This window comes from Saccostrea cucullata, unplaced genomic scaffold, assembly GCF_032062105.1.
Source record: "Saccostrea cucullata isolate Sc308-1 unplaced genomic scaffold, CSIRO_AGI_Scuc_v1 ctg89, whole genome shotgun sequence".
Taxonomy (NCBI): domain Eukaryota; kingdom Metazoa; phylum Mollusca; class Bivalvia; order Ostreida; family Ostreidae; genus Saccostrea; species Saccostrea cuccullata.
In genome coordinates, this window is record NW_026931171.1 from 48,243 (window position 1) to 115,161 (window position 66,919).

Consider the following 66,919-nt stretch of genomic DNA (forward strand, 5'->3'; position numbering starts at 1 on the left):
AATAATAACTTAAATCAGCATGGATTTGAAACGATTTTTTTAAAATGCCAATGGATACCCTAAATCCGGAAAAGTAGTACCGAACGTTCTTTGAGTTTCATTTATGTAAATCAAGGGGAAGAGATATTTAAATCGAACACTTGAACAGTCTGACGGTGGATCATAGTCGGGCGCGTTTGCGGAATGTTACTTTTAGCGCCAAATCTGTTTTTAAAAATTGAATGAAGTTGTGTAGTTTCTTGTAGCCATAATGATCAAACTAAGAAATTGGTACTCTTGCATTTGAAAAAAAAATACAATAATAGTTTCATTGAATTTGAAATTTAAAAGGAGACTTTCAATACCTGTTTCACTGTCTTCCATGAATGTTAAAAATGTTTGACACTTTTATGAATGGCACTAAACTCTCTTTACCCTCCCGTGTTCTTAAAAACAAATGCATATAAATATTTCTAAGCGGCACGACTTTCACTAAATGCTACAAAACCTGCCGATGTTTTACAGTGAGCACCTTTGAGGAATGCTTACCTTGGTAGAACTCACGTGACTTTAAGTATTTTAAATAATTTATTCCACACGTGGGTTCAACATTGGTCATACAGGTAATAGCTCTCACTTGCTATTGGAAAAACATTGTACTTTTTGTACATTTTTTATATTTTAAGTACCAGCCTAATCGTGTACAAATTTCCTACTTCCACACAAGTTTCATAAATGTATGATGCGTCTTTTGTCATTCGCACAAGTTTTTAAAAGTTAGGTTCATAGTAAACAAAAGCTTTGAAATAAATGAATGATCTCGATTTACTATAGAAATCACAAATGTCGGCTGACATTCTAGGGTTTTGTTCTTTGTATATTCGAGAATTTCAGCGGTAAAATTTGTTGAATCGTACGGTTTAGATATCAGTTAATGATTTGGCATGAAAAATTTTGCTTAATTTGATTTATTTTTCACAAATTATCGGGGCCTATAAGTGCACTCGTTCTTTTATAAACTTATAAATAAAAAGAGATATTAGTTGTTTACGATTCTTGTAATCGGTTCTTATAATTTAGACAAAAGTATCTATCAAATGACCATGATAATAATTATTATGTCAAACAGTCTTATGAATTCATTTACATCTCATTTATAAATATAAAACAGGACCAAAAAGACAAAAAATCTTGAGGTTTATCTAGTCGGTATATTTTTAATTCGAATAAAACTGGATTGGAAATGCTTTGATGATACTTTCTTTCACGACAATTGAATTAAATGTGTTTGTTTTTATCTCGAATTTCACTAGACTATAAGATTAAATGTTGTAATCAAATATATCAGTTAATTTCATCTTGTACAATAAAACGTGATTACATGTACTAAATAAATGTTTTGGTTCTCACCTCTATTTTCCAGACTCCCTAAAGGTCTTAGGAGGATGAAAAGACGGTCGATACTCAGAGCTATCATGATCGAATTGGAACCATAAATTCCTATATTCTTTAGGAAATAAATTGAACGTTTATTATAGATCAGTTTAGAAAAAAAACATATCTAAACAATTCAATACAGCTGTTTATACAAAACATCAAAATAATCCAAGATGAATATTTAATTAGTCAAAACAAAGGAAACTGGGTACAATGTATTAATCAGTCTTTTGTGAATAGAAACATGTACATGTCTTGTCTGAGTTAAATCCATTATCCTCGGCACAAACAAATCTTTCTCATTATTGATATAAAAATGTTTATTATATATCTTCCTCTTTTTTATTAATTGCATTCTGAAAATTACTCGTAAACTGACTGGGGTAATTAAATTTATAAATACAATAAGTTTACCGACAGAAACACTTGAAATTTACACAGTGCGTTTCCTCCATAGAATAGCCCATTATTGAGATGGATGACGATTCGGGGAATCAAATAAAACATACCACATAACATGTCTGAAACGATACACATACTGATAAGTATATATAAGTTGAATTAAAGCTCATTCATGCAAAAAATAAGTGGATTTTATACGCGTAGAATTAATTATCGCGTAATTTCGCGAGAAGCACCACACGCGAAATAAAATTACTCGCCTTTATTTCTATGGTGCTGAAATCTATGTAAAATCTCTTGACCAACCGTCCATTCGCGAATAATTATTATTGCGGTTTGACATTGAAGAGCCCATTCGCAATAATAAGTACTCGCGAAAAATAAGGAAACTACATTATGTGCTGCTCTTATTTATTAATAAAAGTTATACTTCATACTTGATATTAGCTGCAGATCTGTAGCGTTATGGTTTTATATATTTGTCTTTGACCATCACGCTACAGATCCCGTAATGCAAAAAAGGTGCAATTTACGGTGCAATATTTTTTTGTGAGAATTTCTCCACTTTCTAGCATTGGTCAATCAACTTCCTTTCACTCCCTAATACTAGGCACATTATTTAACTAATCTGTATACATGTATTTTATCCATTTCTCAACCCTTTATAGTCGTCACTACAAGTTATAAACTCGCTTGATTAAAATTATTTGTTAAATTGCTGAAAATTCACTTCAAGCGAGTTTATTGCCTGTGGAGACAACTATAAATGGTTGGGAGGTGAATAAAATATACATATTGGCTACAGAATATGTGTAGAATTGAGCAGTGAAAGGAAGTTGATTGACTAATGCTAGAAAGTGGAGAAATTCTCCCCAAAAGTGCGCAAAAAATATCGCGCCGTAAATGGCACCTTTTTTGCATTACGGGATCTGTAGCGTTATGGTCAAAGACAAATATATATAAAACCATAACGCTTCAGATCTGCAGCTAACTTGATTTGAGACCTTATTTTTTTATATATAAACCTCATCTTTGAAAAGGACTAATTCTAATTTTATGACTAAATTTGATTTGTATTTCTAGATCTTTTAATCAAGTTTTCTATTTCCTTTCAACGTCCAATAAATTCTATACTCTAAAATTCAGTTAACGAATTGAATCAGTACAATGAACTGTTATATCTTTCATTTCTTAATAAAACAGAATATTTCATTATTTGAGTATTATATAATTCCTGTGTCTTTTGTAGGCTATTGTAGTCCTGATTACATTAACCAAATGAAGTATCCTGTGCAGAGGATGAAATGAAAACAGAACAGAAGTTAGTATTTATTTGCCTCTTTTAAAAGGCAATTCGATTGATGATAACGTTTGATCACTCCGTTAAAACCATTCATAGTACCTTCATTGAAGAGAAGATGGTCGCTAAATATAAATTAGGACAATGTTTAACTTGTAACAGCAAGAAGCAAATCAAGTTTACCTGCAATAGCTAAATTCTTAATGAAGAAATTCATCCTTGTTCTTCGACCTTCAACAACGATGACAACGAAAACGGTGATGTTACCGGCAAGGATAAGAAATAACAGGAACACATCAAATACCACATGCCCAATCTAAGTGAGTGTGAAGAAGAATTTATTTAAAACTAAGATTGCTGAAACGTGGAGAGAGAGAGAGAGTTTATATATGCTGTATGGTTACAGCTGGTGTTAAATTCACTTTGGGAGCAGATCTGAGGTAGAGAAAAAGGTAAATGTACGCTGCACAAACATTTTTATGTCGAATTAAGAAAAAACACAAGTTCCTTTAAATGGCACATACTGTAATACAGTATATAAATCCATATGTCTTCAATTTGGTGTCAAATGCAACTGATTTGTTTGATGTTTTTCACTTAACTCAGTTTTTTGTTTTAATTTTTTTAAAATAAATGATTGATAAAATTAAATAGAAGGTAAGTGCTAATATGTAATGCGCTTATAGTGTGAAGGTTTTTATAAAGTGGTTTTAATTTCCGAGAGTTTAAAAACAGACACTCATATCGGAAGGATGCGATGAAACCTGTTCTACATAACATAACGATGGCACAGACAAATAAATAACAATCAAAACATGCAACAAATAATATATAGGTCAAAGTCACTTCCCATTTATTAAATATTAATACACACGTACTGTGAATTTTAGACAAATTAATTGAGAACTGATTATTTTCAATCTAATCTAATCTTATTAGACTTTAATACATTTTTCTGCGAAAACAACAAATGTATTATATTTTTTAAAATTTAGAATCAATATGACCATTCAAACAAAACTCGAGGGACTTTAAAATACTTTACCATTAGGCCTTATATTACCAAGGTTTTTTTTTTTTTAAATTTTGTTTGAAAAGTTCCTATCGAGACAAAATGTTAGGCGAATGGTCTTTTGTATTAAAGTGATGTTCACTTATTGTGATCGATAACTGCAGAAATCTATTGAACTGGAGGAAGAAAATATGCTATCAAAAAGCTAAGTGATCACTATAATCATTTTTCGAACATCAAGAGTTATATGATTGGCTTTTAGCTATTCTCTAGCAGTATCATTGTAGTGATTTATAACACAGTTAGTTTAAATGTAGCGAAAAGTAGCTCTGTTTTTTTATTATAGCAAAAAAGGGTACACAATTATTTGAACGCTTTACACAAGACAACATATTACTAGTAACAACTTCTACCGTTTAAAGACCGTTTTATTGATGCATATTCATTTTGGATATCTTGCTGTATAGAAATATTGCACTTCAATGATAACTGAAGAAATCCTTCTAAAATTCTAAATAACTGTATTAATATGTTCTCTAAGTGAAAACCTCATATAAAACTATTTGTAATTTATTTTCATCATCGTTATGTGACAAAACATTATTGTATCGTAGTTGGAGTACAATAGAACACCATGTTATTATTATCCATTTATCGATTCTACCTTTTAACTGCTAATTATAGCTAAATATGTCTAGTATCTAAAATTTAATTTAAAATGCTCATATATAAGAAAGAATACTTTTAAAATGAACTGAATTGTACTCACAATATAAGGATGCGGCGTGGATGTTGCATTCCCCGTTTGATTAGCATTATAGAAGTCGCTGTAGTAGTCAGCATAATATTCCATTGCAATGTATGTTTGATCTCCGATCAATCTAGAGCTCTATCTTAATGTATTGCCATTGCCATCATTGAGCGGAAACTTGAATAGATTGCAGATGAATCACGTGATGGGTTCAAATAATTTAGGTATTGTGAGCAATGAACTCACTAAATGATACCCTTCACCTCCCATATAGTTATAATGGCAAAGTCCCTGTTTTGCTCTGTTAGATCCAAAATAAGGAAGGATATGGGGATAACGAACAGTATTCAATCTCAAAGTCCATAAAACAATACAAAATAATAGCAGAGCAAACACGGAACTCCGCAACATCAGAGGTGGGATCAGGTGCCATGGAAGAGTAAGCATCCCCTGCTGACCGGTCACACCCGCCGTGTGCTCTTTGTCATGATCAGGAATTAACGGGAGAATCCGTCGTCAATTCAGTGTATAAATAATGGACTAACAATTGGTATGAAAAACGTCAGTCAGCATTTGACTCAATGAAAAATATCAAATCAGAACGTAAAATAGAAGGTGCACAATGGCATTATGTAATAAAGAATCTCTGAAAGTATCATTAAAGAAGATGGGGGAACAAGGTGTGCAGAATGTCTATACCTTCAGATATTAAGAAATCATATTCATTTTGTGAATTTAGTATTTTAATGAAGTTCGCATTATTAAAATTTTTGAAATTTATAAGAAACAAAACTTTTCTGAGAAAAAAAATCTCGGAAAAAATTATTCTTTTATTTAAATGTAATCGTGGGATTCCAACTCTAGCAATTAAAATCCGAAGTATCAAATTTCTTTGAGACTAACGCGCTAACCCATACGCTTCACAGCTCATGAGGAATTGGAGCATTTGAATTATGTTTGTGATATGACCATTGACTTCATGGACTTGGATTATTTCTCGGACAGATACAAACGTTTTGTACTCTTCAGGCATAGTGTGTCTTTGCTCCATATTTTTGTGAAACTAAAAATGTAAATTTTATTGCAAACTTTTAAGATTATCTTTCAAAAAAATTGGAAAGGAGACCCACTCATGTTGAAAATTTTGTTAAAATGATCTCTTTTTTGTCCTTTTTAGAGTGTGTATGTTTTAGTAGGCAAATAATTTCATTCGTATGATTTTTGTAAATTGTAGATATTTCAAATAAAGTATATTTCAATGTTAGATGAAAAATCAAATAAAATTTGGATATAATTGAGATTTAATGTTCACTTCATGTTTGTCGCTCTATAGGCACTTCGTCCGCCTTACCCCCCATCTTCTTTATGCAGTGATATAAGAGAAGTTTCGGAAAATAGATGGGTACACTTCAATATTATAGAGAAAATGGCAGTGTTCATTTTTTTTGCTCTGGAAAACCCAAAATATGAGTCGAATCAAAACTTAAAGTAGGAGATGAAAAAAAAACAAAACTTTATGACATTTTTTTGCGACAAGTTTTCTGTGAAAGTCTCATTAAATTTCATTCAGTGGTAAAAGAAGAGTTGGGGATCAGGGCACCCTAAAGCGTAACAGACGGCCGGGTCGACATCCTGATCACTATATACCTCCCATTTTCAAGCGGGGGTACAAAAAAGGAAAAGGAATAATAGAGAATATGCATGACTTTTTCTGCATGATTCATATTAAAATTCAGAATAGGAAATAAATAAAACCACAGCAGTACTGGTGTCCTGGATTATAAAATTTTAATCTTTGAAACACATTGCATACAAAAACAATATATATACAGTAACTGGTATTGACCCACTTTTGATAAGTTTTAACTTCCTCATGTTTTATTTTTGTTTGCATAACTACTACACTGTTCTTCTCCTGAAAAGAATTCCTATATATCTCAATATATTTTATATGATAAGGTGCTTGTTAAAACCAACGAAACCTTTTGAATGTACAAGGCATGTTTTTTCTTTTTAAAAAAATTGTTAATTTCTCTGTTTTTCTTCCAGTCTGAAGAACCTTCAAATTTAAAAATATATATATATAAAATTATCCGTTTTTTTGCTGAGCTGTTTTTTGCAGATGTACATTTTTTGTATATTATCTGTTCATTTTTTGCTTAAGCTGAATTAAACATATTGAGCAGTTAGCCTTTCGCCAAGATGACCACTGCTTGAAGGACTCGGGATTTTTTGATGGAGAATACATTGTACGTAACTCAAAATTTATCTGTACTTTTGAGATATTCTTTTATATCAAAAATCAAGCAGAAATGCTCTGTTTGCACGAAATTTATGATTAGTTTTTCTAAAACAATATTTCCCGTGACGTTTTTCTTTCAGTATTAGACTAATTTGGTTATATATTCAAATGCATTTCGTCTTTGAAATTTATCTTATCTCATTAACATTCCAATGACAAATCGCTTTAACATTGTGAAAATTGCATTGTTTTAAAAGCTTTAGGGTAAAACCACTGAATTCTTAAATTGAAGATTTATTGTCACTGTACTTTCATGAATCTGTGCTATATATTCATGGTTATAAAACTTTTACTTAATTATGCACAATGAAAATATGCTATCAACCTTTTTTTTTCGAATTTTAAAAGTTTTTTCCCCATAAGTTCAAGGGTCAATAGTGGAAGAGATAAGTTTTTTTTAATATGAAGTCATTACTTTTTAAAATATTATTTTTACTTTTGGCTTTTTTTCTCTTGGCCATCTGGGGGAAAGTTTTTAGTACAAAGATATATTACTAATTTTTGTACTTCAAAAAATAGCTTGATAATTTATTCAAATCAAGTGATCAAAAAGTAATTTCCAGACTGTTCTCTTTTTATGAAATTCCTAGAGCGTAATACATTAGATGAAAATATGGGATACAAATATTGATAAAGATTTAATTATATATTATCGCAAGTAATTATAAGCAATATGTTTGCACTTGATTTTATGATTTATATCCTGTTTACAACAACATCACTGTGCAAGACGTTGAGTCATTGTGTACACAAAATGATAACGTTTATAGAATTTTACGCTAGTGCTACATGTACTGATTCTGTGTATACGAGGGCTGTTCAATGAATAATGTCCTGAGCTCTATGACATACAATATAAAAATCATAAGACATAAAGCTTGACTTCTTCTAATGATTGAATCTTTAATGAATTGATTACAGTTTATGTGATCACTTTTTGTCACAAAGTTTCACTGTGAGAAGTTGGGAAACAAGGACTATTCGATACACTGAATTAAAAAATGAATGGTAAAGAATCAGTAAACTAGAATGAAATTAAACGCTTCATTAAAGCTGCTGTAATACTCGTTACGAATCCCAAAGAAATATTTCCTGAAATTTGTGAAATTCACAGGAACCAATGTCTGTTTTATAGACACATGAGCAGGTGGAGATTTCAATGAACAAAAATTATATAATGGACTTAAAAAAGAGGAATCGTCCTTGCTGACAAGGACTTTCAACAACCAATGTACTTTTTTCCAAAGTTCAACAAATTATCACTGATGATGATTGATTGACTTTAAAACAAATAGCAAAATTGATAGGCAACATTTTGGGGGTAGTTTACACTTTTTAAAAGAAAAAGAAACATTTGACATTGGAAAGCTTAGTACGCAATAGTCACCCTATGTTTTGAAAATTGAGTCAAAACGACAGCGTGTAAGAATATCTAAACGATTATTTTGAAAAATCCAAAATTTTATTTATCAACGTTTGTCTGAAATTCAAACATATAATAAAACTTGAATCCATGCTTTAAACCCTCAAAACAAATTCACAATATACACATTACAAAAACAGCCAAGGTCTGAGAAAAGTAAAGAATTACAAAAGCACAAAAATAGTTTTATATGTCATTTTCTTAAATATTAGTAGTTTTTTTTGTTAAAATTCTTAATTTGGGAGGCAGTTTAATTCTTGAAAAAGTCTAGGCAGCAATTTTTTGCAAAAAAATTGAAAGATTTATGAGATAATGGAACCAGAATCAGGAATACACGTCATTAAATTTCTTCAATGACAGCGTCAAAACCCACACACCATGAAGAGTTAAAGGAGTTTTGTGGATAAACAAATAGATAATGTTTTGTCACACTAACAATATTCGCAAGATTTTTTTTACCCTTGGACTTGTTTCATTTTCTAAACTTGAAAAAGACACATTTCTGGAAGAAGAAACAACTCCAGGAAATCATAGGACCTGCCATATTCCAGTGTAAATGAAGGATCATACTCAAAAATGTGTTCTAAAATCATTCAGAAAATGAATAAAAATGTTACGGACATGTGTTTATTTAAAGAGAATATTTAAGTGAAATCATTACGACTAAATCATTGAAAAGCGTTTTTTTTTTTGTTTCTTTCCGAGCACCGAGGACATTATTTATTGAACAGCCTTTGGATTTAAAGTCAAATTTGTTTGTTCATCTTTGCATAAATAACAGCCATGCACAATTTGAAAGTTAATCAATGTTATGATGTTATGGAAGTCTTTTATAGTATTCGATCCCAGATGTTACCAGCATACTGTGCATATCGCCAGCTAGAGATGTTTGACTTTCTCATCATATTTAAGTGTAAATCAACATACAGCTAATTTAATCAATTCCATGCAATCAATTATATGAGGAAATGAAACATCAAGGGGAGATGGTTAAAATTAATTTCACACTACATGCTTAGAGTCGCTTCTGTTGCGCAGTGGTCAGAGGTTTGTTCTAGAGTCCTTCAAAAGAGAACGTATAAATCGAGACCCCGTGTCACAGTAGGTGCTGACAAGAAAAAAGATTGCTTAATGACCCGAGAGCCATGCAAGCATTGGCCGTAATCTACAGCATTCCACCGATAATAGGTTGCCTCTCGAAGGTTTATGTATCCCGAATAATTGTTTCAATTGTAAGGTTAAACTATTCATGAAAAGGAGTTTTGCAGAGATATATAGACCATATCTATTGAATTAAATAATGGTTATTTGTTTGTTTCTTTAACGTGCCTTTGAAAATCTTTCACTCAAATTGAGATGCCAAGACTTGCCGTTGGAAGGCTGCAAATTTAGATCTGTACTTGGTAACAACGGCCTTTCAGAAATGAAGAGTTACAGATCGGTAGGGCTGGTTGGATTGGTAAGACCCTCTGCCATACAGTTACAGAGTAAGGAGTTGAGGGTCCAAACATGTGGAGACAGGTCCTTCATATAATCGACCTGTAAATTGAGGTCTGTTGTAGTAGGTACTAGCACGAAAAAAATCCCTGTCGGTTTAATGGTCATGAGGGTCGAGTATAATTATGTTAACAACCATTCACCTTCATAATGTGGCGTCTCCATATACGAGTAAAAAAATTCTCGAAAGGGGCCTTAGACAACAAACAAAATTATGATATATAAAGTGAAACTAATGAAATACACCAATGATACAAATGCTTGTCATATTCTTGAACAAAACTGTATAATTTTTACATTCTTTCAAATCACAACCGCAACAGATTGTCCGCAGGTTTGTAGTCAGTCATCATTCATTAAAGGAAAATTAAAAATGTACAATAAAATAATTTATTTAAACAGAAATTTGTTGTAAAGCCTTTTCTCAAGCAGGGAATCCTATCCTCATTGTTGCAATACATGTATGATAAGCTTTTGGCTTCTTTATAAGAACTCTCTGCCTACAGGAACAACTGGTCCGTTTTCCGCGTCGACCTTGTTGTTGATAACTTTCTGTTTACACGGTTCCTGCAGTTAATAATGACATTATTTAACATCAGTTAATAATAACAACATACAGTTACAGTTAATAATGACATTATTTAGCTTCAGGTAATAATAACAACATACAGTAACAGTTAATAATGACATTATTTAACATCAGTTAATAATAACAACATACAGTTACAGTTAATAATGACGTCATTTAGCTTCAGTTTATGATGACATCATTTGGCTTTGTTTTTAAGTACGTAATAATGCATTTATGAATGCGTCAGTCTGCTAAAATATCTCTTGTAACTGACAAATTAAAATAAGTACAGTGTAAATATCTTTCAAATTCATATTATTGTTAAAAATCAAATGCTTTCATGTAAATAACAGATAGAAGTATTGTACATCATAAAGACAAATCTTAATATTTTGAAAAGTGCGGTGTTTTTTATTTTTACAGAAATGGCTATTAAAAGATGTTTTACTTGAAGTGATTTACGAGAATATTGCAATATTTAAATGATAAAGGCAAATCTCCTGAAAATTCTGAAAAACTCCATCTCTTAGTCAATTTTACCTGCACTGTTTGCAGACACGTATGCTGAATACGCCATAGATCACAGGATTGACGACAGAATTCAAAGGCAAAAGACCCTCGATGAATATTCCAACTGGTTGCCATCCTGGTGTGTTTGGAAGTTGACCATATACAGCAAGTAAGTTGTAAAGCATATAGGGTGCCCAACAACACACAAATGCTGGAAAGAGACCAGAGTTAAGAAAAAAAATAAGGTTAATCAATTTAAATCAAATGAATAAAAGAGAGCATTCAGGTCAACTGAATTATTATTCAAAAAGCCTTTCATACTGACCTTACTGCAAATGTAAATTGATTGGAATTTAAAGAATCATTAACTAGTAATTTATTTTAAGAGTGTTTTTATGAGAGCTTGGTAAAAGGTTGAATATCTGTTTCTTCAAATCCTAGAAATGTTAAGAAGAGACGTAAAATAAAAAAAAGTCAATCAAATCTTAGGTATTTAGTTACAGAACACATAAAGACATACTTGGAAGGAAATAAAAATAGAATCATTACCCATTGCAATGATAAATGTCATTCGAATGGTCTTCATTTTGGCTCTGGATATTGACGAGTTTGAATCATCATGCTCTGATCCAGAGGATGTGCTACTTTGTCTTGAGGACAGCAGTCTTGAATTTTTTCTGCTTCCAGAGGGATTATCTTTCATCTGAATACCTTGATTTCAAATGTTAACTATCGGTTTATTACTAGTAACACATCATAGAAATTAGTAGAATTCGTATTCGTTTTCAATTTCAACTAGATGAAATGATTGCTTTCAATCTGCAAAATTATTACAAAAGTAGAAATGCAAACAGAATTCAGAAAGCAGAAGATGAAAAATAAAAAAAAATCCTTAGGTAGTTTAAAAGTACCTTCATTTCTAGCTGAGACCCTCCATATTATGACGGCTATCGTAGAGTAACACCCGACGATGATGATTGTGGGGATAACAAACAAGAAGACGAAGATGACGGTGAAATAGATCTATAAAGATAAACATGTTTATTTATCCTCTCATAAATGTTTTATTTTATATTTTTCTTTTATTACATTTAATATGGTTGTACATATTCCTCCTCTTACTAGTTTTAAAATCTAAGAGAAACAAAGAGAAAAAATATTTTTAAAATAAACGCCAACGGAGCAAGCAACATTCTTTGATGCAGTTCACTTTGGAATTGGGTAACTAGAGAACTGAAAACTACACTGTGAAATATGAATGCAGCAAAAACGAGTCTTTTCTTAATGAAAATGTATCTCAAAACTAAAAAGTAAACAGACTACGCAGGTGTTTGTCGGATAATATACTTTACGCTGCTGAGTATATTAAGAGATATATCATTGTCTTTATTTTACATATTCCGCACAAATTTATTTCATTTTAAAGTTTTGTGTGAGTTATTGGTGTTTATAAGAAAGACTTGAAATGCCTAACCTAAAGCTGTATATTAAAAAAAACGAATAGAAACAAATGAAAATAAAGGGAACCTTCAATTCAGAAAGATCCAGAATTAGATCACAGGCCTTATATTCCTCTACGAATTCAAAAACAATGGGTCCTGTCACAGAGACGATGACGGCTGCCACCCAACAAAAGAGGCATATTATTGTAGGATTTCTTCCTGAAATCAATTAAAATCTCCCTAGAACAGAGTAATATCATAATTAATTTTATTTAAAAATAGAATAACAATTGCATTGAGAATGCAGGGTTATTTTTATATTTTAACTGCTCTTTATACCGTATAGACTGCAAAAGTAAATTTCTGAAGTTTAATAATTTTATAAGTATTAAATTGAGTGAATTTTATTATCAAAGAAAATGTGCTTAAATGGATACTTTTAATTGAAAATTGATGGAAAATCCAATGTATTCAAACCATTTCAATGCTGAAATTTGATTGAAACAAAATTGTCTATGAGATTGTAACACAGTCCTTACATATTTATTTATTTTTTAAACAAAAATCTGAAATAAATCAGATGGTTGCCTGTGCAAAACAAACTGTATTAACAAGTAAGTAGTAGAATATTGAATACTAAGCTTATCTAGTTGGTTGATACTCTACAGAACGAATTGCTTCTACTTACCGAAATTTCCCGATGCATGATCAAGTTTTAAATTTCAATGATAGTACTTTCATCCAGTTACTAGACTTTCAAAGTACCAAAAGATAAAGATTCAGTCAGTGTTCTCAGTACTTACCTCTAGTAGCTACAGGTGAAAAGAACAAAGTATCTACCTCTACTTGCAAGGGTGCCCAAAGGTCTGACCAGGATGTGTAGGCGATCAATACTCAGGGCTATCATAATCATGTTGGATCCATAAATTCCAATGTTCTACAATGTAGAAAAATTATGGTGTTCATGGTCATCAAAATCATAGGCGTCGGAGGCATATAGAATGTGGATGGGCTGATTGAAAGGGCGGGGGCTAAACCAACAAAAAAAAAGCATAAAACCCGATTTTCAATGCCTATATTATGTCTGTTTCTTGGCAAATAGAGTGGAACCTTTCTACACCACTCCAACCCCGGTTCCGATGCCTATGCAAAAATTATTTTAAGGCTAAGTTTTAGCTCTCCAAAGCTGAACTGTCAAATGAGCTTTTCAGATCACCGATGTCCACCGTCCCTCCATCTACGGTAGCTGTCCGTCGGTCTTTAAACAATTCACATTTTACACTTTGTTCTCAAGAACCACTTGGCCATATTTATACAAAAGTAGTTACAAAGTATCCTTCGGCAAAGGTTAGTTTAAATAATTGTTAAAATAAAAACCAACCCTTCCAAGGCAAGATAATCAAGTTGAGATCAAATTAGATTGGGGAATTAAAAATAATCTTTCAAGAAACAGTGAGCCCATCGTCGGTAACCCACCGGTGATTCACGTCGATTCTCTCTATCATCACTTGAGGAAGCTTGCGGACTCAAAACCCGTGGTTTGCGACGATGCAATGAGCCAGAAATAGTTATAATGAAACGTTTGGGGCAGTGTGGATTCTTAATTGATCAAATCATGGCCCCCGGAAGGGGTGGGGTATGATTTGGGCATAACTGGAAATCATTTTTTACAACGAAATATGATAAGAATTATTTTTTAAAATCTCAAGAACACCTAGATCAGGAATAGTGAAACTTATAAGGAGTCTTCCTGAGTAGTGTAGATTCTAAATTGTTTTAATTCTCTGTAGGGAATCAAAGAATTACATGGGATGTGGAGGACTTATGAAGAACTGCAGAGTCAAAGTGACTCAGGTGAGCACTGTAGCCCAAAGGTCGTCTGTTTGAAATATATCTCATCATAAGGAAGTTTTCATTAATTAGATGGAAGTTTACATACGATCTATTTCGGAAATTTTCAAATAATTTGTATCCATTTATGATTTTACTGTTCGTAATGCTCAAATTCAGTGAACTTTGATCTTACCGATAGAAACTCTTGTAATTTACACAGTGTGTTCCCACCATAAAATGCTCCATCATTAACATGTATAACAATTCGTGGAATCACATAAAATACTCCACAGAGCAAATCTGAAACCAGGAGAACAGTTTTGTTATTATTTTTTTTTTTTTGGTTTGTCTGTTTTTGTCCTAATTTTAAGAGGACATAAAATTTTTGTCCAATAAAACTTTTTATGACAGTGCAAAATATCCAGATGAAAAAAACTACAGTTTCTTATTATACTAAAATTTTTTAGGTACAGCTCGAATGCTTTAGTTGCTTTCTAATTTTTTTTTTGCATGACGATTGAGTGTTTTAATAATTAGTATAAGGGTAAGTTTATCAATGTGTGTTGCCTAAGTTGAATAGACATAAGTTTAACACTCTAATCAATTAAGCGTTAAAAACACTCGTAGGATGCTTTTCAGACTGCATAACTGCTTTATATCTTTTCACACTATTATCAAATATACCTGCCACAGCCAAGTTTTTGATGAAGAAATGCATCCTTGACTTCTGACCCTCAACGATGATAACCGTGAGAACAGTGATATTGCCGACCAGGATTATAACCAATAGAAACACCTCGAAGGTTATCTGTTCCATCTAAATAAAAGGGTGTAGTGACATTACACAAAAATATATAATATATCAGAGAAAGAAAGAGAGAGTATGTTGATTTGGCTTTTTATTTTAAACTTCGACAGAGAGAGCGTATGTGTGTGACTTTAAAAATATTTTAGGCTTTTGATATATCCTTGATATACATGAATGTCTAATATTAACTGAAAGACAATTTGATATCAATGCTACACAAACTGTTACCATAATGGATCAAAGTTTTACATAGGAATATATAGGGAAACCTTTTAAAATTTCTTTTCAAGTCAAATCCATGCTTAACAAAAATGTCACAAAAACAATTTTTTTGAAAAATCAGGTGAGCGATGTGGCCCCTGGGCCTCTTGTTTTAAAATTTGAGAGAGAGAGAGAAACAGATATATCACACCAGACAATTCATCAATGCTTTTTAAATTCGCGGAAAATGAAAATATTAGTGATATACAATAAACAATGCTTTTATTCTGGGTGATCTATTGTCGGAAGGAAAAAGTGAGACATGTTTTTGAAAACCCGCGGTTACCGGTAGGATGCGATATCCTCTACAAAATTGGATGCATCTATAAGTGTCAAATTACTAGAACAATGTCAAAATGTTACTGAAAAAAAAATGAAAATTACAACGCAAAATTATTTAAAGTAAACACAGAATCATGACTATTTTCGTTCATTTCACTTTGTTGTGCATCAGAAATACCATATATTTCGGAATCATTTCATTTTTGTTGATTTCAATAAATCTTATTTCATTTCAAGATTTGTTAATTCAATATATTGCTACTTGAATTGAACTCATTAACCTCTGGCAATACAAATAACGCGCGCAATAATCAGCAATAAACTTGGTGTACATGTTTCAAATTACAGTTGTTAAATTTAAAAACCACGGTATATCAAATCAATTGATTGTCAGCTGCTTATACTGGGAAATATTCAATATCAATAACAATAACATATTCTCAGATACAAAAAAAAAATGTAAAAAAAAACTTACTTTATAGGGATTTTGGCGGGAAATTGAATTACCCGCATTCGAATTATTGTCATCATTCATGTAATCCTCCATTGCAATAATATTTTTAATGATTCTTTAAAAGGCGCTATATATCATGTCATGAAGCGAATTTACTAAGCACGCTTCGTTCAAGAACACGTGACTTTAATTTGATCACTTTAAGCTATGGAGATCTATTCTTGCCATTATGTGACTGCTTCATGAGCTTACGACCCTCATGGGCATTCCATACAGTTATTGAAGGTAACAATATAGTTGAAACATTAAGTGTTACGATTACATTTCATTACATCATTCGAGAAAACGATATGTAAATTTAATATTCCTCAATTTTTTTTCCAGTGTGTATTTGATCATTTATTTAAACATTAAAATGCTTTCTATTGTTGTTAGTACTGGAAATAATGTGGCAGCTGTTGCAGAATAAATAAACGATCCGCGACCACGGGTTAAGTAATTTTTTTCTGCAATAGGTGCGACATTGATTTCCGTACAAAAAAATAAAGGGAGACATTTAAATGTTTATATTTACATCTATATGAATAAGAAAACATTCAAAGTAAAATTAAATATGTTAAATATATAACATACATTATATATTATTATATTATATATGTGTATTTCAATGTATGCAAAATAAATGGCACAACAATTGTTCAAGAAATATATGCATGTGGGTTGCACATGTGTCGTTTATGGACTGATTAACAGTAATGAGACTAATCACAAAATAGAACATTTCCGACTTCCATTCCATTTCATTCAATCCTATATTAAATGAAATATATGGAGATAACAAACAGTATCAAAAGATCAAAAGTCCATAAAACAATACAAAATAGGAGCAGAGCAAACACGGACCTCCAAAACATCAGCGGTGGAATCAGGTGCCATGGACGAGTCAGCTGACCTGTCGACCGGTCACATCTGCCATGTGCTCCTTGTCATGATCGGGAAATAGCGAAAAAATCCGACGTCAATCCAGTGTAAAAATATTACAAGTTACCATTGTTAATTGACAATACGTCGTCGATATATTTAAATGTCGAGTTGAAGGCCACAGCAAGCAAATGTTTTCTTCTTTTCATATATTAGATTTTGGGGAAATTCTTCTTCATAGGAATACAAAATATCAGGTCCGCTAATAACGGGCCGCAATTGGTAGCCATGGGAATTCCAATTGATTGTTGGAAGACCTGGTCTCCGAAAACCACATAGATATTATCAGTCAGAAACTCAAGCATCTTCTTGATGTCAACTTCAGAATACATGTGTGTATAATCAGAATGTTTTTTTTAACAAAATTAATTTTGCAAATGACCAATGACAAGGTAAGAAAATTTACAAGTTGCATTTATATTGAAAAAGCAGCTGTCAATGATATAAAAAATCCTTGACTTTAATTTAACGTTTGGAATGGTTGTGTCAAACGTTGAAAAGTCGTAAGTTTTTAAGCTGTTGATTTTAGTAAAACCTTGTGATTGCAAATTGTCCAAAAACTCCTTGGAATTATGAAGTATCCACAATTATTGATTTACACCACTTTATGAATATATTGTTGCATTGTAATGATGTATTTTGAAAAATCTCTGGTATTTCATGCTGTTTTTTTTTCTACAAATATCAAATCCTGATTTAAGAATATCTTGAAAAAGTATCATGAGAAATGGTGGTATAGAAATATAAAAAGGTCACAATCAAACAGATTTTATTTTCTTGTTGTCACTATATATTTTCATCTCAAAATATTCAACAAATATAGATTTTAAATGGATTATAAGAAAAAATATTTAAGAAATTAATAAAATCACAATCGGTTGCAAATTCTGTTTTCACCTTTAAGAAACAAATTGATTTTCGAAATGATAAATCAAATTCAATAAAAAAAAAAAAGGTTTCTTTAACGATTTAAATTAATAGATTTATCATGTGCAATGTAACATGTCCTTTTAAACCAATGTGTCAATAACAACTACAGAAATCAAATTATGTAGATATTTTTTGATTTCAATCTTTCAAAAGCTTAGGATTTAGGTTTCAAAATTTGTGAATTTGAATTTTATCACAAATAAACAATTTTTCATTTTATTTTTAAACAAAATCCCTCCGCTTTACAGAAAGCGATGCTTTAAAATGTTTACTGATGTAATTTCACCCGGAGATCCTGTTACATAATTATAATAGTCTTACCAAATTTTGTCTGCGGTTTTTCACGATCATAGTTTGAACGGTTTTAATCGTGCTTCACACTTTTGATACTCATAAATTAAAGATGTGCTTAAATGTACTTCAAGCAAATGGACATACAAAAATTAGAATTCCATCGCAAACATGGAAGTGTTTCATGTAGATCTACACATTATGAGTATCAAATTGTTTGAAATTTCTTTAAGCCTGTTCAAGCCATCGTTGATAAGTCCTGTGGTCAAAATGTGGTTGAATAATGATCTGTTACGTTCTTGGTGACGTAATTCAATTATACATCAGTAGAAAAGTCAAGAAAGAAAATATTTATAATAAACAAAATACGCATTGTGGTTATTGGAGGAAACATACTTCACAATTCTTTCATTATATAGAATCCTGTCAGTGTTGTCTTTCTTTCTTCCTTTTTCATAAACAGTTTTGTTCTCGTGATTCTGAAGTTACAAGATGACCTCTGTTGTTTTGAAGGAAAATGAAAACACTCGATCGTTCTCATTTATCTGATGTAGAACGACAAAAAATATTTTAATATTTTGTTGAACTAAAACAAATCATTGTTTATGTTTTGAATGACTGATCAAAACAGCTAGTAAATGTTTATCGTTTGAGATATCTATTTCCACTCTTCATAAAGAAAAAGAAAACCATTAAATATGTGGTTATACAAAACATTATAAATATTCTATTCAACATATAACAACTGTCCATCATTTTGTAAGGTGTACACTTATTACAATATTGTTTAGAATGATTGCATGACTGCGTTAATGTACCAAAGATGTTATGAACTTGCTCTGTTTAATACCGGTGTATCCAATTTCTGTTTTGTATTTCAACAAATTCAGAAAAAAAATATGGAGAATTGATTGTATGTTGTTTAACGTCCCACTCGAGAATTTTTCACCGTATGCCGATGAAGGGCTTTAAATTTAGAACTATACTCGGCACTCAGAATCATTGAGCAGTTGAGGGTTCTTTATCGTGCCAACGCCTACCGCGACACGGTACTAAATTTAAAGCCCTTAAAGACCCAATTTTTTACCGCACGGTTACCTGAGGAGGGGAGTGGTCTAGGTAACAGTGGTGTTATTTACCTGGAGACCCCCAATACTCAAGATGTCAAAAATCTATATACACGTAGCAATACACCGGAAGTCTGTCTGGTAATCAAGGTCAACATTACTTACGTGTTTCGTGTCCAATTTTTGATCAAAGTACGTGAAATAATCTAGATATTTCACTATAAAATTTATTTGTTAACTAAACGTTTTGTAGAAGAAAATATAAAGAAATATTTTTTTAAATTCTAACTTTAAAAAATGTGAAATTAAAGAAAAGATCACACGTAAAAACTGAAAAGCAATCATATGATCTATATTTTCCTCTTAAATAAGTGTAAATAATGAAATAAAAAATATGAAACAAAAAAAACACGTATTCCATTTATCTTTCGTTTGAACATTGACCGCAATCGGAATATTTTTTTTTTGTTCTGGCCAACTATGGTGTCCAAAATATATGAATTCATAATTTCCGTGTGTTCGTGTGTTTATAAATTTTTTATGGTTTTTCAAGATTTCTCTGTATCGAACGTCTTTTGCTATTTTCACCTTTTCATAACGAAAAGAGACAGACATTAAAGGAAATTGGAACAATAACATCAAATCTCGAAACTCGCGTACTCGAGCAATAATTCTTACATTTCTTTACAACACGGTGTAGATTGATAATCCATATAATTAGACAAAGATAAAACATGTGATAAAGAAATCTTTTGTAATTCGTGCTGATTGTATTTGTGCTAAATATATTTTCTTTTTTTATAAAAGTCCATTTTCTTTTACATTTGGCACACGGTGACGTCTTTATATGAGTGAAAAAAATATAAGCATTGTGCTTATTATGTTATGCAACGATGTTTCCTCTATGATTGTATTTTTAGCATGCACTATTTTTATACTCTGTGAAAAATTACAAAATGTTTTCAATGCCCAGAAAGAAACAAAAAACGCTTTTCAACTTGAATGTTCTCTTTTTATTAAAACACATGTCCATAACATTTTTATCCAATTTCTGATTAATTTTAGAATACATTTTTGAGTATGGCCCTTCGTATACTGAAATAAGGCAGACCCTATGATTTCATGGACTTGTTTCTTCTTTCTGAAAGTTTTTTTTTGGCATGGAAAATGAAACAAGTCAAGGGGCGAAAGATCTGGCGAAAATTGTTGATGTGACAAAACATCTGTTTATCCCCAATACTCTATTACTTGTTATGGCGTTTGGGTTTGGACGCTGTCATAAAGAAATTTGGTGTATCGGATTCCTGATTTTGGTTTCATCCTTTCATAAACCTTACGATTTTTTTTTTGGGGGGGGGGCAAAAATTTGCTTCCTAGACTTCTCCAAAAACTGAATCGCCTCGCCGAATAAGAATTTGAACGAGACCACTAATGTAAATTGCATGGAAAACTGTTTTTATTCCTTTGCAATTCTTCGCCCTTCTCAGACCTTGGCTATATTTGTCAAGTGCATTTTATTGTAAATTTATTTTGAGGATTTAAAGCATTGGATTCAAGTTTCATTATCTGTTTGAATTTCAGACAAACGTGGATAACTACAATTTTTGATTTTTAAAATAATTTTTTAGTTATTCTTACACGCTGTCATTTTCACTCATTTTTCAAAACATAAGGTGACCATTGACCACTAAGTTTTTTTTTACTGTCGAATCTTTCATTAAAACAGTGTAAACTACCCCAAAAATGATGCCTATCAATTTTGCTTTGTGTCTTTAAGTCAATCAAACATCATCAGTGATAATTTGTTGAATTTTGGCAAACAGCACATTGGTTGTTGTTAGTCCTTGTCGCCAAGGACGGTACTCATTCTTGATGCCCATTATATCATTTTTGTTCATTACAATCCATCTGCTTATGTATCTATAAAACAGACATTGGTTGCTGTAAATTTCACATATTTCAGTGAATATTTCTTTGGGATTCTAAACAAGTATTACAGGAGCCTAAATGAAACGTTTAGTTTCACTCGTGTTTACTTATTCTATTCTTTCCTATCCATTTTTAATGCAGTGTCTCGAATAGTCCTTGTTTTCCAGCTTCAAACAATGAAACTATGTGATAAAAAGTAATCTCATAAACTGTAATCAATTCATTTAAGATCCAATCATGAGATAAAGTCAAGCGTAGTGTCATATGATTTCTATGTTGTATGTCATAGAGCTCAGGACATTATTTAATGAACATCCCTCGTACATGTAGCTGATGGTAACATAATAAAATATTAAATGCAAGACAGAGAATTTTTACTCTTCAAAGTAACTTCTGATATTGAAGGTGAAGGATATGGAGATAACGAACAGTATTTAATATCAAAGTCCATAAAACAATACAAAATAGGAGCAGAGCAAACAAGGACCTCCAAAACATTGAAGGTGGGATCAGGTGCCATAGAGGAGTGACTGCTGATCGGTCACACCCGCCAGGTGACCTTTGTCATGATCGGGAAAGAACGGAAAAATCCGTCGTTAATTTAGGTGTAAATAATGGACTAACAATAAGTATGAAAAACGTCAGTCAGCATTTGACTCAATGATAAATTGTACTTGCTGACAAGGTCATTGTATCGACAAAATAACGTACTAAATGATGACTTTAAATGGGAATGGTGATATTCTTGTTTCATCAACTTGTTTTCCAACAATTTACCTCGTTTTAGAAATTTTTCATACGTAGATCATGCTCTTGCGTATCGAATCAACTGAGATAAATAAACGCCGTATGCAGGTGATGAAGGTGTATTGCTGCATAAGTAAGGAAAGATGACGATAGATAAGTGAAAGCCATTATCATAGAGCTTGGTTGTTAGATTACCATTAACGTCTTTTTCAAGTAAAATATCCATGTATGAAACAGATGTGTCAGACTCTGTGGTATCTTTTATTTCAAGATCACCGGGATATATCGTATCGACATAGGAATGGAAATAACCTTTGTTAATTGACAATACGTCGTCGATATATCTAAATGTTGAGTTGAAGGCCACAGCAAGTGTTTTCTTCTTTTCACGCATAAGATTTTGCACAAATTCTGCTTCGTATGAATACAAAATATGTCTGCTAATAACGGAGCGCAATGAAATCTAAATAAAGTCCACCAATGTAATTTATCTCTTTGTCATGAAAGTGTCAAATAAATGCCGAGATTTGAAATAAGAAGGCATAATTACATTTGATCTCAAGCAGTAATAAGTACTAGTATTTACCTAACAATTAAAGTAATTACCGGTATTGTACCTCCTTTTAACATTGAAACTATTCAAAAGAAAATAGGTTTCAGTTTTGTACACTGAAAGTTTTAACTTAATATTTTTCTTAATAAAAAAATCAAATTTAATGTTATTTAGATTAAATTCATGCCTGAGTCTGACGTCATGTACTAATGTGAACGCTAAACAAATACAGGAAAGTTTTTAATGATTGAGTTGGTAATATTGTATACAACTTTGTTATATTTTTTTAAAGAAACAATGACATTAGCTTGATATACCGGAATCTAATCGTCAGGGGACTGTAGAGGAAGGGAAACTGAAGGACTTGCCTACGGTTAATCATTAGAACAGCCAATTTGTAGTTTGTGTGGAAATATGGGAGCAATCTGAGATTTCAATAGAAAATTGTTTGACCCCTCCCCCTTTTCCATCCCCCTTTTTTTTAATCTCATAAAGAACTAAAATTGAAAATGGGAGCCCACTACCCACGTGTATCTGTGCTAAGTTACCTGATTCCAGATTTCTAATCAATTTCAACATCTATCATTGTCACCGATACTTGACAACATATCAAAATGTTCTCCAATACAGTATTCGTAACAAACCCTTGGCAGTGATATTTGCTGGTTCCTTTTGATACCCTATTACAGACATGTGTCGTAATCACCTTTCCTGCTGACGTCAGTGCTGTGTCACCAAAGCCCAAACCTGTAATAATTTCCTGGACATTTGTATAATATATCACGCATTTTTACCTTTGGGTTTTAAGCAGATGATTTAATACACTAAAATTGATATTTATGATGTCGCTAATTGGAAAAAGTGATACCCTATTCTTTTCTAACAAATACTTACGTGATCTACAATCTCATATTTCAAATCAGAACTTAGCTTTGATTTCGTAGCAAACGACACAGACTCATAGGAGCATTTGTGGGGGCACCCAATTTCAGTTAAAGGGGCATTACCAAACAAAATATATCCTTATCAAACAATAAATGAACAAAGGTCATCAGCCGAACTTATACTGAGGGAGCAGAAGCAAAAAGGAGCTTTGTTTATAGTAAATACGACTGTTGGTACGATTTGTGAAATTTCATGAACCCAAATTAAATATACTTCTACTCGTACTAGTATTAATTTGCGCTCGGCTTATCACAATTACCTGAACAAATTTGTAAACGTTGGTTGCTTCTTTACAGCAATCAATTATTTATGCAACATATATTTTTCTTAGCATAAAATATATGGAGATAACAAACAGTATTCAAGCTCAGAAGTCCATTAAACAATATAAAATAGGAGCAGAGCAAACACGGACCTCTAAAGATCAGTAAATAACGGAAAATCCGTCGACAAGACTATAATTAATCATGTATCTCCGTTTAACTAACAATGCTTCATTTGAATAGAATAAAGATGCGTTTCTAGTTTTGTTATCATTAAGAATCTATTACCAATAATAATTAATTAATTAATTAATCATTTATCTAATCATATTTAACATATATTCTAAGTCGATGGATTTGAATTCTAATGGTGTAATTTTTTAACCTCACATGAAAGTGCTAACCAGTCTTCACTATGGCCGGAAATTTCCTATTTTTTTCCGGTGATGTATACACTGTCTATGGGAGCTATTATATAATGACGATAACTGATAAGGTCATGGAATATTATATGTTCCTAATCCAAACAAGCATGTTTTTCCTTTTTAACAAGAAATAAGTGCACTGATATGTTTCATATATAGTATGTCTTATATAGTTACGTGTCCAATTTGTCATTTAAATTAAATTAATGATAGAGAAAGTAAGAAAATGAAATAAATCTGGTTAATAAATCATTTTAAATGAGTGTATAAGATGTGCAGAAAATGCAATTTGGCTTCTATAAACCATTTTTCTCCTTTAATGAGACAGTATTCCCTCCTAATTCTAGTCAATGAATGTTATTCTCCTCATTAGATCTGATAATGATTTCTCAATTGTACTTATTTTTATCCAATAGTTGAAATTTATTTAAAAATAAAGGCAGAGAGAGAGAGAGAGAGAGAGAGAGAGAGAGAGAGAGAGAGAGAGAGAAAGGCGGGAGTTATGAATCGAATATTGAAATTCAAACAGTATATATAATTGAGCCTCGTCGAATAAAAATCGACCTTATGGCAAAATTTATCGAATTTGAGATTTTTGTGTATTTTATTGGTCCATGTCAAATCACGACAAAAACTGAAAATGGAATCAAAATATCTTTATTTATAACAAAGTTATTACATTTTGAAATTAATTAACTCAGAGCATATCGTAGTTGTTTTTTTTTCACGATTCAATTGTGACGTCATGGTTTATTCCAGTTGTTTAGTTGGGGCACCTGTCATCGCTTAGCAATCCAAGTGATCACCATGTCTAAGTTAAACAAAATGCTTAATTAATGACAAAAATAGTTGATCATAATCTACAATCCCCAAAACTGTGTTAACTGTATTTTAAATGCTTTAAAAACCGAATACCCCCCACCCTCAAAAAAGATCTTTGATTTCTACTTTTCTGTCTTTCGTACCGACAAATTCGTCTCTATGAACAACTGAACTTCCAATTAACAAAATATAGATCTACATATATGCTGATTTTACGTTTGATAAAGCCTGTATCCGCAAAGTATGCGAGTTAGTTAACACACTTTGTTTGATTTTACGTAATCCCCATGTAAAGTCCAAATTTACACGGGATCGATCTCAGAAAAACCTCGTTTCTTAGAGAAAATACATGAACCATGCAGCCAATAAAATCACAATTAAAATTAGGTCGATGCCTTACTTGAGCAAATTTAATATAATATATACATTTATATAATATAAAATAAATCGGGTACCTATTGTGCATAGGTGTCAGAAGCAAATTGAAAGTGGGGGGGGATAAACCAAAAAAAAGGTAAACACCAATTTTCAATGCCTATATTATGTATATGTTTGCAAAAAATGTGGGGGGAGGGCTAAGCCCCCCTCCCCCCGGTTCCGACGCCTATGTTGTGGATATTCATGTCGTTGTCTAATGTCGATATGTAAATGTTTGCATATAGTCATATTAATTTTTTTCATTATTAATTGATTGGCTTTTACTTCCTCACATGAGAAATCATGATATATCGTGTGTTAGCTCAGCTTTCTCCCTGTCTCTCTCGGAGTAGGTTTTCTATTATTCTTACAATGATAAATTCATTTCGAGAATATTTTGGCTAAAAAGGTTTATTGAAAAGTCAACTGATTTTTTAATGTTTTTTGACCAATGAATTGTCAGTTTTACGATATATAATTCAAATCATTGAATCCCGACAACAATTAAATGGAACTTAACATTAGTAACTCAAAATTGTAAGAATTGATTTTCTTATACCTACTCTCGGCGCAGCGGTACCTGTTTGTTCACAAATTTTAAAATGTATATCAAACGATATTAAGTAATTTGATATTGTTTGCCCTCTCGGGACACATTTTTTATGCTATAAAATTCATTGTTTTTTTTATTTTCATACTTCATATGTTTCAATGGAAGTGATCAGCATTATGAAGTCACGACCTCCTTTTTATACAAAAGTACAGCCATGATATCTAAAAAAAGAGGAAAATTGTCTCGCATTTTTAACGTTTACACAAAGTAGAATTTCCCAACCGAAAATTAATTGAATCTGGTACTGGATTTTCACAGATAAAATCCTAATCTAGAGTCAATTTTCATTGGGAAAAATCTACTCATGAGCAAATTTTCTGAAGGAAATCCTAGTTTAGAATCATTTTTACGGGAAAAAAAATCTCAGAAGATAACTTCGACTCTACAATAAACCTGTATAATAACTTCGCTGGTTCGAACCCCACTGCGGTATATAAAGAACATTTTTTAGGGTACTAATAAGGATCAGTCAGCATTTGACTCAATGATAAATTGCATTCGCTGACAAGGTCATTGTATCGACCATTGAACTCACCAAATGATGACTTAAAACGAGAATGCTGATATTCTTGTTCATCAACTTGTTTGTCAATAATTTACCCTGTTTTATAATTGTATATACAAAGAGCATGTTCTTGCGTATCAGATCAACTAAGAGATATAAACCCCGTATACAGGTGAAGAAGGTACGCGTATATAGCTGCATATTACAGAAAAAATGACGATTGAAAAGTTAGGATGATCACTTTTATCACAAGGCTTGGTTTTAAGATTACCATTCACGTCCTTTTCAAGTAAAATATCCAAATATGAAAAAATGTGTCAGACTCTGTGGTATCTTTTTATTTCAAGTTTACCGGTATATATCGTATCGACATTGTACGTCGTCTAAATGTCGAGCTGAAGCCCCCAGACAAGTGTTTACTTCTTTTCACGTATAAGATTTTGGACAAATTTTGCTTCATATGAATAAAAAAAATAGGTTTGCTAATAACGGGGCGCAATATTATATTTCCTGCCTATATGATGAAAAAGGGGAAATACCTGTCATGAAAAGAAAAAAGGGGAAATTTTGGCTCTTGTGGGAGATTTCTTCTTGGGGAATTTCTACACTTAAGTACAGATTCCAGAGAAAAGCTTGTTATTGAGAAAATCCTTCTCAACACTGCTGGTTGTTATACAATTATTATCAAGTGGTTTTTGAATGGAGTTAATAAGAAGTTTGAATAATCGTTGAAATTATGAAATTTATTTTAAAAAAAAAACATAAAATCGAAAAAAAACTAATCCATTAATATTTGTATAAAGGAAGTCATTTAACATATTCATTTAAAGTAACAAGTCCCTGTATAAAAATATTTATCGACTCAAAAACTTTCTATAAATGTTTGCAAACTGAAATTGAATAATTAGAAAACAATCATTAAACATTATGTATATAATCTATTACAACAAATGTAACATAAATTCATAAACTTACAAATATGTTTGACGTAAAAAGTTATAATATCACTGAATAATCTGTGACTTACATGTACCGTGAACATCTTAAATTTTTTTTTATTTAAGGTAGATTACAGTTGCACTGTTGCAATATAAAAAAATGTTTTTATTTAAATCAAAACTTTGTACAGATAACTGGAGTAATTCTAAAATATCTAATATATAAAATATATATATATATATATATATATATATATATATATATATATATATATATATATATATATATATATATATATAGAGGGTCTGTATATATATATAAACACACACAGACGAAGAATATAAAAAAAATATATATATATATATATATATATATATATATATATATATATATATATATATATATATGTATCATGATTAAACAAAAAAAAAACAATATCATGTTTTTTTTTATGAATTGGAGCTCATCTACCAACACTTCATAACAATTGTACTACATGAACACAACCTTGATAAAATTATTCTTCACATAACTCATTTTGAACATAACATAATGCAAGTACTTGAAGATCATGTTTGTTTCTCGAAGCATTCTAGTATCACATGGACTCCCTGATTAATTTTTAAAAACAAAACTCGCATGATATGGAAAGAAAATTTTCAGAGGTCGCCGTTTTTCCACTTGTTTCATAAAACAGTGTTGTGATTATGAGATGAAATAAAAATTAAGAAATTAATTAATTTTGAATTAATACGACCAGTAAAAGTCATCAAATGAAATCAAAACCCAATATCTTGACTTGTATTAAAAACCAATACACATGGAACTTAAACACGACTTTAGAGTATTTTAGAGTTGTGCAAAACTTCAACTATTGCCTACTATCATACGCGCTGACTACATGTACCACAATATCCCGTCCTCTTTGTAGAAATGTTACGTCATTTTCGAATTAACTTTGAATTTATCAGCGGATTTTTGTCATTGCCGTCATCTGATTTTGTGAGGGGGCTGTACTCAGCACCAAATCACACAGATCCTTGCCTTCCTCCGCGCTGCTGAGCGCCGTGTCGTTGGAGATTTCCTGTCGGGGGCCCCTGTGACGAGAGATGTACGTGCACTGGGTGAAGCTGGTTGTCGGAGGATCGGTATACAGGCGACGACGTGGATCGACATCATCAGCAACGCAGCACCCTAACCTCATGAGAACACACCTTATTATTCGGAATCGCCTGCAAAATATAGGTATTTTATATTTAATCTTTTCGACTTTATTTTCTAGATTTGACTTTTTGTTAGTCATGCTTTACAAATAAAGCTGATATTATGTCGGTTTAATACTCACAATAACTGTCAAAAACAACAATGTACTACTTTATCTACTTATAGACTTCAGTCCTTAAAAAAACAACAGAATAATACGTGTTCTAAGGATTTAAATTTTATTCTGAAAACGCAGAAGGGAAAAACGTTTACAATAAAACTATATAAACACACTAGCCTTATTTTCAACAAGTGACTTAACAGTCTTCATGATCATCTGAGTATAAAGCAACACCCTAATAGAAAAACCGTGAAGGTCATGAAAGAACTATATGCGGTATATTGCATATCTTTGCCCCCACAAAAGTCAAATTTGAAAAATTCTTGAAATGTGCTGAATTTTATAAATTAAATGAGAAAAATAAATTAACAGATCATATTATAGTTTCAAAGTAGTTTACTGACAATTTTTCTTTGTACGACGTCACAAACTAGTTCGATTTTATATCATTTTTAGAAGGAAGACAAAATGGACAATATTTCAACAATTTTAGCTTTAAAATTTATAGAGCGCAAGTTTGCTCAGGAATAATATTTACATATTTCATAGATATTATCATTCTACACATAATATCAAAATATTGAGCCTGATCAGATCTGCACTCGGTGCTCAAAATGTTGACGTAAAATATACATTTTTCTGCACAAATCATGGAAAGAAGAAGGTATGGTTTTAGCTTTATTGCGCCCTAAAATGTAATGATATCAAAACGTTTTGAAACTGGCTTAAATATTAGTTAAGTATACGACTGTGATAAATCAGGAAAGAATATGGCATGAAGGTTTACCATTCTGCAAATATGATGTCATTAAAGTGAAGCATTTCTCTATTTTCAACAGAAAAAGCATCAAAAATGGCACATTTCAAGGGGAATTTTCCTTTAGAAAACAGTGTCCACAGCCATCGCCCACGTTAATTTTTTGATATTTTGTGCAAAATTCAATAACAAATCACATATATCAAGATCTTTGTGGGCGATGCCTGTGGACAATGTTATCTGAAAGGAAATTCCATTGAAAATTGGTGTCTTCTGCAACTTTTTAAAAAAATACGGGAAAATGCACATTTTTATGACGTCATAATTAGCATTTAAAAACACATGTGAGAAAAATGGCTTGCATGATTTTTCTGCATTGTATTTCAATTATTTAAAAAGCATGAATTTTCAACTTTTACACCAGTTTCATTTTTTAGAAAATCACGGGGCAAAATTTGTATGGAAACCATACCTTCTTCTTTTAAATTTACGTCATTTTCGTGACGTCATTTCAAACATAAGACGTCATTGCTAATGAAAATATTCAGTGTTTTGAAGTCAGCATATATTCCCCTGTTTAAGAACATAATTAAATATTTCTCTGTAAAAGTTTGAATTTCAATTTCCCAATATTAGCAATATTAATTATATATTAATTAACCCTAAGCTAAGCATTTCAAAAAACTGGTTTAGGTATCATTGTTCGTCATATCTATACACTAAGATTGTTTGTTTCAATTTCAGGAGCAGAGAAGACCTATCTAAATTTATGGTTTTTCACTACATGATAAAAACAAAAATCGAGAGCAGAACAAACACAATCCTCCAAAAACATCAGAAGTGAGATCAGGTGTAGTGGAGGACTAAGTATTCTGACTCGGCGGGTCACACCCACCCTGTGTTCCTTGTAATTATAGGGTACACGAAAAAAAACGTAGAAATATATATAATATGTAAGTAATTGCCTTATAATAGATTTGAAAAAAAAGTCAGTCAGCAGTTGACCTAATTCAGATTTTTTTGCTGATAAGGTCATTCTTTCAACTTCAGACAAATCTGTTCATATTCTTGTTTCATCGTCTTGTTGGATTGTAGATTGATTCGCTTTTAAAATTTAAAGAACGTACAGCATACCCTTGCGTATCGTATCAACTGAATGACATAAACCCATAATTATGTAGGTGTTAGGGAATATTGCTCTATAAGCAAGGAAAGTTGACAATAAAAAAGTTGAAATCATAAGTATCACCTTTTATATCAAGTTTTGTTGTCAGGTTACCATTAACGTCTTTTTTCAAAAGCCCTATCACTAGGGGGTAAAAGAAGGTTTTAAGTGAATTTATGCATAGCCCAATATTGACATTGGAACCACGTGGCCATGAATTTTAAATTTTTGGTAGAGATTCTATGCTTAATACAGTCATGCCCAACGTTTGACTAGCTGATTTCAGGAGTGATATGATAAGCTTTATCCATCAGGCAGCAGAGGATTCGGGGATGCAGGGGCCATGGAATTCATAATTTTTGTCTCCCTTTACCCATAGACGCTTTGTGAAAAAAAATGGTTAAAAACTGATTTAGTGGTTCTAGACAAAAAGCTGAAAATTTTCGTGTTACTATTCGACGTACGAAAACAGAAAACAAAAGGTGGCTTGAGTGAACCATGTAACATTGACCACTAAAAACCAAGTTTTATCCTACAAATTCAGATATATGTTATCTAATATTTATTGCTTAGCAACTCATAATTACATGTATAATCAAACTGTACTTGGAAAAGTTATTGCTCTATTTATTTATTTGTTTGTTATATTACATATTTACTTAATATATCATTTTACTTTAATTCTGTTGCAATATACACGATAAAAGAAAATTTAACGTGCATGCAAAGTCCTTGAAATTATATTAAAGTATTTATGAGAATCAAGCAGGATTTCCAACACTTCCTTCATAAGACAATCACTAGCAATGAAGGTCTTTGGTACAAGTTATTTGTTTCAGAACAAACACAATATGGTATAATACAATTTTCCATGCACTGACTAAAACAACTCAGCTTTCGAAACATTTCTCAGTAATTTTCTTTGCGTTGAAGAGATGTCGACAGGAGAACAAGAAGCAAAGATTATTTTACATGCATTTCTACAAATTATTTACATTTAACCATTATATTTCAGTCTATTTGCAACAATAAATGTTTTCAATAATATCTAACCAAACACTACCTTGAAAATCCAACTGAAAATGGAGGAAAACGCCCAAGTTCTACAGAAAAAAAATCAAAATGATTCTGAAATTGGCTCAATCTTAGACTATGGATTTGACAAAACAACGAATAATTGGTTCCGATCCTATGTTTCTTGTAAATGATGGAATATCATATGGGGTCATTTATATTTAAAAATTAACGAGAACCATTTATTACTAATTATTTGTATTTATTGCTAATTGAATCATAGACTACAAATTACTTAATGCATGTACAAACATCTACAAGCATGGACAATGGATTATCGTAGGCGTCCAAGCTACGAAAGTATGTAATTTATGAAGAAAACGGCTATGTTCAGATTATACACAGCTAGATTCTATGTTACATAGACATTACGCAAAAATGCAGCTAGCAGTGCATTTGGAACTACTTCGGTAACGTGCATTAATTTAAAAGGAATGTGAAACAATAATGTAAAGCAAATTCTGATTTACTATGCAAAACCAGGATAAAGACACAGACGGGAAAGCTTAACAACAGGAACTACAAATTGAAAATGTTTATTATGAAACTAAAATTCAAACTGATAACGATATTCCATAACGTTCTCATTTAAAATGATTTAGAATTAAATTCATAACAGTTTCGTCAAGTAACAAAGTGGTATAGAACGTATAAATGTTTTAGAATGGCACTGAAGGCACTGAAGGAAACAACAGCTCAAACCCAAGGCTTTAAAGCAACTCTTTGTGATGTATAGTGAAAGAAGTCTATGTTTAATAGAATAAAACTAAAGATGTAGCTTTTCTTACACGGTTTTAGATTTGGTAGTTCTCCTTTGTTGTTAATAGCTGATGTACCAAATGAATAACTATATCTTTGAAAAAATAAGGAATATCTGTAATATGTACTAGTATATAAATTTTAATTCATATTAAACAAATAAAGCTAAAATGAAATTTTAAAAAAGCATAAATAAAAAAATATTGGGAAAAAAATAAAAGCAATGGTGATAGAGCCTACACAGAATCTGAAAGCATCTAGTTATTCTAGAAATTTATACCTTAGTTGTCTGCAAATTCTTGTACTGAATACACCGTATATGACAGGGTTTGCAGCCGAATTCAATGGAGCCAGGCTTTGGATGAAAGAATGCAATGCCCCTGTGGATTCAATAACGGAAGTCACTTGGTAGACGGTTAGCAGGTTAAAAATGAAATAGGGACTCCAACATAAAATGAACACTGCCAAGAGAAAACAGAAAACTATAGTGAGAAACTGTCAAGTGAAGGTATGTAGGGTGTTTCAGAAACAGACTGCTGAGTATTTGATTTTAAAAAATGCAGTTCGGAAATATCTAAAAAAAAAAAATGTTTTCTTGCCCTCTCCCGACTCAGGGTTTAAGAATGGAAAGTAAAGGAGGAAAAGTTTTTTTTTAATTCACTGTTACGAAGTCAAAACAGATATTAATGGGCTGAGAAAATTTCGAAACCAATAAAATAGAGGTTAAAAAGTTTCGAGTCGGGACGTTTTAGTCGGTCGGTCGGCATATAAACTTTTTTTTTCTAAGATGGTCGTCTAACCACAATTTTATAATAACGTTAATTCTTCAAGTATTATTATATTGTTCTATTTCTTGTCCATCATCATCAAGCATCACTTCTTCGTCTGATTATAAGTACAAAATTAATTTGTACTAAATTTCTCTAATTTTTACCGTGTAACTGGCCTTTATCAGTCGTATTTATTTGAATTCATAGTACATGTAACCCAGCTTCGAATCGAAGTTATCATTACTATATATAACAATTATTAGTTAATTACCAAATATAATGATGAATGTCATTTTTATGGTGCGAATCTTGGCCTGAGGGATGATGCCCCTCGAACTCATCCGCGTCTCTCTCCCCCTCATGAGTTTGCTGTCTTTATATGTGATAGGCTTTTTTTCGATCTGAAATCCTAGAAAGATAAAAGTTTAACAAATTGACCAATAAACCAGTTGGCAAGACAATTAATGGTTGAAATGTTTTGTAGGTAGAAAGGTTTCCTGTATTTCTCAACTATCCCATAAATAAAATCTCCAAGGTTTCATATTGATAACATCTTTGATGAGTTTGCCCTTTTTTCTTGTCTTTATAATGAAAATTTTCTTGGATTGATGGGATGACTTATGATAAACGAAGTTGCAAAGAATCGGATAATTGTGTAAAACATTATTGCATCATTGATTTTTGAGTGTACCAATTGCACTGAAAAAAAAGATAATTTAAGAAAATGGGAAAATAAATATATCAGTTTTAGTCTGTTCAAAAGATTTCAAATTTAATTATATGCCGAAATCAAAGAAGTCAATGATATAAAAATAGAGTTTAAATCCAAAGGGATTAAAATGCAACATTTTATGATCAGGGCATTACGTTCGCGTTTAAGTGTATTAAATCCCACTACCAGATCATATCACATCTGCCTTGAGTTCATCATGATCCAGAATAATATCTAAAGTTAGTATTTGTACATATATTAAATAAACGTAATCAATATTATTCTATAAAATCGAGGATCTATTGATCAATTGTTTTAATTTCATATTTCAATAATTGTAACATCATTTAATACAAACCACACATCTATGATTTGATACAAAAGTACAGTGAACTTCTTTTGATTAATAAACAATTGAATGAAGAGTGCAGGGTTTATTTCAAAGAGTTAGAATCCCTTATGCTATATAATGAAATATACAGAGATAAAGAGCCGTATTTTAGCTCAAAAGTCCATTCAAGCAATCAGGAGCAAAGAAAACACTGACCTCCAAAACATCTGGTGTGGGATCAGGTGCCATTGAAAAGTGAGCACCCCCGGCCGACCGGTCACATCCGCCATGTGATTTTAGTCTTGATCGGAAATTAATATAAATCTTCATATATTTTTCAATGATCACAACATATCATAAATAATGATGAACTGAAGGCAAAATTGATGTACTCTGGTAGTGGTATTTAGGGGGACCGACACGTTATTTCGCAATATAGTCATTACCTCTTTATTAGCGAAACAAAATTTTCGCGAATTACCCTATATAATCCAAAGGAATACTTATATATGCGAGCACACTGTCTCGCGTAATTACGCAATAATTAAGCTCTCATGAATAAAATGTGTTTTACAGTCGTTCATGCAAGGAGACCTCTGTGTTTCTTACATATAATGTATTACTTATCACATGCAATAATATGAGCAAAAAGTCTATTACAGTGTAAACTATTTGTATAATTTGATTTGAAGTGCCAATATGGGCACTTTTCCATATAATCCTTTTAGACTATGTACCTGTTTAGAGACGGTTCCTAAAAAGATCTAGACGGCAGAGTCTAGCTTAGCATTCACACTGAAGTCAGTGTAAGTTAAGAATGTTATAAATTAGAGCATCTCACTTGTACGAGTTGTTGCACACACTAAAGCCCCAGTCCCCACTCCACCTATTACACTTTTGTGTGCCCCAACGAAATGTAAAAATCTTGATGCATAGCTATTAAGCACTTGCCGAACCAAGAAATTAAAATCCCCACGAACCCTTACTTTTTTCATGAATCTACAAAACTGTACTCCAGGAAAATGTGATTTCACAGTATGCAGATATTGGTAAACTCTCCTTTTTATGTGTTTTAATCTATCTCTTATAATTTTTTATGCTAGCAGATAGCATAAATTGTCAATTTGATTTCATTAAAGAGACTGATAAACTGCACTTATAACCTTTCTGTGTTTGAAATAAATAAAGGTTACTACCTGATTTGGCATTAAGAGGTTTATCCGACTCATGAACTTTTTTATCTCCTCCGGATTTTGGCACGCCTCGAGTATGTAACCAGATGATGTATATCATGGCGCTATAACAGATGCCGATAATGATTGCAGGAATAAAGAAGACGACGCACGAAATCACAGTTAAATAGATCTGAAAATCAAAATCAAATTTTCAAAAATAAATTACCGTTCGTTACGTCATATTTAAATCAGATGAATTCTATAAAAATGATGATATAAAAGTCTATCTGATCAAATGTACTTTAATTTTTAATATTCTTTTAAGGAAATTATATAAAAGTACAAACAAATAATTCAAAAAAGAGAATATGTTATCGCTTCTTATGTTCTCTGACATTCAGAGAACTTTTTTAGATTGGAATTGGTTATAAGTTTTAATTATAAACGCCCTAAGATAGCGGATGATGACTTAATAAGGCAGTATTTATTTAATATTCTCTTAAGAGACTTAGTCTTTATCTTTAGATGCACATGACACTTAAGGGACTCCAACCCTCAGCCAGGAAGGACAACTCTTTAATTTATAATTTAATTCAAAAAGTCTTTAAATGAACCTTGAAAATTAATTCTTTTCATGCAACAATTTTCATTATATGCCTCTCAATGTGCTTCAAGATTCTTTGAACTTCTCAGAAAGGTCTAATTAAAAGTAGAAATTTTTATCCCGAAAAAGCATTTTTAGATACCAATGTTTATTAACATGATATGAAATTAGAAGTGATTTATGGAGCTTTGCAAAGAACCTTGAAGCACATTGAGAGGCGTATATTGAAAATTGTTGCATGAAAATAATTAATTTTCCAGCTTCATTTAAAGACTTTTTGAATTAAATTATAAATTAAAGAGTTATCCTTCCTGGCTGAGGGTCGGAGTCCCTTAACATATGAACGGTCTAGAAACTCATCAAATCGTATCTAAGATTGTATGAAAGTATATGGCTGGTAAAAAAGGTTCAAAACTGCTGCTTAATTTGTACTTCCGAGGACAACTACAAAATATAACTCAGATGTGATTGATTGAATGTGTGTCGTCTAATAGAACATACATTTGTCATTGCTAGCTAATAGCTACTGGGAAATGAAATTCCTCAAGCAATTTCATAGTTGCCCTGGAATAAATTCGCTCCAAAAAGCATCAAAGTGATCATTCATCGAAACCAAGAATACAGGTCAAATGAAGTATCTGATTCATGATTGACTGATCAATTCCAGTCCTATTTGGAGTTATTATTGATGTAAATTTAATTAATGTAGGACTTAAACATATTGGGATTTGGGAATAAAATTATCAAAAGAAGAACCAATTGCACTTATGAAAAAGCAATTTTGTTACATAATCAAATTCTTACACTACAAACAATAGGAAGGATTCCAATCACTAATTTTTATTATTTGGAACTCTGAAGCAGATTTTTTAAGAAAATCAAAACCTTAATTGCATATTACTCAATATCTTTAATCATAGACAGAGGATTGAATTTGTTTTTCTCAAATATTTTAGAGTCAATATCACAATCTTAATTCCTTAACAATGCTGATGTGGGTTTAAAGTAACTAATGTGATCGAAATAAAAGTCCCTAAACCTTATTGCAAATTTACACTGTATAAAAATAAGTTAATTCCATCTTGACATGATTAGATGAAAGAATAACCTACTTTTGAGCACACTACAATTTTTTTTGTAAGAACAAATCGTTTTAATATCGATATACTCTCTTTCATGAAAAACCGCTCATTTAAAAATGATGGTTTAGCACCATTGTCAGTACTTTACCTTCCATTCATTTGGAGTCAAGTTTATATAACAGTGGTCCGATTTGAATAAAATTGGGAATGGAATGGAACAGAGGCAAGCTAGAATCCAGCTTACGGCTATCATCAGTCGCGGCCTTCTCCCTGTATAAAGTGTGAAAATCATAGAAATATATTCGATTGCTGAATTTTATATTATTACCTTTTAACAATTTAAACAATTTAGCAGTTTTGCAGCTTTTCATTTAGAGACTTCTTTTCTATTTTTCAAAGAAAATGAACTAATTTTTTTAAAGGAAAGGCAAAAAAGACTTTTTTTAATACTGCAAATGAATTATAGAAGTACATCGCTTATTCACAAGCTTTATTATTGTTTTTTCTTTAACAGTTTACAATGGTATGATAAAAGAGTGGATCAGGTTTATAGATATACCCACAACTGTCACTAAACCCAAGGGGTCTGGCAATGGCATCAAGACGATCGATACTTAATGCCACGAGGACAAATGTCGAGCCGTAGGTGACCGTCCCCTGAAACAAAGATGAAAAAATGAGACAGAGTGACATTAGAGAAGATCAGATGAATAAATGTCAAAAGATGATACTCGATTAAAGACTGTTGACAATACCATAGCTTGATTCTGGGTGACAAGATAATCTAATCTACATACAATATAGTACGATGATCCATGAGTACAGTTAATGCTTCAGTTGAAATCTTATTCTTCAAAGCATTCTAATTGCTATAGACTTTCTAAGATTATTGCTGTGTTAAGATTGATTATCGATTTTTATCATGTATAATTCTTAGCTTGACATGTTTTAAAAAGAATATGAAATTTATGATTGATGAGTGAAGACAATTTCTATCGTCTTGATCAATTTTGAAATAAAAAGAGAAAAAACATAATTTAAAACTACATGTCAAAATGGAATCCCTATGTGTTGTAAAAAGTGATATTACCATCGATCTGTATTTTTCATCCTTACAAGTCACTGTTTTGGGGTGATTCTAATCCCGTAATTGATGGCTTTTTGTATAATTAGATCAGATAAGTATATATCACTCATCAGGGGTATTAACCAGGAATCATTTATCTGCAAATTGTAACTTGTTATTCGTTTGATCTTCTAAAACACATAGTTTACCCCCCGTTAGTTTGATAATCCCGATCAAGCCACGATCATCTCGGCGTCGAAATAGAGCAATTTGACAAATTATGGTCTTCGTTACGACCGTACTAAATCAAACGCGCTGCTAACAAGCTTTCTACGATGTTGAAACATTGAAGACCATTACGACGCTACACAGACCTAGATGACTGTACCGTGATGTCGCTACGGTGGTGCCGATCATATTTCGATTGCATTAATATATGATGATGTGAAACTGCAGATTTTTGTATACAATTTTAGCGAAAAACAGTTTTTTTCCGGCCTTTACCACATGGTTTAGGGCATTTTCAATTATTATAACTGTAACAAGATGTGAAAATGCTCAATTGTAAATGATCATCAAGTTAACAGATGTAGTTAACAAATGATGATGGCCAAATATCAGCGGTATAAAAACAAACTCTTGTCTGATAGGTCGTGATATGATCGGCGTAAGGTCATTGTAGGTCTTCGTAGGATCTCCAGGCACGTAGAGAGATTTTGTACGAACGTAGAGGGATGAGCGTGCTTGGTAAGTTCTGTTCTCACAGCGCTTTTACTACGATCATAAAATTACGCTACGCTTGTTTTGAACATGTTCAAAATAATTTGCTTTCATGAAGACTCAGGATTTTGACGACCCCAACGAAAAAAACTTTGATCGTAGTAGAAGCGGCGTCTATGTGTGAACGGGGGGTTACCAGAAATTTACATTCAATGAAACATTTGTACAATATTTTAGTTACAAATATATGGGTGACTAAATAAATAAAAACACTACCAAAGCTTATAAACCCTGAAAACAATTACTTTAAATCACTTTAATTTGCGAGAACTTGATTTTTGCGATATGGCTTGAATCTGTCTGTTCGCTAAATTTACATTCTCATGTCTATTTGTATCAGTCAGGATTTTAAACAACAAATCACATAACTCGTGAACTTTTTTTCTCGTCTCGCGAAATACGAAAATATGGTGAACAATAGTAACTGGTTGTTACGGTCTTATTAAAAACAAATCAAGGTGCAATTGTTAATGCAGGTGCAAATTTAAGTTTATTTTGCTACAAATAGATCAGGAAAGAGGGCTATCAGTTAACATGTTTTAACATTAAAAAAGAAACCAAAACAAAACTCCATCATAGAGATATGCAAAATACTAAGTATATTTAATGAATAACAAAATTTAGATGCAAATTAGTTGGTTTTGAAAAAATCATGTTTCTCGGTAAAAGATTTTGAGAACTCCTACGGAAGCTATGAAACTATTTTGAAGCAACAAACGGAAAAGTAGTAGCTTACTGTAAAACACAACTAATGTATTTAAAAAATTAGGAAGTATTTGGTGTCGTCACAACAAAATCGGTGTACACCATCTTGCAGTAAAGATAATTTTATTATTCAAAGTAGACCTTAATATTCTTTCTCGATGTTAAACAATCCTGGTGATCTTGAGACAACAGATACCACAGAGTCTGACACATCTGTTTCTTATATTTTACTTGAAAAAGACGTTAATGCTAATCTTACAACCAAGGTCTTTGATAAACGTGATGACTTTTACTTTTCTATCATCAGCTTCTCTTACTTATGCAGCAATATACCTTCATCACCTGCACAAGGACTTTACATATCTCAGTTGATTTGACACGCAAGACCATGCTCTACGTATAAACAATTTTCTAAAACGAGGTAAATTATTGACAAACAAGTTGATGAAACAAGAATTACAGCAGTCTCGTTTAAAATAATCTTTTCGTTAGGTGTATGGTCGATACAATGACCTTGTCAGCAAATATAATTTATCATTGAGTCAAATGCTGACTGATATTTTTCATACTCATTGTTATTCCATTATTTATACACTGAATTGACGACAGATTTTCCCGTTATTTCCCAATCATGACAAGGAGCACACGGCGGCTGTGACCGGTCGGCAGCGGATGCTCACTCCTCCATGGCACCTGATCCCACCTCTGATGTTTTGGAGGTCCCTGTTTGCTCTGCTCCTATTTTGTATTGTTTTATGGACTTTGATATTGAATACTGTTCGTTATCTCCATATCCTTCAATTAAGTACTCCTTTATAGCATCTGAATACACCTTGAATGTTTAAAGAGTGTTTGCTCTGTTCTTGATTTGTGTTGAGCACGATTTATGTTCGTTGTCCTTTTATTTCGTTATATCAAAACTTAAAAATATAAACACTTTTTTGATCAAAATAAGTATATTTAAAGTAAATAAAACCTAAAGAAAATTATTAAATTCTTGACGTTTCATTAGAATTTCTATATAACATGGTATAAATTTGAAATTAGTCATCCTTATAACATTGTATGTTTTGTAATTTTTGTTCAATTGTTATTTTAACAGTAAATACATCCATGATAATGCTATTAACCCTGGAAAAATTACAAAACATAAGAATTTGCAATTGCATAGCTTATAAGAGAATTTTACTGATGTCAAAATTACCCCCCAAAATTGAAGAGAAAATAGAAGAAAATATTCCCGAATGTTATGACAGATGTAATGATTAATCTATGAAAATAGGTTGGTCTTAACATTAACCACTTAATGTTGCGTTTAAAAACAAGCAAGCAACTTACGCAGCAGGTAAGTGATTAATGTCTTCACATCATCCTCGGGTTACGTAATTGTAATTAGACTATAAAGTCACTAAATGCATAAATGAATCAAATTTTATGAACATGGGTGGAATGCTATCGGAATGAAGACTCTTTAGTATTTTAATATAACTCCGCAATAGAAACTTAATTTATTTTAGTACTACTGTAGTGTATATACTTTAGTGCAAGGACAATCATTACAGTTCATAAATAATGAACAAAAACAAAATAAGTTATCAGATTGTCTCATTAAATAATAAACGGTAAGATTCTTATCTTGCATATATTGATGCAAATTTGTAATCGGTAAATCATTTAATTTTCATTTATTATTAAATAGAACTAATTTTGTTCAAAATTCAAATATGTACAAATGGAATCAACCGGAGATACCCAGGTGTACGTATTTGCAAAATCTATTTCCTCATTTAATAATTGAAACACGAAGTAAAACATGTCCCAACTTATTATATATACATTTTAAGACCATCGACACCTTCAGTGTTTCCTTTATTTAGTTATTGATAAAACATTTTAAAATAAATAAAACATGCATCTGTTACAGGAACAGCATTAACTGTTTATAACTGTCGATACATGCTCAATAGAATATAAATGCCCATCTCCAATTTCATATTACTGTTCTATTGATGTAGAGGTTGTAAAAATATGATAAATTACCTGTTAAATCTATTTTAGTTACTTTGTATTTCATAAAATGTTATAAAAACTAATATTTAGCTACTGTATTTTTCAAACTTGCAAGTTCGTCATTTAAAATATCATGATACTTTTTACAACGAGACACGAGTATTAACAAAAGTAATCAAAAGTCCATTTCAGTAATTTAGATTGATAAAGCAGAGCAAATACAGACCCTGAAAATATCAGAGAGGGATAAAGTGCCATTGTGATAAATATGGAGATAAAGAATAGTATTACAGATCAAAAGTCATGTATAAAACAAAACAAAATAGGAGCAGAGCAAACACGGACCTCCAAAACATAAGAGGTTAGATCAGGTGGAGGAGTGAGCATCCCTGCCAACCGGTCACACCCGCCGTGTGCTCTTTGTCATGATCGGAAAAGAACGTAAAGATCTGTGATCAATTCCGTCAATAAATAATGGACTAACAATTAGTATGAAAAACGGTGGTCAAAATTTGAATCAATGATAAATTGTATTTGCTGTCAAGGTCATTGTATCGACCATAGAACTTACGAAATGATGACTTTAAAGGAGACGGCTGATATTCTTGTTTCATCAACTTGTTTGTCAATACTTTACCTCGTTTTAGAAATTGTTCATACGTAGAACATGCTCTTGCGTTTTGAATCAACTAAAATACCATATGTATAAACTCGTAAGCAGTTGATGAGGGTAAATTGCTGCATAAGTAATGGAAGTTGACGATAGAAAAGTTAAAATCATCACGTTTATCATAGAGCTTCGTTGTTAGATTAGCATTAACGTCTTTTTCAAGTAAAATATCCAAATATGAAACAGATGTGTCAGACTTTGTGGTATCTTTTATCTCAAGCTGAACAGGATATATCGTATCGACATAAGAATGGAATTACCATTGTTAATTGACAATACGTCGTCAATTTATCTAAATGTCGAGTTGAAGGCCATATAAGATTTTGCACAAATTCTGCTTCATATGAATGAGTAATAAGTATTAAATGCTGATGTTGAACAGAATATGCATTGATATTCAGCTTAAAAAATAATAACTGGACAATTAGAAAGTGTATGTTACTATTGTTTCAACCATAAAAAGTACGAAATTTAAAGTTAAACGAAACGAGTAATGCTTTGGAGCATAAACTTATCTATCGGAGAGAGGCTTTGTTAGAAATTTTTCATCAACAGAACAATTGTTTTTTCATAGTCAATTCAACTGAGAGACAAACACTTCATTGAACTCTAGACAAAGGACACCAAAGGACAAAGGACAAACTTTTTTTTAATAAATCTGACGTCAACTTTATATCGTCTACAAAGTCTAGTATTTCGAATTCAGTACGATATATTAAATCAACGTAAGGATAATTTTTGAATTTCATCAGATCACTTTAGATGGCATTTGTACAAGCCCATCGTAGAGAGTATTCGTGTCAAATAAGTACTTTTATTACCAGAATATTTACTAAGCTATTTGGTGGCATTAAGTTTGTCCTAATGATTTCGCAACAACTCCCAAACAAATTTTTTTCCCTAATTACAAACAAATTGTTTATTTCAATCAAAAAAACTATTAAACAAAATTTTTTACTTTCATAAAATTCTTCTTCAGATGATGTGAGTTTCCATGACGCTCACATTCATCAGCATTTTCCCAAAAATAGGCGTGTCGTTCCTTTTTAAACAATTAATGTATTATTGGATTTTTCTTGGTGGATATTTGTCAGATTATTTATTTTCATTAGCCTTTCAATGATCTCTTCTACTATCACTTTGCTGGAGATGAAACTTTATCTTGATAAGTAGCTAACTGTTCTACATTTAAGAGGATTTGTGTAAAAGGCGACAAGAACTCACGTTTTTTATTCAACCTGCACTCATGAGCAATCTTCTAAATCTTAAAATGAATGTTTTTATGACCTATGATATAACAGCATTATATAAGTAACGCCCATTAATGTTGGTTACATGTACTTTGTACCTGCAGGTTAAAAGCTTTTTTTATCTTCAGAAATATGTTTTTTTTAAGCTTATTATATCAAATTCTTGGAATTAAACTCCACAGACGAGAAGTACTAAAGCTCAGTATCAAATACATGTACAATGTATACTGAATAATATGAATATATGAATTTTTTTGAATAAGAATAAAAACGATCTTGAAAAGTGAAAACACATCAAAAGTAGCCCCTATAATTTTTTTTAATTATTTATGTATGTTTTTGGCACTGTATGTGTTTAGAATTTTTAAGTGATCTGAAGGCAACGAACAGTGATCATTCTCAAAAGTCGATTTCAACGAAACAAATTATGAGTACAGTCAACGCGGACCCCCTGAAAAAGGCGGGGGTATCAGGTGTCTGCCTACCCTCCGTAGTCAATCCAGTATGAATTATTGTCATCATAGTTTGTACGAAAGACTTCAATCAAATATCATGACATATTTTTGTTAAAACCAAGGTCACTGTACGTTTAACTTATTTGTCGGTAGCCTTTCCCGTTTGAGAGATTTTTCATTCATGCTCTAGCATATCGAATCGACTGAGAGACATTAACTCCATATGCAGGTGATAAATGTATTTTGTTAGGTAAATAAAGGAAGTTGACAGTAGAGAAGTATTGATGTCAGTTTTCCACCAGTGTATGAATCTATATGAGTGTGAAATATAATATGTTCACAACAACATATAGCAATTTTTAGATCACCTACCATTCCAAATCTAACAATTTTGCACATCACCTCTCCGGCGTACCAGTGAATTGTGAACCTCTGTATGAGATCGGGGAGAACACTGAAGACGCCTACCAGCAAATCTGAAAACGGAGATCAAAATATTTATCAAGTATCAATAATCAGTTTGCTTATAAATCATGTTTGTCTGTCGGGTAGACATTCAATTTCAAGAAAATAAAGATTTTATCGCAGAAAACAAAGTAATGGTATTTCATCGCAATTCACTTATTCCAATGAATATAAAAAATCAAAATCATGTAAATATAAAATATCATGCTTAAGTTTTTGTTTTCTATATTACACAGTCAACATTCTACATTGTAACGGCAGTGTTGTGCTCGAAATACATGTAATATCTATCATAATTGTATCAAGAAGCGGTCAAATCAACTTTTGTTTTAAAATTGTTAGGCACTACTTATAAAAGAAAAATTGCATAAAATATTTCTTTTAAAAAATTCTTTCAGTAGACCGACAGATTCTTTACCTGCAAACGCCAGCTGCTTAATGAAGAAATTCATACGCGATTTCCGCTTGGAGATGGCTACTGCTACGAGGACTATGCTATTTCCAATCAGTATACTCAGGAACAGAACTATCACTAAGATTCGTTGTACTTCCTGAAATATAAAAAAATGGGTTCAGTGGAAAGGATGTTCAAATAGGCCAAATGTAAATGTCGGTTGTCTTACATGTAAATTGTATTTTTTTCTTTTAAAAAAAGTTAACATTGGATTTAGAAGAGAGGATGATAGTAAGCTATCATGTTGCTGACTCATTCATGGTTGATGAATCAAATAATTTTTAAAACAGATCTAGACAAATGAAACAAGTGCTTATTAACTATAAACCAAACTGGGTGAATATTAATATTTTTACAGCAATATGGTTTATCAATCATTAAGATATTGGAGAAAAAACTTGAGGACATACACGGTTTTTTATAATATCTAGCTGCAGAACTGTAGCTCCCTGGTGGAGAAAATTGGGACAGATAAAGCAGAGAGAAAGCTTAAACTACACGAAATAAATATATGTACCTAAAGTAGCGACAAAAAATCGTCGGCGTAAATCGAAGGTTTTTACAACGCTTGAATTTGTAGCTCTCTGTTTTATCTGTCCGAATTTTCTCAAGCAGAGAGCTATATAATACCCAGTTATGTTTGTTCGACAATCAATACCAAAGGAAATGCAATATTTAAAAAAAAAAAACCAGAAACTAAAAAATAGCAATGCATTAATTAGTATTCTAGAATCAAAGTATATAAAATGTTTTAAAAATAGAGGAAACCAAGGGACAATGATGTCTCAATCAATCAGTCTGGTGGGCTTGTACTCTGAGTATCTAAGACAATTCATTCTTACGTAAGTCAAATGTTTCCCAACTTTTCATACGAATTGTTAGGCCTTTATTTAAACACTGAATGGTCCACGGATTTTCCGCTATTTTTCCTGATCATGACAATGAGCAAACATAGGATGGGACTGGTCGGCATGGGAAGCTCAATCTTCCATTGTACCTGATCCCACATCTGATGTTTTAAACGTCCTTAATTGTTTCTTCTGCTCCTGTTTTGTATTATTTAATGGATTTTTGAGGTTGAATACTGTTCGTTATTTTCATATATTATTACATTTACTTTGATTAAAATCAAACATACAAAAATTCATAAAAAGATTTTACTCATTAAAAGATATTATGGATGTTACACGAAGCAATTCCTGAGATTAACCTTCAAATTATTAAATTCCTGCTATTATAATCATTTTGCTGATTTCTAATACTATTTGCATATCTTCATTGCTCAAAAGCTAATTCAGCTTTTGGTCATTGTCCAGGATTTAAAAACCCTTCCAAGATTTCTGTTATCAATCCTTTCAACATCAGAGTAATTGTTTTCTTTTGTGACATCTATTGTTTTGTTATTACATTTAATATAGTATATTTCTAATCATCTCGTCCTCTTGCAATATTATTGTAATAAGAGATTATACATGAAATTATCGGCAACACATAAACAGTTAGTTCAAAAGTTAGTTTTTAATTTATTCCATGAAGCAATCAACATACAAAAATGTCAACAAGGACATTCAAGGAAAAACAGAGAATACAAGGATCTAAATCTCCTTATTTTTAATGAGCAGCAATTGATTACTTTTCGATTTTTTAACTAGATTGTTTGCTAGTAATCTATTGAATCCTGCTCTAACTGCTATTGTTCATTAATCTTAAAGCACTCGTTATACATCCATTGTTTGCAGTTGTTTATGACATGTAACATATTTTTTTCGGCGTATAGGAAAGATTTGATGTTTTTCCTTTGTTTCAATATTCAATGAATCAAATTGTAAACACGTAGCTATTACCTAATTATTAACAATATAGGGCTCTTACTTGCTCAGCGGGTAAACTAGTACTGAACAACTAAAATTCTTTTCATAATGTATCTAAGCTATGGTTGATAATGCAGAGCGTCTTGTGTGCATTGTTTATCTTTGTTGCACATCAATATGAAGGGTCTTTTACTTCAGTAAGGAACAAGCTGACGCTGTTTGTGCTGGGATCAAAATTAAACAGAATGAGGAAATTGATGAATTAGATCATTCCTCCTGTATTAGGTATCCAACCCATATTAACCTCTGATTCAACTGAATTGAATGTATAACAGATACGTATGTACTGTATACTCAGTCTATTTTGATATAATTTTCATGTTTAAATTAAGTACATTAAAGAGGAAGGCGTCCTCATTTATGACCTTGTCTTGCCTTTGAAGAGTTTCCCCCTTTGATTTTACTCAATAAAATCAATTCTCAAAAATCTATCTGGTGAAAAACAGTTTTTAATTGCTTTTCTATTCCTAATAATCAAAAAGATATTTCCCCTACGACAGCATTTTTTAAAAAATATTTTATTTTTTGCTTTCCAAAAATTTACTTCTTTCCATAGACTTCAATGCAATCTTCAATAATTAATTCATGCTTAGTGAATGAAATTTTTGAAAAGTCCTCTTCGTAAATCCTTTTCCTTTCTAAAACGCTTTGAAATAATAGCAGAATATTTTAATCGCAATTGAAAATCAACTCCTAATATGGGTCGGAACCTCCAATTTTACACAAGATAAAATAAAGCGAGACTGATCAGCCCTTCACTTTCCAAAGGTGGACTTAACGCTTGTTTTCTCTTTTTACAGATTTGTTTCTTGATATGACCAGTTGACAGGGAATGTTTTCTCCTCCTGGGTGCCTGGCCCCAGGATTATGAAATAAACTTAGACTTACATCAAATTTTCAATTGCCTGTAAAGTATGTATTAATAATTGAATTATAAACTAGTGTATATTGCAGATATCAAAACTTTTGTGTAGCAAAATTGACATAATTTTAATTTTTGTCTACTTGACTTTATAAGCATTTTAGTATAGTACATTATAAAGATTTTGACTTAAGCTTAAGATCTTTCATGATACAGGGACCTGATCCTAATCCTTTTATAAATGACGTATTCATAACTCGTATTTACAGGATTTATCATATAGATCTCTATTCATTATCCTCGTCTGTTTCATCTCTGTATAAACCGTGGCATGTACGTGGAGCAAATGAATGAATGTTAACAGTAAACGAGATTTTAAAAAAAAAAAATTCAAATTCATCATTATGTGAATGTTTTGGAGGTCCGTGTTTGCTTTGCTCCAGTTTTGTAATGTTTTATAGAATTTTGAGTTTGAGTTCAGTGCGTTATCTTCATTTTCATGAAAAACAAATTTAACAATTTTAGAACAAAAAACCAACAGGATCTTGTCTTTCTTAATGTTTTCTTTTTCTTTCGAAAATTCTAAAGTCAAACATGCAAACATTTCAAAAACCTTTTTAGGCAAAATGTTATGGAAAGAGCATTTTGGTGCTTTCATGATCTGTAATATGCTTTATGTGCTGGTATCTCCAGCTTTTCAGAAATGAGAATAATACGTGATTGGCATGAAACCGCATGTTAGTTTATAAAGCCTAAGTCTTAAGTCCGAAGTCATGGATTAAAAGATATAGGCCTATTTCCTTGATAATCCACAAGACTTCTATATCAACAAACTATTTTATGCTTCGTCGTATTTTCGATTTGAGAGATTCAAACAAAGCACACTGTGAATTCAGTATTGGGAACTTCAGAAAACGTATTTTACATTCCTGTTCGTTATATCAAATCAATTCCAAATGGTTATGTGGTTTTATACGTTTTTCATTTTTTTTTTTTTTTTGCAAAAAGGTTTGAAAAAAGATTTAAAAATTTACATAAATGTCCAGAATAAAGATAGCTTCAGTCAATGTGAAAGTTTATGCTTGAGAAATTTTTTTGGGACGGAAAGTGTTCTTGCTGATAGATATTGTAAAGTATTGTAATTATTTGTATAACTTATCTTTCTTCATCAAACCATTTGTAACTTTTTAAACTATCATTATTATTAAGACATTGGCTTTCCCTTATTGTGATTACTTGTGAATTTGTCTAGTGAGTACCAGAATACTTTCTTTTTCCATTGATATTGTTTAATTGTTTAATGATTTCAAGCGGTAGATAATTTTCTCTTTGAAAAAAAAGTTACTTTGCTTTTTTCAGTGGAGTAAAGTACATGTATATACCCAAATAAAGAAAAAAAACTATTAACTTTTTGACCTCGTAATTCATTAGCATTCGTACAACCGCAAGGCTAAGTTATATCCAAATAATGGCCAGCAATATACTTTCAAACAAAACTGTTAAAGTATTCAAGTGATTTTAGTTTGCCAATACGTAAAAGATTAACTCTTTCCACATATGATTTCAAATTACTGTCCTTTAAATATAAAAAAGCATTTGCACCTGAAAGGGTGTGTTTGTGTGTGTGAGGGTGTGTGTGTGTGTGTTAAAGTTTGATAAAATACAATAAAATGTACTAGCTATTTTTAGGAACAATTCCATTACCCTTTTACATTCTTGGCCATTCATATATGCACGGCTTTCATCTGTAACAGAAATCTCTTATTTTGTCAATTAAGATATGAGAATAAATCGTATAATAAGCAGGCATTAGAGAAATCCCAATAAGCACTAATGTCTGCCATAATAGACAGATCAGAGTGATCACAGTTTTATGGAAAACAACACAAAATTGGTATCCATGGCCCGGTCAGTGAGACAAAATCGTCTCAATTTCATTTTATGCAAGACCCTTTTGATAATAGGAATCATACTTTACAATAGTGTAGAATAATTCAGAAATATTTTAATTTTTCCGACTTTATTTTCTGATTCCCACACACATGAAAGCTTCAGTCTAGAAATTCAATTTATGAAAGCCTTTTACAGATAATCTATGAACTTAAAGCTTTATTCAATTTATGTTAACGACTTGCCTCTACTAGACTATCACTCAAGAATATGAAAATAATTGCATCGGAAGATAAAAAGAACAAAGCCTTGGTATTATTAGTGAGGTTTTGATTTTGATTGCTTGCTTAACGTCTATTTGAGAAAACTTTACTCATAATAAACAGCTAACAATTGCCGTCAGAAGGTAGCAAATTTAGACTTGAACTTGGCACTTAATGACTTTGATTAGGGAGGGGTCTTTTTCGTTCTATCACCCTCTGAGACAAGAGACCTCGGTTTATACGCTTCCATGCAAAAGACTGGTCTCTGCGACACATTGTGCATAGATAACTTTTAGAGTATCAATTCTTGCATGAGTGACTTTCTATATAAAAAAAAGAAATATTTGTAACTAAAAGAATAAAGTAAGACAAGAAAATTAGGCGATACACTAAATAAAGGGAATGGTTTTAGTAGATGCAACATAATTTATTGAAATACCTTACCCAGAATTGTGGTTCGTTATGCCGTCCATGTGAGTTCTCCTTAACACAGGTGAGATTTCCTGCAGTAAAATTTCCATCTGAAGTACACTTAAACGTTTCTTGTATCAGACTTCCTTTCACATCCAATAGTGTCAAGTTCTTCATTGTACTTTCCTATTGTTTTCTTTAAGTGTTTTGACACTTCACTGACTATAAATGTTATAGATAACTCTAGCCACTCCTCCGAGTCCCATAATGTTGTTCATTGAATTGGTTATTGAGTTGATTAGTCTCACAATACAACTGTCTTATTCCCCCACTCGCGCTCTCTGATAGACGAGGTGATTTGTTGCTCTCTGCAATTGTCGCTGGTCTCCTATGTGTTTTATAGCAATTAGCAGATGAACTTTCCAATTGGACAGCCTTGATCTACATCCCATTAAGAAGGTGTATAGAACATATTGCTCTGAGTAAACATATCCTTTTTAACGTCATTAACTTCCTGTAAAAAAAAAAAATATTTTAGTGGTGACATGAAGCATTAATTTCACAACGTATTAAGTTGGAGGGTTTTGAAGCTTTTTGCCTCCAAATGATTGGAACAAAATATACAGACAAAGCCACGGGAGTATCCTAAATGTATAGAACTCTCGGCGGACCTACAGTGAACATGCAAGGCACATCAATAATAAACTATCATGTACCGCCTTCGTAATAATTTAATTATATATGAACTCTTAGAAGTTAAGTTTTGTGGAAGATACAAAGAGAAATTGTTTAAGGGGTGTTTCATTTACGAAATCAAACAAGATATTTTATTGTGCTCAGTTAATCTCGGACAAGATTGGGTAGTCACGTTACTGACTGATAGCTATTGAGTTAAAAAAAAGATAAACGTGCAGCAGGAAGAACGTGGTGTGATAAACTGCAGAATTCAGTTTGACTGAAATTAAATGTTAGATTAATTAAATTAAAAAGACTAATGAACTTTCTTCTTGAATCAAAATAGGAATTATATATGAGTTTATCAAACTTATTACTAAAATTTCGTTTTTTCCCCAATATTTCTTACTCTATGTAAATTCTATTTAAAGAAATGTTGACCGTTCAAAAGATTAACTTTACAGGAACCTGCACTGCAGTCCTTGTGGCTAAAAAAGGTATTGATAAATCCACACGAAACGGTATCATAAGTTATTAAGAAGATATGCTTAACGATTTCACTAGCGCGATACCCTCTACTCACACTGTGTTTTGTCAATTAGATAAAGACATGTAGCATATGTTTCATTATGTATAACAAAACATTTTGTTAATCAACAATATGGTTTATGTGTAGAACCCTTTCAAAACATTAAATCAAAATGCAGGTCAACCAGAAGCGTACAGAGAGAATAAAAAAAGTGAAATTAAAGAGAAGTGATCGATCTTACAACTCTTTGAAGCGGAACAAATTTGTGGACAGCTCATAAAACACATGCCCCTGGAAACTCCGTTCCAAAGGTAGGATCAGGGACCTAGGTTAAGTAAGTACACCCTGACAACAGGTCATACTCGTCGTTAGCCCTTTTCATTGATCATGTGGACGATGGAATTCATAGTCCTTTTAAAATAAAACAATAGTCTAATATCTGGTCTGAAGCAGGTCTGACAAAATGCGACCCATTGATAGGTCGTACATGTATTTGCAAATCAGATCAAATGAATTTTCAGATGCTGATTTTAAAAGAAGTTTGTTAAAGTCCCTGTAACATCAACCTATTTGTCTGAAGTCTGTCACATCTGTGGTTGGTTGTCTCATGATCGGTAACATGCCACTTGTAATTGTCTTATTTTCGGGAAACCTTTTTGATAACAGTTGATTGATTTATTATTTTAATTCCTTCTGGCTTCATTGCAATGTATTTCAGAAGAATACTGTTTAAAAAATTCAAATCTAAATTTGCAAAATACGATAGTTTCATGGAAAGCTCATTATATTCAAAATCCAAAATGTAACTTTTGATTTAATTTGTATTGTCATTCATATTTCGTAGTAAATATTTTCAAATATTACTGATGGAATAAACTTTTTAATTGCATTGTTAATTTTCAAACTTGAGCTGACTGTTTCCCGGATTAAGACACGTTTCTCTTTCTTTATGATAATTTCTAAATCATCAGAATGAAATATTAAGATAATGAAACATAATCAAGCCAAAAATGTTTATTGGAATTATACAATTGCGAACCCGAATCTCTAAAAGCCTTAGAGGTACGTAGGATCATCTCCGATAGAGGAGTATCGACTCCTGTCGAGTGGACACAATCGCTGTGCTTTTTGTCTTGTTCGGGCAAATGGAAATATCCGTGGACAATTTATTGTTTACATTATGGTCTCACAATTTGTATGAAAAACAACATTTGACTTAACGATAGATTCTATTTCCTAACAAAATAATTGTATCGACCATATAATTTGTGCATTACAATACTAGTATTTCCCTTTATTAAATACAAAGAAATAAGAAGTATACATCTTATGAATGTAAACTGTAGAGGGTTCAGCCTACATGTATACCGTTCAACCGAAGAGGACATTTAACATATTTTATCATTTTTAGGTTATCCAGGCTAAAATAAGCATTTTTCCAGAGCTAGCATGGAGAAAAAAAAATGTCGAACTGTTCTTACATCTTTTTGTTCAAGATCAAGAATATAATGTTTTTGATACAAGTGGATTTTACTAGAAAGGCTGTGGTAATGTTCTTAATCTAGTGAAAAATGGTTGTAACATTTCATGTGTTTCAAGACTACACCGAAGGATTTTTTTTTTGGGAAAAAAATATTTTAGGAAAAAATGTAAGACCTAGGAATCTATACAAATTGAAAAATACCCATGCAGATGTATAAGAAGTTGGGAAAATACATTAACATTGAAGTAAAGACTGAAATTGAGCTTTCATATGGTATTTCCAGTGTATGAAGAAATTGAAGATTTTGAACCTTATGAAGGGAATTACAGGCAGCCGTAAAGCTAGATGACGATAAAATAGTAATCAACGATGATGCACTTATATAATGCTGGGGGGCAACTGCTCTTTATACACTAAATGACGTCATGGAAACGGGGATTGAAATCAGTAATTTCATAGCTACTTCTGTGACGGATGGATGAAGAATACTAGTATTCCGGAATGTATATGTATATGATCTAAAAGACGTTATATTTCTAGTTTGCATGTTAAACTTGGAAATACACAATATGCAACGAGATACCAGTCACAATTTGAATAAAATGTGTTCAATACATTTAACACAGGTGTTAGGGACTTATGTATGTTTAACTCACTACTCGTGTAACAGTTTAAATGCATTAAAAAAATTATAGAACTATAAATATGACAAACTTTATCGATAGTAAGTTCAAACAGGATATTGTATAAAAACGTACATACCAGCAAAGTAATGAGATGATAGTTTCAATAGCATTTGCCTAAACTTTTACACACGTAAGAATCCTATATCCTACTTGAATTACACAATTAGAAATAAGGAATTATGTTATCATTTGCCTGCAATTTTCCGTACATTCCACATATCTTTAATTACAACAGGTACAGAAATAAAATTAATACTAAGGACTTTTAAATTTTTAAAGATGTACGCACAGGAGTATTACGCAAATGTTTTATTGAAATGTAAAAACATTCATTTTTCTGATCAAAAACTTTATCGCACTTCACTAGTAATATACAAATTTAGAAAACTGTTCGATTCTTGGAAATGTTACATCATGTAGGAAAGCCAACTACCTCGTAACCGAGAGAATTCACTCTCTCTGGTGGCATTTATCGTACCTCACTTTCAAGGTTATACATGATTAATATCCCTTGAATGTAAAATAGTTTCTCATTTCTTCTAATGAACACCAAATCAAATGAATCGTATATGGAGCTAACCAACAGCATCTAACCTCAAAGTCCATTAGACAATAAGAAAAAAACTGGAACAGAGTAAACACGGACCTCTAAAACATCAGAGGTGGGTTCAGGCCCCATCGAGGAGTAAGCATCCCCTGCCGACCACTCAAACCCCCGTGCGCTTCTTCTTGATCGAGAAATAGGGCAACAATCCGTCGTCAATTCAGTGTGTTTATTTTGGCCTGACAGTTCGTATGAAAAACGTGAGTCAGAATATGACTTAATGATAAATTGTATTTGCTGACAAGGTAATTGACAATAGGACTTACGAAATTATGACTTTAAACGATACAGCTATCATTCTTGTTTCAGCAACTTGTTCGTCAATAATTTATCATTGAATACTTCTATAGTAATGCTTCTGTATGTTTTACATTTGAAACACCCCATAAGGCTCAGTTTTGAAATAATTTTGATAGAAATTTCTAATGAGAAATATTTTCTAATGAAAATTTTATAAATATGAAACATTTTAGTTGTTGAAATGCCCACCGTTACCATGGAATCGAATAAAATATGAAAATTTTAATAATATTTCACGAAAAACTTCACAGATACCTTTCTTGAAATCATAAAAGGATATAAGTATTTCTTGCATCGAGTCAAACTAATTTCGGTAACAAAAAGTATGGACTTGACAAATATTTTCACAGTTGACATCGAAGTAAAAATAGGTTTTCCATTTGAGATCTTACTCTAAAAATATTCCAAATTACATAATGATGATGTACAAATAACCCTTAATTTTTGTGGTTCAAAATTCATATATTGCTGTCACTTCCAGTGCAAAAAGTAGATATCAAAAGTTTATGGTTTTGGTAGAATTCTCAAAAAAGTTCATGCTAACTAAGCTTTTGTTTCCAATATCGTATCGAACAGTAGTATTATATAGGAGCCCCAATATAGGACATATACCGATTCAACTCGTAGGCTTTTCATATATCTCTCGATAGCACAGTTCTATTTAATCTTCTGTTTATATGAGGATATCTGGTATAATAATATATCGACGTCTGCGTGTCTTCCTTCATTTTCTTCGAGGTTGGGTGTCCCTCAGGAAAAATAGCCTCCCACAGGCTCATCATTACTGTACGACTAAAAATGATTAAAACTTTATAGGTGACATATAAAGAAGTTCATTATTATATCGGTAAGAAATTCTCAAAGACTGACTTCTGTGGTATTTTAATTCCCTTAGGGGATTTGCCCTCAATTACCTCAAAATCTCTCTGTGTGCCCATTTTTACTTTTTTAAATATAGAAAATAAAACTTTTTTTCAATAAAGCATGCGTTTATGCTTAACATTTACATGTATGACTGAATTTAATCATTGAAAAATACGACTGCTTACTTCATACTTTTAAAATACATGTATTTGACAATTAAGACAATTTCCTTGGTGCAATGTTTTGAACACATTTGAATGTTTAATAATCATACACTTATCTAACAGATAGAAGCAATTTGAGTTTTACGGACAAAGAATTAGATGATTCAAGAACGAAGGAGGAGCTTTGCCACAAGCCACGAAATAAAACAATCAGTAAGATTAATTATCCATAAAATTTAGCACAATATTAAATTGAAGATATATTTTTATCATTTCTTATTGAAGACCAGGAAAAAATATATCGATTTAAGATTTATATTTATTTAAACAAAACAATTTCCATTTTTTTTTCATTCTGTTCTGATGGGAAAACTAACAAAATCAACTTCTTGTTAATGTTAATAAGGGTCTTCAGTTCATTTTTACATATATATTCAGGCATAAAAGTTTTAGTTTTAAATAACTTTTGTAATTTAGAAACTTTTGAAAATATGAACGAATTCTTGCAACCAGAAATGGGTGGGTATTATACAAAGTTTTTTTTGTAATGAAAATTATACAAGACTTCTGAAAGAGGCTAACATCCACACTATCCCAATTTGATATGAATAATATATAAGTTAGCTATCTATCACTTTAAGACACGGGAGCATGATTAGTTAAATTAGGTCATATAAAGCAAATTAATTATCTTTGATATGAGCCAAAAACTTTTTCAATTTAGAATCAAAATGAGTATCGTGTAATTTCTTTCTGATAAAACTATTACTATTAATTCAAAGTTGTGTTTAAAAGTATTTGTTGTTTACAATTCTTTGATATTAGTTTTTCTAATGAAAACGGATATCAACTTAAACAACACTATTACAAAAACTTTTTCTACGATACTGAACAAAAGAAAAATCCCACTTATTACAAAAATAGAATGCTCATCGGATTTCATTTCTAAGGTTAAGAATTTGCTCACCAAAAAGATGAAGTTTTTGAAGTTCTTATTTCCTTTTTTCACATTGATTAACATTTTCTTGCAATTTAGATACGCCGCAAACTGTTTGTTTGTGGTTATTTCTTTAATCGAGAGAAGATTTTTAATAACAATACATTTAAACATGACTCCGTGATACATTTGCTTCAGATTTGATGTATGACTAGAGTTAAACATTGATGGTAAAGTAAGTACTAAACTTTATGTTAAACTTTTTTTATAGTCGACTTCCCTAAATTCTGTATAAATCTGTATGTAGCATTTAATAACTATTATCTGCATATTGAGTATATGTCTTCCAGTTGATACACAAAAAGATGTTCTACGCATAATCTATTTCTGAAGCAAGGAAAGCCATGGATAAATAAGTTGATAATACAAGTATATCATTAGTCCAATATAAAACAGACGTTTTGCAAATTATTTAACTGAAAAAAATGACCGTGTTTGCAAATACGATCAGTCGTATGGTTGAACTTTTGACGAACTTTTTAAATAAAAATGCTGTGGTTTTATACTGAATTAATTAGAATTTATTTAGGACAAAGTGCTCTTAAATGATTAACAGGGAATGCTGATTCCATCCTTGCTGTTATACTCTCAATTTTAATTGTTAATTTTGCATGATTACTGTTCGTTATTTTCATATATACTTTTGCAGCAATAAACCTTCATCACCTGCATACGGAGTTTATATATCTCAGTTGATTCGACACACAAGAGCATGGTCTACGTATGAACAGTTTCTAAAAGAGGTAAATTATTGACAAACAAGTTAATGAAACAAATATATCAGCAGTCTCGTTTAAAGTAATTTTTTTTCGTAAGTTCTATGATCGATACAATGACCTTGTCAGCAAAAATTATCATTCAGTCAAATGCTGACACGTTTTACATACTACATGTAATTGTTTGTACATCATCTACACAATGAATTGACAACGGATTTTCCGTTATTTCCCGATCATGACAAAGAGCACACGGCGGGTGTGACCGATCGACGGGGGATGCTCACTCCTCCGTGGCACCTGATCCAACCTCTGACCTGATGTTTCGGAGGTCTGCGTTTGCTCTCCTCCTATTTTGTATTGTTTAATGGACTTTTGAGCTTGAATACTGTTCGATACCTCCATATATTTCTTTGAAACTTTTTTTTAAAAATGAACTGAAAAGTAAAATACTATGTCTTACCTTACCTTTTCTTTGAATTTGAATTTAGACTTCCATTATCTCATATATAGTTCTCAGTTAATTCTAATTTTACTCATATCAATTCCCTTCCTATACGAGATGGGTGCAGTATTTCTAAAATATGTAAAAAATCATCTGTCAGATCTATAATAATCCACAAAGCATAATGAGATTATCGTTGGTACTCGTAAGCTAGAATGTATTTGTTTATTTTCTCTTTGTATCACAGCATAAACCACAATGTTGTGATAGTATTTTTAAAGGGATGAAAGGAGTAGAAATTCCTTTGAGGTACAACCAGAGAGAAAAAAATACGCTGTTCTTTTGCATTAAGTGCATAAATACTGACCCCAGATATTTTGTTCGTCATTTGAGAACATGGAGATACCATTGTGAAGCAAAGAATTTCTTTACAAAAAGAAATCCGGTTTTATTAAACAATGCCATAGAAAAATAGAAAAAATATACCTTATTTCTTCAAAGAAGATTACTACATTATCAGACTGTATAAAAATGTGTCGACATTTTAAGAGCTTTTTTTGTACATAAACATATGTTTTAATGATTGATAGTATGATGTACTTTAATAAATACAAATTAAACTTATTAAACAAACAATTTGATCAAAAACAAAGAAACAAGCAAATACAAAAAAAAAGATCAAAAGAAAAACATCCTTCTCTAAAATGTCCTGATTTCCATTGTTAAAAGAAGCAGTTTACCGGAGGAAAAACAGTACCAAAACGATATTTTAAATAACTGTTTCTCTATTCTAGCAGGTGTAAATATTTATACTATAATGAAATATTTAAATACAAATGTGTAATTTTGATGTTGTCTTCAAGTACTACTAACCGTATTTTGGCGAAAAAGTTTCAATTGAATACTCTGACATTAGTTAAAATTTTGCGAGGTACTATAACGTGTCTGGTTAAAGGTAATTTAAATCGCTTCCTGTTACGTATGCAAAAATCTTTTATTTATCTGATAGTTTGTTTATTGTTTATTTCAGATTTACGTTTTAGTCATAAATACCGTGTAAATAATTTAAAAAGAAGTTTCTTTGGGAAACAAATGTGCAATGTAAAACATGTAAATATGTCATGAAATAAATTGAAATTAACTACTATAATTAATTATGTATTTATCCATTTATCAGTGTTTCTTCATCTTTGAAGATATGTTCTATTTGAACACCTTTTTCTGTAAATAAGAATAATACAGGGTTTTTTCATGTTTTAGCCTAATCACACTTGCAAACAATATGGTCTAGTTTCAAGTTCAACATAAAAGGATGTGTTAAAAGACATATTTTTCTTTTTTGTTGAACTCCCCCGTGAAAAGTTGGCTCTCCTGCGACGAGGGCGAATTTTGCTGTATCTGATCCTTGAACGAATCTGCTATTTAGCCATGTAGTGATATTAACCCATTGTCCAAGTTACCTTATATCTTTAGTTTTATAATAGCAGGTATGAGCAAATTCGTAATAAGTAGTTACAAACGTTTTATCAGTGATTATTTTGTAAAAGTTGAGGATGACAGCATGATCAATTTAGAACTGTTAGAACCTAATTTCACCTGATGAATAACAAAGAATTATGATCAAATTATCAGTTTTGACATTAATTTCATAATTTTGAAAGATGATCTATTTCTCATTATAGTAAAGGTCAAGAAATGAGAAAGGGTTTCAGAGGTTTTTTATTCATTTAAATGTAAATGTTTGCATTTCAAACCAGAAAGCTTGAATTTCTAAAACTTAGTAGGTGGGCTTATTGCTCTTCATAATAATACAAGTGGTTAGCTTGATTAGTTTTAGGAAACTTGCTAAATAAGAAAAAGATGAAAAAGTGTATCGCGATTACAATAATATCATGATTTTTTTAAAAAATTCTTTACAATGATTTTATATTAAAAGTCATTACACAATGTATGTTTACACTTCCCATTTTTTATACTTTCTGTAATTGTAATTTGAAAGATTGAACTGAATAACCTTTATTATATTACACCGAGAGATCGTGAAAGTAAAATCGTAGATCTTCTAAATATTGATTATTATGAGCAAGAAGCCTTTACCAAAACTGTTACATTAAAGACCCGAGATTGCACGTTGGAGATACACGGTTGAGCTTAATTGGAGTTTTTTTTTTTAAATAATCATTTTACATTTAAACCATTTATAAAACTTTGAAAACCTTTTCTGTCCCTAGAAACTTGTGCATGAGAGTTCCTTTTAGTTTATACAAATATTCTTTAAAATTATGATCACGCAAGAAAAAAGATCTTTTGCATTTTCAAATTTATGCATGAACCCTACTTCTCTCCAACTAGGACCTTAACCGTGCACTCAGTGTCATAATTTTCAATTATGAGGTACGATTTATTGCTTGTTATATTTAAGCAACGGATTGTACTGTGCTAGACCTTCAAAAGTAGAAGGATGCCTTTTTAGACTTTGCATTATTTTTACTTTTTTGGCCCCGTGCTCCATATAACAAGAAAACGAGGACCACGAAATTCACTCTCTATTTCTATATCATGCTTATGTAATACACACCAAAGGGTTCATTGTTTTGGGAAAACCTGAACATTTTTATTCTTTAATTACAAGACCATGTGCACCAATAGAGCTCAGTTAAACAGAAAGGTTCATTTCGATCGGCCCCTCTTTTCTTGTGTAGAGAAAACTTGAGTCGAATAAGAATCAAAGTGACCAAAGAGTAAGCATGTAGGAGAATCATCTGAGACTTCAAACGTTTATAAGAGCCAATCATTTTAAACATTAGCACTGAGATCCTGTTACTTCAAAAATTATCAGGAGAGAGTTTTACGGTTTTATTCTTCAAAACTTGTTTCTGAATCCTGTTTGATTTTTACTTAATTTCTGTTCTATGTGTTCTATGTGCTTGTAACTTTCAATGAAGTATGGTTTAGACTCAATATAGGTCACTGAAAGCTTTTTTAGGTTATCGTTTTAAGACTTTTAGACATGGAACTATACAGGTAAAATTCTTAAATGTCTCCTAAAGTTAGCCTACACTTTTTAATTTGAATTAGTTGTATTTTTAAAAAAAATCAAACAATGACCTTTTAATTTACATTTTATCTTGTTTAATTAGATGATTATTCCTAACAACCAGAATGAATTTGAACTCCGATATCTAAAATGGATTCCAAAATTTCTTAAAATCCTTACAAACAAAGATACATTTGGGGTTTCCGTAAATGTTCTACCAAGCCTCTTTCTTTATTCCTCACTAAAATATTAATAAGTGGTGAAGGCGAAACTTCAGGAGTACTGTGCAACAAGATATTTGAGAAGTGGTGTAATCAGATGTGGATAATTAAAAATTCTAAGGAACTTTTAGAAAATCTGAAATCAGAAAATTTTATCAAAATTAATTATACAGCATTAAAACTTTCGGCATTTATATACAAAATTTCCAACGATAAATTAAAGTCCATGCTTTTTTTTATCTCTTGACCAGCTGCTTTTTCAATAAAAAGGAAACTCGTTAATTTATATACCTTGTTTTTGGTTATTTGCAAAATCATTTTGTTAAAAACATTCGATTGCACACACAAGTACTCCGAAGTTGATATTCAGAAAGATGCTTGAGTTTCTGATTTACAATATCTGTATGGTTTTTGGAGACCAGGTTTTCCAACAATCTATTGAAATTTCCATGCTTACCAACTGTGTTCTGTTATTAGAAGACCTTTATTTGTATTCATATCAAGCAGAATTTGTCAAAAAATGTCAAAAAAGAAAACACTTGCTGTGGCCTTCAAGTCTAGATATATCAACGATACTGTCAATTATGGTTATTTCCATTCTTATGTCGATACGATATATCCCGGTGATCTTGAAATAAAAGATACCACAGAGTCTGACATATCTGTTTCATATTAAGATATCTTACTTGAAAAAAGATTTTAATGGTAATCTACATGTAACAACCAAGCTTTATGACAGACGAGATTACTTGAACTTTTCAATCGTCAACTTCCCTTACTTATTCAGCAATATACCTTCATCAACTACATATGGTGTTTATATCTCTCAGTTGATTCGATACGCAATTGAATGCTTCACGTATGAACAATCTCTAAAACGAGGTAAGTTATTGAAAAGCAAGTTGCTGAAACAAGAATATCAGAAGTCTTGTTTAAAGTCATTATTACGACAGTCCTACGATACCATGTTGATCCAATGACCTTGTAAGCAAATACAATTTATCATTAAGTCAAATATTGACTGCCGTTTCTCATATTAATTGTTGGGCCATTATACCGGTATACACACTGAATTGTCGAGGATTTTTTTCTTTGTTTCCCGATCAAGACAAGGAGCACACGGTGGGCGTGATTGTTCGGCAAGGGATCTCACTCCTCTGTGGTACTTGATTCCTGGTGTTTTGGAGGTCCGTGTTTGCTCTGCTCCTATTTTGTATTGTTTGATGGACTTTTGAGCTTGAAAACTGTTCATTATCTCCATATATTTCATGAATTGAACACCATTTACTTGATCATAATCATGATAAATTTAATGAAATATGAAGAAAACAAACAACATTTAAGCTCAAAACTCCATAAAAGCAATGCATATCAAGGAGCAGAGCATACACCGATCTCTAAAACAAGAAAGATGAGATCAAATGCCATGGAGTAGTAAGCATCCCCTGCCAAACATCACACATGCTGTGCTCCTGTCATAATCGAGAAAAAAAAAACGAGGAAATCTGTAATTTTACATTTTGCACTGATTTTTGTAATTCTATATTCTAAATAAAAATGAAAATGCAGAGAACACAAAAGTTTTATTGATATGCGACTAAACTGTCATTTAGACCTAAAGCTTCCAATTTGTAAATTTCTGATTAACATCAATTTGAGCTATGAAAAAAATATGACAAATGTTCCAACATTTTTTTCTCTATCGAAATGTACACTAGAGCTAAGAATCATTTCACTTTAACAATTTGTATGTTTTAATGACTGATGCCATCCATAAATGCAAATTTCCAGTATTTCCTAATTACATTGTATCGAAATGGTGTCTTTTACGAGAAATACAATAAAGCGGGGTTTCCTGCCTTTAATGAGGCATTAGATTTCTACAGTAAAAGTGCAGAAAACGTAACCCTGGTAATAAAAGGTCATGTGAGGTCTGATTGGGAGTATTCCCTCACGACCAATGTCGCCAAAGGTCAAAAACTGAGAAAAAGTTAATTAGTTTTTAGTCAGACAAAGTGCGAGTCTTTTGAGAATCACAAATGGGCGTAAACCCTGAAGATCAGAGGAGTGTTATTGAAGGAGCATTAATAGAAATTATTTTCATAATAGAATTCTTATAGTTCAAAGAATCACGTTGTATTTCAATTATACAGAAAGCAAATTAGATATATGCTTTTTTGTTTACGCACTTTTACAAAACAATACAGACGTTATCATTTTGTAAGTTTTGTATTCTATGGTATCGATCTCTTAAGTTTATCAAAGTAAGTTTTCTTAGATATAATCTATAGATACGGGACAAAATTAAGAAAGAAAACAAATTTAACGTCAAGTTGTAAATTTTTATGTTAATTTTGCAATTACCGTATACATCTATGAACAATTTATAGCGAGGATTTAATTTTGGCATTATTAGCGAGGGTACCAAGATCGCTAAAATATAATATCGCTAAAAATTAATTGCGTTTTATTTGTAATAGCTTTTTGAAAAGAGCATTTCAAAAACTAAAATAACTCGCTAAAAATAAAACACAGGTTAAGTTGAAAGTCACAAACTAATATCATTCATGTTCTGAAATGTGGAAATCGCAATAAGGCTTTGGCTTTGAAGCTCTAGCATGCCATTATGATATATTCTAAAAACAATGAATTGAGCATTGTACAAACATCATTAGTTTGCCTTTTATCTTTCTGCTTATTTACCGTTAGCACGAAGAGAGTCTGGACAGCAGGAGGACATAGAACAACAGTCTTGACTTCCTCAATAAATATAACATGCAATTCTGTTATTTGTTCTTAACCTTGTTAAATCAAAGCTCTCTCTCTCTTTCTCTCTCTCTCTCTCTCCGATGCTGCTTTTGACCTAGTCTACATGTTAAGAATAACAAACCTTGTTTAAAGTTAATTGCAGACATTAAGTGTTATTCAAAATGATTGATATATAAATTAACCTTATTGGTAAACCTTAATGTATTGTTAAATATGCTGTGTAAACGTTTAAAATGAGACAATTTCAATCGATCTGTTAATTGAAGTCGATGTTAAATATTCCTGAAACTCATTAATATTGGATATTTAATTCCAAACTTAAATACATGTACTTAAACACTTTTGTAACCGGGATACAAAATGCTCTCTCTCTCTCTCTCTCTCTCTCTCTCTCTCTCTCTCTCTCTCTCTCTCTCTCTATTGGATTTCACATTAGTTAATCTGAAGAGGACGGATGAAAGAAAATAAAATAAATTATTTACCACTATCGATCACTTACGCATTGGAAACATTGGTTGAGTATTTTTCGATCATCATTTAGTTTTCAAAGATTTAAATAGCTAGTACTCAGTATTTATAAAGCAAAGAACATATTTAGGAACACTTAACGAAGTATTAAAGAACCCTCTATGCAATCCCCAGTCACAGTGTTCGGCTGTCATATTTGAAAAGAGAATAAAGGTGGGTTTTTTTGCCCACGAAAACTTAATTGTCTGAGGACATTTTCGCTGAAGGGGGGGGGGGGGTTAACTGGTACCCAGGGGCATTTTACAAAAAGTCATAAATCGTAATTTTAAAATTACGATCGCACGACATATCGAAGGACCGTTTATTAAACACGAAATAGATGATTCAATACATGTATTTTACATCTTAATGGGAAATTGTCTCAATGACCAAATAAATACTGTATACATTTTCGCCCAGTTTTATTTTCGCCCCTTTCCGGCTACCCTCATTTGGACGAAATTTAAAACGGGCAAATTCAAATACTGTATAACTTCTTAATAAAGTCCTATGAGTGAATCTAAAACGGGGCAAAATTGTTTGCGGGAATGAAAGGCCAAATATAACACATGGCGAAAAGTATTCCATAAGAAAGGAAATTACATGCACTTAAAATGATTATTAATTAGAATTCAATATCTGCTTACAAAAAAGTATGGAATATAATTAGCTTTTATTGCGCTCAATGATTTTGTAGATTTTTTTTCCTTTTAAAAATTCTCTTTTAACTCTTTTTCATATTGCAGGCTTTCCATTCCTTGATCTTTCATTATAAGGTTACTTTCTATTTTTTTCATTTGATTTTTTCTCGCAAAACATAAGTATCGATTTTATCTTTGGGACTTTTGGGAGACGGGGTGCTCCACATAACTTTGCCCCACAATTCCAACTAATTCAATATGAATCAAATGATAAATCAAAAAGTCCATAAAGAGTTTAAATTTATTACATGTATTCTCAAATCAATTGTTTGTCCTTGTGATACAATGAGACGCATTGAAGTGGTAAAATTTTCCGTTTGGATGAAACGTTCTGAGTCATGTTTTGAACGTCAATTACAACATAATGACACGCCCATTTCTTTAGAAACGAGAAAGAAATATTCGTCGTAATGTTTTGGGACACCCATTCTTCGCGACAAGCAATATGAGTTACACTGAAATGGAGCTTTAAAAAAGATTAGAAGAGAGAGTTAGAGACTCTCCGCTTCTGTAAAACACAAATTGCAACGAATATGTACATATTTTTGAACTTATCATGTCTATTGAAGTTACCACAACACATGTTTCGGTCGAACACGTGTTTACTCGGTATTTATTTAGACCGTCAATTTCATTGGCTATTATATTTATGGAAAACCTGTTCTACAGGTATTCTAATAAACAAATCGACCGTTTTATCCATTTCTAAAGAAATGGGCGTGTCATAAGATGACAATAAACGTTCTTAAGATAGCTCAAAACGTTCCATTCGAACGGAAAATTTTACCACTTCAATGCGCTTCATTGTATGCTCTCCGCCATATTTTTAGTTTTTAATTATTTAGCGTTAACTTCCCTGTTTTTGCATTACATTGTTAATTTTAATAATTATAATATCTAGAATGGCTGTTATACCGTCGTCTATTGTTTCAGCTTACTAACCCAGTGACGAAACGGTATTTAGTGAATATACTCTATACTGCTTCGTCACTGTTTAGACATTTATGTTAAAGTTCTCAATAAACATTGACCTCTGCATCTCACATTTTCAAAAGGTAGGGCTAACTCAAAACCAGATGAGTTAATCTTCGGTGCTCCTTTATTAGTCGACCTGTTTTAATATTTATATGAAACAGAATTTACTCGGGGACTTCTATATGAGAAGAAGAAAACACTTGATGTGGCCTTCAATTCGACATTTAGATCCAATGACGGCGCATTATCAATTAAAAACTAAAGCTGTAGTTACTTGACAAAATATATAATTAATTAATGAACATGAAATAAAAGAAATCACAGATTCTGCCACATTGGTTTACTAAGTATAGATGACAAGTGACTACTGACAACTAAGTTGTATGCTACACTGTAAATGAGATGACTTCAATTTTACAATAGTCATCGTTCCTTATTATAGCCCCCGCTTGAAAAGTAATCGTTATGTGTACTTCTCCTAGGTACATCTACCTGATTTCACCTCTGAATTTTTGGGAGTTCGTATTTCTGTCCTGTTTTCAGTTGTGTATTATTTGTAGTTTTTAAGATTGAGCACCGACCGTTTCTAAATTATCATTCTCTACCATCGGCTAATACATTGTCTTGCGAATATCACATTGAAAAGCATA

The 66,919-nt window shown here is 31.6% G+C and overlaps 3 protein-coding genes across 7 annotated transcripts in view; all 3 read right to left on the reverse strand.

The window, feature by feature from the left end:
* Positions 1-5,170, reverse strand: part of LOC134231648 (mesotocin receptor-like) — a 16,787-nt gene extending 11,617 nt beyond the window's left edge. The window contains exons 1-4 of the mRNA XM_062713633.1: positions 4,900-5,170; positions 3,302-3,434; positions 1,831-1,937; positions 1,390-1,486 (exon numbers count right to left, since the gene is read on the reverse strand). Coding sequence (XP_062569617.1) covers positions 1,390-1,486; positions 1,831-1,937; positions 3,302-3,434; positions 4,900-4,983 — 421 coding nt within the window. The 5' untranslated portion in view covers positions 4,984-5,170. The remainder of the gene's footprint in view (positions 1-1,389; positions 1,487-1,830; positions 1,938-3,301; positions 3,435-4,899) is intronic.
* Positions 5,171-10,349: 5,179 nt separating this feature from the next.
* Positions 10,350-16,453, reverse strand: LOC134231647 (cardioacceleratory peptide receptor-like). The gene is made up of 9 exons (XM_062713632.1): positions 16,286-16,453; positions 15,144-15,276; positions 14,653-14,759; positions 13,467-13,563; positions 12,712-12,845; positions 12,096-12,207; positions 11,734-11,895; positions 11,215-11,395; positions 10,350-10,670 (listed from the first exon to the last, which is right to left on the reverse strand). Exons 1-9 carry the CDS (start codon positions 16,355-16,357, stop codon positions 10,604-10,606), a joined length of 1,065 nt encoding a protein of 354 aa, XP_062569616.1. The 5' UTR covers positions 16,358-16,453; the 3' UTR covers positions 10,350-10,603.
* An 11,658-nt stretch (positions 16,454-28,111) lies between these two features.
* LOC134231646 (cardioacceleratory peptide receptor-like) lies at positions 28,112-58,185 on the reverse strand. 5 transcript variants are annotated; one of them, XM_062713630.1, is made up of 12 exons: positions 58,078-58,185; positions 50,630-51,110; positions 45,264-45,396; positions 44,753-44,856; positions 38,008-38,101; positions 37,593-37,714; positions 35,780-35,948; positions 33,812-33,949; positions 33,051-33,231; positions 32,802-32,864; positions 32,001-32,040; positions 28,728-28,923 (listed from the first exon to the last, which is right to left on the reverse strand). In XM_062713630.1, exons 2-12 carry the CDS (start codon positions 50,771-50,773, stop codon positions 28,870-28,872), a joined length of 1,242 nt encoding a protein of 413 aa, XP_062569614.1. In that variant the 5' UTR covers positions 50,774-51,110; positions 58,078-58,185; the 3' UTR covers positions 28,728-28,869. The 5 variants fall into 5 exon arrangements, with proteins under 5 accessions (XP_062569610.1, XP_062569612.1, XP_062569611.1 ...); XM_062713631.1 differs by lacking the exon at positions 32,802-32,864 and having other exon boundaries at positions 58,078-58,184; XM_062713626.1 differs by lacking the exons at positions 32,001-32,040; positions 32,802-32,864 and having other exon boundaries at positions 28,112-28,923; positions 58,078-58,183.
* Between the last annotated feature and the right edge of the window lie 8,734 nt (positions 58,186-66,919).

Bases quoted from the DNA above. Each gene is read 5' to 3' on its own strand.
- LOC134231647 (XM_062713632.1), bottom strand. From the start codon at position 16,357: ATGGAGGATTACATGAATGATGACAATAATTCGAATGCGGGTAATTCA. The intron at 11,896-12,095 runs GTACTTTTAAAC...TTTGAAATCAAG, and splicing joins GGTCTCAGCTAGAAATGAAG to GTATTCAGATGAAAGATAAT. The intron at 10,671-11,214 runs GTAAAATTGACT...TATTAACTGCAG, and splicing joins CGTGTCTGCAAACAGTGCAG to GAACCGTGTAAACAGAAAGT.
- LOC134231646 (XM_062713626.1), bottom strand. From the start codon at position 50,773: ATGAAGAACTTGACACTATTGGATGTGAAAGGAAGTCTGATACAAGAA. The intron at 44,857-45,263 runs GTAAAGAATCTG...CTCCGTTTTCAG, and splicing joins TAAGCAGCTGGCGTTTGCAG to ATTTGCTGGTAGGCGTCTTC. The intron at 35,949-37,592 runs GTAAAGTACTGA...TTTGATTTTCAG, and splicing joins TGACTCCAAATGAATGGAAG to ATCTATTTAACTGTGATTTC.